General features: G+C 34.7%; 1 protein-coding gene and 2 pseudogenes across 1 annotated transcript; all 3 read right to left on the reverse strand.

Annotated features, from left to right (window-relative positions):
- The window catches only part of LOC117931967, a 2,836-nt pseudogene extending 2,351 nt beyond the window's left edge, over positions 1–485 (reverse strand).
- Positions 486–8,236: 7,751 nt separating this feature from the next.
- Positions 8,237–24,435, reverse strand: LOC117931968 (annotated as a pseudogene).
- A 19,119-nt stretch (positions 24,436–43,554) lies between these two features.
- Positions 43,555–45,033, reverse strand: LOC117931969. The gene is made up of 3 exons (XM_034853033.1): positions 44,357–45,033; positions 43,868–44,239; positions 43,555–43,807 (listed from the first exon to the last, which is right to left on the reverse strand). The coding sequence occupies exons 1-3, from the start codon at positions 45,031–45,033 to the stop codon at positions 43,555–43,557; spliced, it is 1,302 nt and encodes a 433-aa protein (XP_034708924.1).
- Between the last annotated feature and the right edge of the window lie 27,056 nt (positions 45,034–72,089).

Raw genomic sequence — 72,089 nt, forward strand, 5'->3', positions numbered from 1 at the left:
GGCTTCAAGACCATACTTGGATCTATTGACCATGATCTTCTCTATCATGACATTGATCTCCTTCACCCGACTGTCGAGCTCGTGGATGAAAGGTAACTTGTCCGCGAATCCTACGCAGGTAGGTAAGTGCATAAGGAACTTGAGATTTTTGAGCCTTTTCTGCCTCTGGTGATCCATGTTGAAGATGAACTCATCGATGACATCTTCAGCATCATGGGCTACCTCTCTGATCTGCTCCACCCACAGCTTGATTCTTTCATCGTATATGCATTTTGAATCCGCGTCTTTGAGGAAGAGGCGCATCCATTTGAGTTCATTGCGCAGCAGCTTCACCTGGCCTTCTACTTCCCCAAATAGGGAAGCTTCTTGTATAACCAAGTTGCTCAACTTCTCCAGGAAAAACGTAACACTGCTTTCTGCCATTTTTGGGCTACTCCTCTTCTTCCAGTGAGAAAGAAAAGCTATAACGTTTCAACACAGTTGGTTCCCGGATTCTGAAAGAGAAAATAAAGAGAGGAAAAGGAAAAAGTATGTGTGGTGGGGTTCACAGTGGTAGTGGGCTGCTGTGATGGTGGGAGATTAATTAATATCTCCATTAATGGAGATGTTGATTGCCTGAGGATAGAATTAAGGCCTGTTTGATTTACAAAAATACTCGGTATAGGGGCAAATAAGTTTAATATAAATTATTTATAAATTTATATATTTTAAGTTCTTGAAAGAATATATAGAGAATAATTACTTGCTTTGATAGTATATTAAATTAAATCATTGTTATTTGAATGGCACAGTTTTTTTCAACCATCACAACACAAGCTCAAAATTTCCAGAGATTTGTTTTGAAAAAAAAAAAAAAAAGGAAGAAGAAGAAGAAAAAGGAAGAAAAAGATAGAATAAGAAAAAGCATGCCTGTAATAGGAGAAAATTACTATAAATAAATAAATAAAAATAAAAAGAAATTTAAAATAAATAAATTATTTTAATATACTATTTCAAATTTATCTCATTTATTTTTAACTTTAATATATAAAAATTAATTAATTTTAAAATATATAAGTTTTTATCTATTTTTTTTTTTCATTTTTATAATAAAATCAACCAAAAAAATGATTTTTCTTAACATGTTTTTTGGTAACCATTTTCAAGAATCCATCACACCCTAAGAAAATAATTTCCACAAAAATTAAACAAACTTATTATTTGACTCTAGGATGTTTGTTTGATTTACAAAGGCTATGTTTGGTTCTCAGAAAATTTGAGGGAAAATATAAGGGAAAGAAAATACAAAGGAAAAATAGAAGGAAAGAAAAAGTGAAGGAAAATAAAAAATAGATTAAAAGTTGATAAGTTATTTTTATTTTTTACTTCAAACTCATTTTATTTATTTTAACTCATTAATATAAAGATTAAATAATTTTAAAATACATAAGTTTTTAATTAGTTTTAATTATATTTGATTTTCTTTTATATTTTTCATAGGACATCCAAACATGAAAAAATCATTTTCCTTTGTATTTTTTTTCTTTCCTTAATATTTTTCGGGAACCAAACATAACCAAAAGGTACTTGTCAATTGTCATACGGACAATAATAAGTATAATATAAATTATTTATAAATGTATATATTTTTAAGTTCTCAAAAAAAAAAAATAGCGAATGAGTAAGAGTATATTGGATTAATAATTGTTATTTGAATATTGAGTTATCATTAAAATAAATAAGTTATGTGAATTAAGGATGAAAATATTTTCAACATTGCTAAAATACTTTATCAAAAACAATCAAAGACACGGATTAAATGAACTTGGCTTAAAACAAATTTGGATAACATGCTCCTTGTGAAAATAGAAATTGATGAGGTCTTTTTTTAAACATAAATGAGTTCTACACATTCATTTATCACCTCAATCCTTTGTGAAATTTACATTTTGTCCCTTACATTTAAATCCCAACATTTTGCCTTTCAACTCGTTAACTGCTAATGATTTACTCCTAATTACAAATTCCCCCTAAAATTATAAGATTATTATTATTATTATTATTATTTTGGTTAGAATATTGATTTGACGTTAGTAGAACCAACTTTAATTTAGTTACTTTGAAATGAAATTTTCCAAATGCTTGTGAAATATAGCAACCACCAATTTTCATTTTTATTTTTTTATTTTAAAGAGATATTTTATCTAACTATACATGCTTTTTTTCATACAATTATGAAGTTTGACAACTTTAAACTTAGACAATAAATGTGTTTTTTTTTAAATATTTCAACCTTGTTTCTTTACTCAATAAACTATTCTTCTATCATACTGCTATTGATATTCTTATGTTACTGGTCTACTACATTGACAATATCTTAATTATTAGAAGCAACTCAACTCAGGTACTCTCCCTCATCAACCATCTCAGCCCCAACTTTGCTATTCAGGATCTTGGGTAATGTTTTGGAAAGTTGGCTATGAACTAAAAAACGATAAACATAAATTTGGGATTATGAAGCATGAATCAATTTTATGCAAAGATGTTAGGAGTGAAGCTCGTCGTTGAAGCTCACGGGCATTGAAGGTGGCATTTTCTATTTGTTGAATGATGTATTTTAACCGGTCTCTTATGATTTACGATTCCATTAGAGTGTGATCAAATTACAAGTCATTCGATTCATACTTACCATCATCCTCATTTTTCTTTGTTTGTTTTCTCATAACAATTAACACCGACTTCCATTCATTCGGACTACCCGAAGTTTATAAACTTATTTATAATTTTTATTTATAAATATTTTATCATAAAACTTAGCTATGATTATAGAAATTACTTATAATTTTCATTATTTTTTTTTGAAAAAATATTTTGGTCTAAAGAGTAGGTTCATATTCATGTATTTGGTTAAATGAACTTAGGTTAAGTATGATGGTAGGTGGGCCAAAATGTACATATATTTTTTTAATCATTATTATAATTAATATTAAATGTATATATAAGTTTGTTAACATATCTCTTTCTTTTTTTTTTTTTTTTTTTGTTTATTGAATGAGCTTGAATTATACCATTCATTTAAATGAGTTCTACCATTTAAAACTAAATAGAAATTAAGGTCTTTTTTAAAACTTAATGAATTCTATCATTCATTTAAAATTTTGATAAACCAGGCCCATTGTCACGATCTCACCCACCTCAAACTTGTCTATTTGGAGAAATATTAAATGTGTATATAAGTTTGTTAACATGTCTCTTTCTATGTTTTTTATTAATTAAATGAACTTAACTTGAGACAAATTTGGATCGTATGCTCCTTGTGTAAATAGAAATTGATGAGGTCTTTTTTTAAACATAAATGAGTTCTACACATTCATTTATCACCTCAATCCTTCGTGAATTTTACATTTTGTTCATTTGTAGACCCCAAAATTTGTCCAAATTTTACTTCTACGTTAATTTTGATCCCAATTTTATCCTTAGATTTTAAAGTACTCGTGAACTCTACCGAAGACCCTTACATTTAAATCCCAACATTTTTCCTTTCAAACTTGTTAAAGGCTAATGATTTACTCCTAATTACAAATTCCCCTTAAAATTATAGGAATTTTTTTTTTTGGTTAGAATGTTGGTTTGAACTTGAGTAGAACTAACTTTGATTTAGTTACTTTGAAATGAAATTTTCCAAATGCTTGTGAAATATAGCAACCACCAATTTTTTATTTATTTATTTTAAAGAGATATTTTATCTAACTATACATGATTTTTTTCATACAATTATGAAGTTTGACAATTTTAAACTTAGACGATAAATGTTTTTCTTTATATTTCAACCTTCAATCTTCACTCAATAAACTATTCATTAATTTTTTAATAAATTTGAAGGGCAAAATATTATTCTTTAATAAATTTGATGGTAAAATATTAAGTTTTAAATGTGATGTGATGTGATAAATTATAAAACACTTAATGATAGGAGTAAAATATATTTAACCCTTTTAAAATGGATAATCTAGGCCAATTAATTTTCACAATCTTACCCACCTCAAACTTGTATTTTTGGTTTTCTCCCAAAAGGTGGCCAACATGTTGCTTAATATATCTTTTAGATTTATTCCTTTTTCTTTCTCTTTTTTTAAAGTTTTATTTTATTCATTTTATTTTTTTTAATGTTTAATAATACATATTAGATTTATGCATAGCATGTTACTTTTAATATCACACCTATCTGAAATTTGTCCTTTTGGATTCTCCAGTTGGCAACTATTAATACAATTAACATTTTTATTATACTATTTTTATATAATTTTATTTGCATACTTGGATTAGTTATATGGAGTTCATGTGGGGTCTTTGAACTTAAAAGATTTTAATTTAAATTTAGGTGTGAACTTAGATTCTCATCTTGTTGAAAAATTTATATATGAATTTATAATTTTTATTTTTTTATTTTTTATTTTTGAAAAATATTTTGTCTAAAGAGTAGGTTCATATTCATGAATTTGGTTAAATGAGCTTAGTTTAAGTAAGATAGTAGATGAATCAAAATGCACATATATTTTTTAATCATTGTTATAATTAATATTCAATGTGTATATAAGTTTGTTAACATATCTTTTTTCGATGTTTTTGTTTATTTTTTAATTGAATGGGCTTGATTTAGACAAATTTAGGTTTGGGTCATATGCTTCTTGTCTACATAGAAATTAAGGTCTTTTTAAAAAGTAAATGTGTTCTAACGTTCATTTAAAATATGACAAACCATGCTAATTTTCAAAATTTCACCCACCTCAAACTTGTCTTTTCCGGGAAATATTAATTGTATATATAAGTTTGTTAACATATCTCTTTATGTATTTTTTTCAAAATGAATGAGCTTGACTAAGACAAACTTGGATCATATGATCATTGTCTAAATAGAAATTGGAGTCTTTTTTTTAAAATAAATGAGTTCTACACATTCATTTTAAAAAAAAAAGGGTTACATATTGTGGATCTCGTATTTTGCATGATGTGTTCCCACTCAATGGCGAACTCGTTTTTTTTAATAAAAAAAATGATTTTTTTTTTTAAGAAAATGACTTGGAGTTACCACTTATTTTTGTTTTATTTTTTTAAAGGAAAAACAAAATAAGAAAAAAAAACCCTAAGTGTGACTCCTTATTTGGAAAACTAGGTCTGTGAAAAATCGAGTGGGGGTTCGGGGGTCAGGTTACTTATCGAGAAGGTACGGTAAAGACCGTAACACCCCTCTAAGTCCCTAAAAACGGGTCTCTACTAATAAGATGAAACAAATATAGCAATTGGTAAGGAAACAATGAATACCAAAGTGATCACAAATCAAAAGCAAGTCATGATAATGAATAAATGAACAAAGTGAGAGCGAGAGCATACCTTGGCAGCAGGTAATAAAGCGCTATCATGAAATAGAGTTAGTGCGCTACAACAAATACAAAATATATCGCATGCATGTCAAAGATCAGAACAAAAATCAAACAATATTCATTAGGCATAGCAATTAACAATCAAAAGAGAAATCTCATATGTAGGGCTCCCACCAAAGCCCAATTTATTTTGCATGAATTAATATCACAAATTCCATTATTTTGGAATTACGAAAAAGTCATTCACGCTTATTAAAATCAAGAGGAACAGAAAATTATTTGAGCACTTGAGTGAAATTACAAATGTTCGAGAGAAAACTGGATTTTTGAAATTTATTTGAAATTTTGAGTCTCGAAAATTATTTGAAAATTGAAGTCTTGGGGATTAAATTTAAGAATTGGAATTTTGGAAATTAAATTTGAAAGAAATTGGAATTTTTAAAATTATTTGAGAATTAGAGTTTTGAAAATTAAATTATGAAAATTGAAAACTTGAAAATTATTTAAAAATGGAAGTTTTAAAAATTGGAATTTTGAAGAATTATTTGAAGATGGAAATTTTAAAAATAAATAAATAAATAAAATAATAATAATAACGAACTTAATAATGATTAAATAAATAAATGTGAAAATTTGAATTTTGGAAATTGGAAATTAAATTTGGACACCGGAATTTGGAAGAATGACTTAAAGATAGGATTTTAAAAATGAATAAATAAAATAATAATAATAATAACGAAAATAATAATGATTAAATAAATAAATGTGAAAATTGAAATTTTGGAAATTGGGAATTAGAATTTGGAAATCAGAATTTTGGAAGAATGATTTAAAGATAGAATTTTACAAATGAATAAATAAATAAAATAATAATAATAATAACGAAAATAATAATGATTAAATAAATAAATGTGAAAATTTGAATTTTGGAAATTGGAAATTAAATTTTGAGGTCGGAATTTTGAAATTTTGTTTAAAGATGGAATTTTAAAAATAAATAAATAAGTAAATAGAATAATAATAAAAACAAAAAATAATAATAAAATAAATGAACGTGAATATTGAAATTTTTGAAATTGGAAATTAAATTTAGAAGTCGGAATTTTGAAAATTTGCTTAAAGATGAAATTTTAAAATAAATAAATAAATACAATAATAATAATATCGAAAATAATAATGATTAAATAAACAATGTGAAAAATAGAATTTTGAAAATTGGAAATCATAATTTTGATGAATTGTTTAAAGATGAAATTTTTTTTAATAAATAAATGGAATAATAATAATAATGAATGAGTGTGAATAGTGGAATTTTTGAAATCGGAAATTAAATTTGGAAGACGGAATTTTGAAGAATTGTTTAAAGAATGAATTTTTTTAAAATAAATAAATAAATGGAATAATAATAATAAAAAAAAATAATTAAACAAATGAACGTGAATAATGGAATTTTTGAAATCGGAAATTAAATTTGGAAGACAGAATTTTGAAAAATTAAGCTTAGGTATCAAAATACGAAGAGATAATAAGAATGAACAAATAAATACATAACTGAGTGAGAAGGTGTGGCACTTTGGGTGGGTCAAAGGTGGCCATGCAAAGACGGGATCGTGCATGCGGGCCCAGGGTTCACACATCTATGCACCTTTTCCCATTCCTCCATTTTTGAGAAAAAATGACTAATAGTAAGGGTCTCTAAAAAGCCCGCGGCCCGCGGCCCACGGCCCGACCAGACGGGCTAAAGCCCGGCACAAGCCCGCCGGGCCCGAGCCAGGCCCGTAGGCCCGCCCCTTTAAAACTACCCTTTAAACTACCCTTTAAAAGATAGTTTCATCATCTCATGAAAGCAGCAGGAAAACTACCCTTTAAAACTGGAATTTTTATAAAAAAAATTCCTTTATTTGTATCCCACATGGCATATGCTGATGTATTTAGCATTTTCTTTTCCCTAAATACAGACTGCCCGTAAAGATTCATCTCATACGATGCATTATTACTTGTCATGAAAGCACATAATGAGTAAAGTCTCCAGCATGAAGTTGATTTATGGTAGAGTTTTACCAAAGACAGACAGAATAAATAAAACAGAGGTTTGTGAAATATACGAGTATCCAAGGATGTGATGTCATACCTTGATGTTATTAATGACTTGGGGATTAGAAATGATGGGGTAGTTACTATAGCTGCCACGCTGGAACCTATTGTTCCATCAGCGGGGCACAAGTATATCAGTGGCGTTAGGTATGTCGGGACCAAACATGTCCCTGAGTACCCCCAGCCCGCCAGCCTGCGGGCTCATAGGCCGGCCCGCGGGCCTAACATTTTAGCATGGCCCGGCCCGAGCTGGGCCGCGGGCCTCCTATTTACGGCCCGGCCCGGCTGTTGGAGACCCTTACTAATAGACCATAATCAAACTCATTTCATTCACCTGCATGCTCACCCAGTGTTATTCAAAGCATCTTATTCATCTCTTCCACTTCCTTAGGGCCCAAGAACAGCCCATATGGGACTCCATTGAATCTATTTGAGTGGTGGAATTGGTGTGCTGTAGCTACGCGTCCGGAATAGGCCACATTCGCAATGGGTCCCACTAGGAATCTCCTGTAAACGAGACCACCGTGGACAAACATGTAGGCCATTCCAAACACAGTAAATCCAAAGTAAATTTCCATATTTCGGCCAGATGTGCTGCACCGGATCTAAAACGCAAGCGAACTTGCCTTGTATCTAGACGAACTTGTCCCGGCCATGAAGGGGGTTGCCGCGGAGGGCAAACGCATTATGGATGCCATTGGGCTGGATGGCGCCGAGAGCGTAGTCGATCTTCTCCGCAGGTATGTTGGTGCAAGTAAGGTGCGTCATGGTCTCCGTGCGGATCATATTCTACATCTTGTTGGCGATGATTCTGGCATGGTCATATTGCGACGGAGATTGTTTGGAGCGCCACTCCAGTTTCTTCCGACTACAATACCAAGAAGTGCCAGAGGGAAGGAGATGAAAGCCCAAATGACAAAAACAACAACCATTGTACCAAAGGGAATTGCAGCTAGAGATCCATAGAATATAACAATTGTGTTCAAGATGAAACTAATCCCAAAGCACATAAACGAGAAAAGTGATGCAGTGAGTATCATTGACTTTATCCAGCTTTTACCACCATTGCGGGAGTACATTCCACCACTCACATAACCCGAAATGAATGATGTAAGAGCATAACACACTATAAAAATTGTGACAATTGCTCCTCTCCCTATATACAACATCCCAATAATTGCCAAAATGTTGACAAGGAGAACAAGCATGGCCAGCTGAGCACCAGTGCCAACAACAGCTGAAAATAAAACCAAATTGCGAGGAAACCAAAAAAAAATCCCCATGGACAAGTTTCCAACCAGACTCTTCACTTACATCCCTTTCCAGAGTCTCCAAATCATCATCTTCCCGAGCATATTTGGCATAGTCATTTCGAAGAGTTCGCATCAATATCATAGACACCAAACCAGTGAGGAAAATAACCATCATGAATGAATTGAAGATTGAGAACCAATGGATCTGCTGCTTAAAGAAATGGTGGTCCAGGTAAATATCAAAACGCTGTGAAAATGGAACATCTGTTGGAATCCATTGAACAGAATATGTCATGTCCAAGGCTTTCCCTTCTTCCAATGGTTTAAGACTGTCTTGAGTGAGATTAACACGAATAATCTGATCTCCATTATATCTAACAAAAATATTTTTGTTTGTATAAAGTAGATGTTGGATCTTATCATTCTTTTTATCAGAATGCACCTCACCAACAAAACCCCATAAAGGCAAATCATCAATGAAGAACTCAAACCAATATGACTTCCCAATGGCATCTCTGAACTGCTTAACTTTTGCTGCATCCAGTTCAATTATACAAAAAATAGTCCTTTCCACATTTTTTTTAAGCTTCATATCAATTTGGCTATCAATGAGCTCATTTCCACCCAGAACTTCACCTCAACTCCTTTGAATGACTGTAACGAGTAACATAGAAACCACAGTTGCTCATCCTGGCCCAAATTCCTTTACCCATCACCTGTTCAAAGCTGTTAATGCCTTCTTAATGCCCCGAGCCTGACGACCTTCAGCTCATTCAATAGACAACATGATAGTGTCTCCCAAAGGTTCTGATGTTGAGTTCCCTAAGAAACACCCCAACCCAGACAGTCGGCTCAAACAAAATACCCAACATCCCAAAAAAAGTACTAGGAACAAGATGAGGTAATAAAGAAAAACAGAGTATGTGCAAGAGAAGATAATATCGTTAAATCCATTTCGTGAAGATCAAAAAACTTATAAAAAATAAAATAAAATTGGTGAGAGGGTCCGAATGATCTTAACATGCGAACGAATAGCATAGCCATCGTGCAGCTCATATAGGGGAAAACAGAGACCAATCAATACAAAAAATGAGGAGCAAATTCAACACATTCGATAGTCAAAGCACGCATCCAAGTATCAGTAAGAAGCATTGTGTGACTATCAGAATAAAATAAAATAAGATAAAGGTGGAGAACATAAGGTGAGAAATGATCAAACTTGAGTGATTCCTCCCCTACTCTTCGTTCCTTCTTTTTCTTCTGCCAAGGCCCTCTCCTCGTTTCCTCTAGATCTCACCCCAAAAGAACCCCCCTTTTCACCAGCTCATTTTCCTTCCAAGCTGGTACCACCTTCTCATACCCGCTCCACTGTTTCTGGTTCAGCAAGTCTCCATCCATCATCTCTTATTCATATGAAAAATATCCCAAACAACCGTTGTCTTCAACCTCAAACTCAATCTACTCAAATTCTAATTCTAATCACATTCTCTTTTCATTTTCCTCCCCTTCAAGGACCTCATCTTTCCCTCCAATTCACTCCATTTTCCTTCCCAAAACAAAAAGAAAAATATAGAAAGAGGGAGGGAAGCAGGGAGGAGGAACATACCAAAGGAAAATAGTATAGTGTTAGGGTTTGGGTAAGCTGAGCATGAAGTTGAAATGAAGGTAACTTAAAAAATAATAATAATAATAATAATAAAATAACAATATGTGGACCCCGCATTTCGACTCATGCGTTTTCCACTCGATAGTGAGCTCGATTTTTATTTTGAAAAATGATTTTATTTTTAGAAAATGACTTGGAGTCGCCACTTATTTTTGTTTTATTTTTATAGGGTAAACAAAATAAGAAAGAAAACCCTAAGTGTGACTCCTTATTTGGAAAAGGTGGTCTATAAAAAACCGGATTGGGTTCGGGGGTCAGGTTACTTATCAGAAAGGTACGGTAAAAACCGTAACACCCCTTTAAGTCCCTAAAGTCAGGTCTCTACTAATAAAATGAAGCAATCATAGAAATTGATGAGGGAATCAATGAATACTCATAGTGATCATGCACATGTGAGAATCAAAACATGCATATAGAAAGACCAGAATTGGAATAGATGCGTACTTGGGCGACGAGTCACAATGCGCTATCAAGAAGTGAGGTTAGTGCACAATTAAGGAATAATTTTGAGCATCTCATAGAGCATAATAAAATCAATCATGCATGAAAATTAATTCAATCAATCAATCAATTATAAAATCACTTATGTTGGGCCCCCACCAATGCCCGTTTATTTTTGTATGAATTAATCCCATGAATTTCCATCATTCGGAATTACGGGAATAAATTCATACTTATTTTAAAACATTTTAAAAAATCAAAGAAAATTTGAAAGTGGCTTTCTAGAAAGAAAATGATAGCCAAATTTTATTGAAAATGGGATTTTGGTACCTAAAACTCTAAGGATGAAAATTTTAGAGTTGAGATCATTTAAAAACCTGAATTGGAAGAATTATTTACAAAATGGGATTAATGAGGATTATTTATAAAAAAAAAGAAAAAAAAAAAAAGAATGAAGGAGTAGAATGTGATACGTGGCCCCTTTAGTTGCATGCCAAAGGTGGCCATGCAAAACGGAAATACGTGTAGGTGGGGGCAAGGTAAAGAGGGATACGGACAGGAATTGGAGTGATTCTCATATTTGGATGTCCATATCTGTTTGAAACTGTAGGAGTCTACTCATCACACTTTGATAAGAACATGATGATTTTCCAAGACCACTCTTTTTCAACTCTTCTCTTCTATCATACTGCTCTAGATCAATAGGGAAATCAGTTAAGATCCTTAATATTGCTGCTCGGATGTTTATATTAGGTAAGCTTCCGTCAGGAAGTGGTTCAAGCCAATTCTTCAAAAAAGGTCAATACCCCATGATCTAAGAATTCTTGCTGGAGTTGTTTCTTTGAGAGAACCTCAGTAAGAAGAGGGAGCTTTTTGAGTTTACATTCTTCTCCAACCTCAATTTCTTCTCCTTCCTCTTGCTTCCACTATCATTCTCCTTTCTCTTCCTTAAAAAAACATCATCGTCGACGTCACCTCAAAACGCTGCTGGTGAGTCATCCTCGTCGATCTCGGCGTAGTGAAGGGGCTCTCCTTGGCACTCTTCTTTACACGTCAAAATTTTGGGAATGCCCCCCCCCCCCCCCCCCCCCTCTCTCTCTACTACAACAAATGGCATGAGAAATCAAGCCCTTCAAGCCGACATCCCAACATTTTCCATGCCGGAATATATCGTGCGGGCCATGCAGATAGGGGATTTGGAATGGTGACAAGGAAATCGGGTGGTGGATAGGGTATAGGTGGATATGCTCAGTATGGGGGTGTGGCTAACAAATTCAGTTGGTATGAGGCGTAAGAAAATGGGTGTGGGGATGGGTATGTAAGGATTGAAAATGGAATGAGGTGGGGTGGCTGCATGTGTTGAAGATGAGAATGACACCAGGTAGAGGTGGTGGTCTTATCATTGCTTAGGTTCCTCTGGTCGGGAAGGCCTCCTTGATGATTGAGCAGGTGGAACAGATTATACCTATTTCATTCCTTGAAATCTGGACTAGATCAGAGGAGCTTGAAGAACGATTCAGCTTGAATTTGACAATTTTCCAATTATCACTGGGTTCAACTTTTCCATAACATCTTTCTTCTCTATTAATATTCTCAGTTGAACATCCAACCCCTATTCTCGAAGCGACAACATCTCATATCTGATGGGTAGGCAACAATCTTGCCCTTGTTGAGGCTCGAATATGCATCCAGAATCATCAATAGCTTAAAGATGGCATTAATGCCCTACTATGGCAGTCATTACTTCTGAGCAAAGCGACCAAGCAACTCCATGAGCAAAGCAACATTCTTTACTCAAATCCAGAAACCGAGCTCATATGAAAACCAATGACCATGCCAACCAAACCCTTATTTTCAGTCCAAATAAGTTCGAGTGACAATCATCTTCCAGATTAGGAGCGGCCAAAGTTTTCTCAAAGGGTGATACTCAGTCCAAGGCATTTTCACAATAGAACACATGTGAGCACAAAAGTATAGGTAATGAAATAGCTAAAACAGAGCAAGAATGAAGGACTCAAGAAATTATCAGTCAAAACCTCATCCCAATGAATGATGAACGAAATGCCAACTGGTGGGATGAACAGTAAGCTTTTGTGTATTTAATCAATCATCAAGCTCAAAGACAGTAAACCATACCCCAGTCATTTGAGAGAGAAAATAGAGAAACCAGAGAAATAAAGAAGAAAATAGAGCAGATGTAATAACAAAACCCATCAAACTATGCTTAAGATCGACGATGTCAAGTGAGGAAAACTAATAAATACAAAGTGAAAATGCTCATAATGGCCATACCTGAGTCCTCAAGCAAAGATAATAAGACTTGCTTTCTGCTCAGACTCCTTTCAGACACCTCTAGTTTTCTCCTCATGGAACCAACCTGCAACTCTCTCCATCTAATCTCCTCATCGTTCCTCTCCTTTCTCAAGCAGAAGGATCCTCCACAAAATATCTCCAGCCCACACCCAAAAAGCACCACCTCTCTGCCAACGAATCACCTCTCTCTACCAAAATATCATTTCTCTCTCTTACGCTCCTGCATAATGACCTCAATGCCAAAAGAACTCCTCCCCCTACGTGTCATCCTCCTATAGTTCCTCAAAAAGTAATGTTGATTCTTTGATGGTTAATCACAAGGCAACACGTGGCTACCTACAATGCTGGCACCTAGCTAAAAAAATGTAACCTGTAGAAAATGAAATGAAAAAAACAACGAGCCCTAAATGGGGGTCTACAAATATGTCCCTCTTCGATAGAGCTCACAAGTGTAAGGAATATGAACACTGAAATGAAAAGAAAGTGTGAATAGTGAGTGGAATGAAGTGAACTCTACCGAAGAACAAAGGAGACCCCCAATGGGACACTAGTGAAACACGAACTCACTCAGGCCAACAAAATGAACAACGAGGCTCTAATCCTAAGAGAAAAAAATGTCTCAAAATGCCTCTGAAGCCACAGTAAAGACCCAAGCTCCCTCTAAGACGTCTCCATAAGTGACTAGAAAAACCATATTAAATATGAGTAACAGTCGAACCACACTGAAGTACAAGAAAGAGTGTGCCCAAAGGAAACTACCCTATGTGAACTACATGAGAATGCCAAGCGTAGGGTACCTAACAACATGACTAAAATATGTGTCCTGATCTCAAAAGACTGTGTCATGTGTAGTGGAAGGAAAATCCAAAAGAGCAATGACGAACAAGTAATAAGCTTCAGGTAACCGAGTGAGGAGAATGACTTTGAACATCCAAAATGGAGGAATAATGGTGACTCAAAATGTCTGGATGAGTATGCACAATGGCTCCGAAAGCAAACTAAAGATGTGACTTTAAATGTCATACTGAACAAAGACCCTGGACGTCGAAGCAAGCTAATAGGAAGATGGCCGATCGATATAGGTGCGGCCCTGACTCAAATTGAACTAGCAGGATAAATGACCGATCAATATGGGTGCAGTCCCGACTCAAAGTAAACACAAACTGACAAGAAATTGGCCGATCGATATGGGTGTGGCCTCGGCTCAAACTGAACACAAACTGATAGAAACATGGTCGATCGATATAGGTGTGGCCCCCAAAACGTAAACTCAAACTGACAATATGATGACCGATCGATATAGGCGCAGTACCGAAAACTCAAACTGACATGGAAATGATAGGAAAATGGTCGATCGATATAGGTGCGGCCCTAAAACGCAAACTCAAATTGACAAGATGATGACTGATCGATATAGGTGCGGTCCCAACTCAAACTCAAACACAAACTGACAGGAATATGGTCGATCGATATAGGTGCGACCCCAAAACGCAAACTCAAACTGACAAGATGATGACCGATCGATATAGGTGTGGTCCCAACTCTAATTGAACACAAACGAATAGAAAGATGGCCGATCAATATAGGTGCAGCCCCCAAAACGCAAACTCAAACTGACAAGATGATGACCGATCGATATAGGTGCGGTCCCGACTCAAACTAAAAACTGACAGGAAGATGGCCGATCGATATAGGTGCGACCCTGAAAACTTAAACTAACACGGAAAATGATAGGAATATGGTCGATCGATATAGGTGCGACCCCGACTCAACTGAACGCAATTGACATGATGAATGACTGATCGATATAGGTGCGATCCCAACTCGAAAACTCAAACTCAAACTGATAGGAAGATGACCGATCGATATAGGTGCAGCCCCAACTCAAACTGACATTACGAATGACCGATCGATATAGGTGAGGTCCCGAAAAACTTGAAAACTCAAACTCAAACTGATAGGAATATGGTCGATCGATATAGGTGCGACCCCAACTCAAACTGACACGATGAATGACCGATTGATATAGGTGCGGTCCCAACAACTCAAACTAAAACTAATAGGAAGATGGTCGATCGATATAGGTGCGGCCCCGAAAACTCAAACTGACATAACAAACGATTGATCAATATAGGTGCGGTCCCAGAAACTAAACTGACAAGACAATGAGATGGTCGATCGATATAGGTGCGACCCCAGAAACTAAACTAACATAACAAGGAGATGGCCGATCGATATAGGTGCGGTCCTAGAAACTAAACTGACAAGACAATGAGATGGTCGATCAATATAGGTGTGGCCCCAGAAACTGAACTAACATGACAAGGAGATGGTCGATCGATATAGATGCGGTCCCAAACTCTAACTAATAAGACAATGACCGATCAATATAGGTGCGGTCCCAAAAACTAAATTGACAAGACAATGAGATGGTCGATCGACATAAGTGCGACTCCAAACTCTAACTGAACTCAAACTAATAGGATGAAAGATCTAATCAAGTGACCCAAAGCCAAAGGATAACTAAGATAACAATGCAAGAAAACTCGGTCGGAGGAGATATGCCCCAGTATGACAATTCATGAGGATCGACAACTAGGTTCAAAGATAATGAAGCCTGTGAAAGGTCTGATGATCCCAGAGAATGAGCGTATGCCCCAGTATGCAACTCGCGGGGGTCAACAACTAGATCGAAAAGTGAATGAAGCATGTGAAAGGTCCAATGCTCTTAGAGAAGGGGGTATGCCCTAGTATGACAACTCGGAGGATCGACAACTAGATGAAAAAGGTGAATGAAACATGTGAAAGATCTAGTGCTCTCGGGGAATGAGGATATGCCCCAGTATGCAATGACGAATAAACAGAGATGCAAAATGCCTCCAAACCACTATACTTTGAAATATGCTCATCCATCATGTAATGAAAATGTCCAACCTCAGATGGGTAATGCCAAACAGGACCATGTGTCATGACACCATGCTGACAAAACAAAACTAGCTGATGAATAACAACAATAATGATCAGTGCTCAGAATGCAAAGAGCAAACAAATCAACACTCAATATGCCAACTATCAAAATGAAAGCATCATCACTAACAAATAGGCAATCTGCCAGGCCCTACCATCATGGAAGATGTTGAACCTAAAGTACAAAAGATGTATGAAAGCACAACCAAAGTGATTGAGGATTGATCCACGTCTCCTCCTAATCAAGAGATGGGTGTGAAGTCATGTGTCACGGTGGGATGTGTAGGATAAAAAAAGATGATGATCAGGCTCTGGTATGATAGAAGGCATGAGAGTATCCAGAGAGTGGAAGGCCTAGGTGTGAAATGAAAAGTAAGCAGGTATCTGAGATCATCCAAGTATGCCGAGAAGACTAGACCCAAGGCGTCAATAGCTCCATAATCCATCGAAAGCAACAATAACAAACAGAAAATCACATCTCGATGTCGAAACATCCAACTAGGTGGCTATGCCCCAGTGTGCAATGAGAACAACATGAAACAATCCAATAATCTCCATATCACTCGTCAGATGCTCCAAAATCAAGAATCAGTCTAATCTCCCTCCAAAAAATGGATAAGCCCTAGTGTATAGGATCCGATAGGGTGACTATGCTCCAATGAAAAATACTCTCCATCCTAGCTATGTCCCAGTGTAAAGTAGTGTATCCGAGTCAACAAAACAATCAATCTCTACTCCTGGTGTTAAAAATGGAAACATCTCAAAATAATCCATATGAATCAGAATCCCCGAGCTCTATGAGTACGAATGAACTGGCTATGCCCCAGTATAAACCATCTGAAGTGACTATGCTCCAAGAGAAATCAAAGTCCATCACCAATGAGAGGGTTACGCCTCAAAATAAATCATCATCTCAAAAATCAACCATCAATGAGTAGAGTGTGTCCCAATGTAGAGTATCGAGTAGAGTGATTGTATCTCCAATAAAAACTCTCTCTGAAATGGCTATGCCCCAGTGTAAGGTTATCCCACAACTCCTAATCCATCATAAACCAAGTGAAGAAGCAAACTGACTATGCCTCAGTGCAAAGCATCATCCCGAAAGAAACTATCATCGATGAACAGGGTATGCCCCAGTGTAGATCACATCACCTCTGAAAATCTATCGCTGATAAGAAGGGTATGCCCTAGTGTAAATCATCATCCCAACTCCCCATCCATCATGCTCCGAGAAATAATCTCCGACCAAGCTCGAGTATTGCCCACGTGGGAGTTGTCAAACACAATGTGAAGTAATGGCATCAGGGTGATCTTCAGACATGGGACGTAACGTAGGCTAAGGTAATAAGGTGAAAGAAATGAAAGGAAACTAGGCTCAAAGATCCCAATAATATAATCCCCATACCCCTCGTGCATGAAATGCAATGCATAGAAAACGTCATGAGTCCCGGACCTAGGGGTCCCCACACGAAAAGTGACAATAAAGGAATGGACCCATCGAATGAGCAAGTATGATATGTGGATACTAAACCCAAGTCAAACATCAAGCAGAATGAGTAAAGAAAGAAATCAGATGAGGTAGTGTGAAACGAATGAATAAAATAAATATAGAAAAATGTGAAGAGATAGAAAAGTGAGTGATGGTGGTCAACCTGCATCAAAGCATGGAAAGTAGTCACATCCGAAACAAATAGAATGATGGATAAAGCAAGGATCCAAAGATACTAAAGAAAGGTCGTTTTCATCTCTCACAAAAAACGAATGGGTGACTCATACTCTCACCCAAAATATATCAAGATAGAATCTCAGAAAGAAGCTCTCATACGAACTCTCTCTAACACATGAACTCAATGAAGCAAACTAGCATGTCCATACACATGCCTGATTCGTTCCCAATTGGTGTCTCAGCTGATTCATGTCCTCTTAATGGTCCCTGACAGTGGTGTCATTTGATTCGTATCCAGCTGGTGTCCCTTGATTGTGGTCCTCAGAAGGGAGTAATCAACAAAATTTATAACCTATTACACCATGTACTAGGATAGCCTTAGCTAGCATAGCATAGTGGCTCTAGGGTCGTTCACTGGGATGGGTTTTCACTTCACAATTGATATTAATCCAAAGCTGAATTGGTGATTTTTCATTTCAAGGTTAGCTCTAAAAGAAAACATAAAGATGTTTGTAAAAGGATTGGTTTTAAGCTAACAAAAAATAATAGTAACTAATTTTAATTACAAAGAAAAGTGTTTCTTGGAGTTTAGATCACTAGGCTCAGATTCCTCATACAAAAATGAGATTTCCGGTCACTTGTTTCTTTTCCTCGCATTAGAGAATTAACATATAGTTAATTCTCTAACCCGTGTGGTACAGATGCTTCCCATTAATGGGTTCAAACACTAAATCCCTCTCACTAATGCACCTTGTAATGGCTCATGCTTCTCACCTAGCATTTACCATTCAAGGTGATCTTTAACCTTAGATTACCCGTCAAAAGCTCGCAAGAGATAACTAATGGATGTCTCCTTAGAGTCCAAAAGCTTACCAAGTGTTGGCTATTCTAGAAAATCCTACCTTCAAACCACCTCCCAAAGGCTCTCAAGAGATAAACTAGTGCATCTCAATGAACGGAGATCACTTGCCTTATCAAGTGCTGGCCCAGGTGAGTTAAAGGCGTTTTAAGTTAACTAAAAGATAAAAACCATTAACGGGTCACACTTTCTCTTCATTAAAAACTAAAACAACAAAACTTCCAATTTATGCATGAGGAAACTTACCCGGCTTTCTTCACTCCAAGAGACAAAGAGCCTAGCTTCTCATCCTTTGAGGAAAAATCCTCAGAGTTTGATTGACTAGTAAGAAAACTAACGAGAAAACAAAAATATGAAGAAGAAACAGAGCAAGTGCTCTGTTCGTCGATTCCATATATATCTTTCTTAAAGAAAATTACAAACTATATATAAGAGGTTATTCACCCTTTTGTTCTTACTTAAAGACTAAGGAATCCTATGATAGGTGGATTACAAGGAGAGTTTGGGGATTTAGACATCAAATATCTAAAGCAAAATATCTCAAAAAGTCGGTCGAAAATATCGGGAAGCTTCAGGAGAACACCGCGGCACTGTGCAAAACGGCTGCGAAACTCTCCGGGTAAGCGCTATCAGATGATCCGGATATGTTTGACCGGGGAAGTTGAAATGCCCTGCTCTCCCATCCGGCGTCAGATATCCGGATATGAAATGTTGACGGACGGAATTCCGGATGTGAAATGTCGGCCGGATTGAATTCTTCCCCGAGTGGAATGAGCTATGTCGCAAGGGGGACCGTCTGCGTGTGCAAGGTGTAGGGACCCCTCTCTCAGATGACACAGAGTGCGCAAGGCTATCCGGATCAACTCCATTCAGATTCCTCAAGAGGACATGTGGCGCGCTCCCCTATCTGGACTCCTTCAAGGCGAAGCATACGACACTCGTGAACATCACACCCGGACGATAGCATATCCTATCCGGATATGTTGTCTGGATCATTGACTAAAGTGAGCAAGCCTTGCTACGTCATTCGGACAGCCTGCCACAGACCATGTTCCGCCGCCATCCGATGGTGTGTCCGGACACCCTGTCTGGACATCTTTTGCTCCTTGCATTCCGGATTTGCTTATGGCAAAGGACTTCAAAGCTTCGGTTCTTCATGTTTCTAAGTTTTCCATTGTTTTGCCATGGATTCCAAAGAACTCTCCTCAATCACGGATTGCTTTGGTGATCAAAAAGCTATCAAAACACCAAAACTTAACACAATTTGATTAGAATTGATTGCAAGGGTCCTTAATATGTTAATTGGGTTAAAAGGTGATAACTACTACTCAAAAGTGTTTAAAAGAGTTTATTACAAGCTATCAAATAGCACTTTTTGAGTAGTAATCAATGCCCAATGAAGAATGATATAATGAATAATGCGCTATCATCATCATTTTTTTTTTTTTTTTTTTTTTTTTTGCGCATACTCTGATCAATAGTGAATGATCTCCTATGAAATACATAGCCAAATGAATAAACTCTCCTCATGTACTGATGTAACATGAATCCTCGCAAGACAACCTCTCAAAATAAGATCTCTGAACCACTGCTCGTAAGGCGAACAGGGGAGGAACGTGACAATCCTCCATGCAGTGACATGTGAAAAACCAGCACTCGGGGAGAAACCAGGATAATGTCGAGTAAGCAATGATGAAAGAAAATACATAGAACGAATATCACAAGTGGTGATATGTGATATCGAAAAATAGTGATGAAATGATGTCCAAGTGGAAAATATCACAATGAAGAGTGAGGAATGAGGTCTGAATATGTATGTTAGGTCTGGAACTCATGACATATCCAATCATAGCATGTAAGCACTATAGGGTCCCCAACCCAGTGTAACAGGTAAATGAAGTGATGAAAGAAAATGGTTATGTGCTCGTGTAAGGCTCAATGGGCTAGCAACAGGTAACTCTATGTGCGAGGGTGATAAAGTAAATAGGCCCCTGAAATGATGGCCACCCATCCTATGACCACTACCTCGAACATCGTGCTTTCAAGATCTCACATGACCAATACTAAAGACTGTCATCTATCAAACACAACCATGTCAACTCTTCTGAAAATGTGTGAAAGCTCCTACTGATGCTTTATGATAACCATCAGTGCCATCTGAAAATCAACTCACTCTATTGTCATAAGCCACTCAACATCGTCTCATAAAATCAGTCTCTCTGATCATACCAAAACTCCTAAGTCGTGTGTAATGGCTCAGATCTGGATGCTCCATGACGTCCTTCTATCTCAACAATATCATCAAGCAGTCAAGTCACTCTCTCATCGCGATCCATCTATCATCATGCAAATCTCACCTCAGGTCAAACCATCTCGAACACACTTGGTCAGGTCAAGGAAATGATGGAAAGAATAGGCGATGGTACTATAATATATGAAGGTGAATAAGAATGGTAAAGGTTGTATAATGGTACCAAGGGGTGGTGTCATGTCAGACTCAAAATGGGTAGGTCATCAAGTCTAAAAAGTCAGGATATGGATATGGATATGGTACTGCTCTAATCAGAAGGTGAAATGGTTCACAGTCTCGAACTCCCTAGGTCGATCTCCTAATCCTAGGTCAATAGGCTCAATATCTTCCATGATAGGTTAGGTGATTACTACTCAAAAAGTGCTATTTCATAGCTTGTAATTAATCCTTTTAAACACTCTTGAGTAGTAATTATTGTCTTTTAACCCAATTAACATGTTAAGGCCCCTTGCAATCAATTCTAATCAAATTGTGTAAGTTTTGGTGTTTTTGTTAGTATTTTGATCACCAAAGCATTAGGAGATTGAGGAGAGTTATATGGAATCCTTGGCAAGCAATGGGAAGCTTAGAGGAATGAAGAATCAAAGCCTTGAAGCACTTTTGCCATAAGCAAAGTCTGGAATGCAAGGGGAAGCAAAGAGAAGCCAACCATGGAGCATTCTTGATGACAGTCACTGCAGCCACTTTTGGAGCACTTCCTGATGTCCAAATTATGCATACAATGTGTCATTTGAAATCTTAGGAAGTCAACAATCCAATGCTTCAAACCGTGTGCAATTTGGAGCTAAAATGAGGAAGTTACAGCCTTTGGAAGACAACTGCTCCAAGCTGAAGGAAGGCTTCAGAAAAAGTGCTGCGGAATCAGCACTTTTGTTGCGGAATGGTTTCGCAGCCTTTTTGCACAGTGCTTTGGAGTTTCCCTGAAGCTTCACGCCGCGATGGAAGCCAAACACCACAAGATGGAAGTCCACTTTGCAAAGGTGTTGAAGCAGCTGGTTGCTATGAAGAAATTTCGCAGCTCCTCTTGAGTACCTGCGAAATTTCGCAGACCTCATCTTTCACCTGCGAAGTGGTCCTTAGTGCTTCCTGATATTTGTAACCGACACTTGGAGATATTTTTCATTAGATTTTTGTTGCCTAAATGCCTAAATTCTCCTTGTAAGTCACCAATGATAGATTTCCTTAGCTTTTAAGTTAGGAATTTGGCAAAATATCATGGGATAGCTGTAATTGTAATTTTGGTTTTAAGAGAGCCCGAGGAGCCTGTTCTGGGTGTTAGAGTGCTGGTTGTTGAATCCTTTGTACAGTTTTGGCAAGGAAGAAAAATACAGAGCACTTGCTCTGTTTTTCCTATATATTCTTGTCTTCTCTTTCATTTTCTTTTTCTTGCTAGCCAAACATTCTCTGAGATGTTTTCTCAGAGGATGAGAGGCTAGACTCTTTGTCTCTTGGAGTGAAGGTAACCGGGTAAGTTTACTCATGCATCAATTGGAAGTTTTGTTGTTTTAGTTTTTAATGAAGAGAAAGTGACACCCGTTGATGGTTTTTATCTTTTTAGTTAACTTAAAACGCCTTTAAATCACCTGGGCCAACACTTGGTAAGGCAAGTGATCTCCCTCCATGGAGATGCATTAGTTTACCCCTTGCGAGCCTCTGGGAGGTGAGTTGAAGGTAGGATTTTCTAGAATTGCCAACACTTGGTAAGCTTTTGGACTCCAAGGAGACATCCATTAGTTATCTCTTGCGAGCTTGTGAAGGGAAATCCAAGGTTAAAGATCACCTTGAATGGTAAAGGCTAGTGAGAGGCACGAGCCATTGCAAGTTGCATCAGTGAGAGGGATTTAGTGTTTGAACCCATTAATGGGAAGCATCTGTACAACACCGGTTGGAGAAGGAACTATATGTTAAATCTCTAATGCGAGGAAAATAAACAAGTGACCGGAACTCTCCTTTTTGCATGAGGAATCTGAGTCCAGTGATCTAAACTCCAAGAAACCTTTTCTTTGTAAGTAAAATCAGTTACTATTTTTGGTTAGTTTAAAACCTTTCCTTTTTCATTCAAATATCTTTTTGTCTTCTTTTAAAGCTAACCTTGAAATGAAAAGGCACCAATTCATCTTTGAAATAATATCATTTGTGAAGTGAAAACCCATCCCAGTGAACGATCCTAGAGCCACTATGCTATAGTAGCTTTGTCTTTGCTACCCTAGTATATGGTGTAATAGGTTATAAATTTTGTTGATTAATCCCTCAATCAAGGAGCACCAGCTGGACACTAATCAGCTGAGACACCAATTAGGCATGAATCATTAGGCCAGAGTGATCATGATGTATAAGTGAAAATATGTCTCAAATCGAAAGCATAACACACATCAACACAAGATATGTAAAGCACTCTCACGAGAAAAATGTCACATACTCAAATAAAAGATCATATCACTAAATGAACCAATGAGTACATCATGTGTGAAACGAAAAAAGGACTACAAACGATTGGACTCTCAACATGAACTAAAAACAACTACCCTAAACCAAAACCAAACTCAACAAAACAAAAACAACTCTGATGAACCAAAAATTGGACTCGACAAAATGGAAATGACTCTAATGATGACCATAATAAAAAATGAAAAGTGCTCTAAGCTGAACTACTACCAAATGATACACTAGATGTCGACTGATCCAAGCTCTCAACCCGGGATGTCCCAAAATACCATGCGACAATCAATACCATCAACATCCAAATCAATCTACTGAAGACTAGGAGGAAGAGGAACCACATCAATGTTTTCATCTACCTCAAAAAGTTTTTCTTCTTTAGCTTCTGAAATGGCTAGATCTCGAAGCAAGTCGTGTATACGGCAAGACTTCACCCTTCCATCGTCTCTCGTATCAGCCACCTAAATCATGCTTCTCTGGATCAACTCGTATAAGTAGTCTTTTGCAATGTCTTCCGGCGTTTCTTTTCCCTTTTTTTGTACAAATCTTTCAGCAACCCACAAGCGAATCAACTCACTTGCTTTGATTTCTGAGTCCTCCGGAAAGACCCCACAGTAAAGAAAGCAGGGCTTCAAGTAAGAGGGTAAGTAGTTATAGCTCAGTGCAAGGAGGAGTTGGGACCTTGACTTAGATGCCAATCCATGCTTTTAAGCATTTTCCGCCATGAGTCTTGTGTCAGATCTTTCAGTGATAAAAGTCCCCCAAGCACCACAATTGTAAGAGGTAAACCTTTGCATTTTGCTACAATCTCCTTTTTAAATTCCTCCAACCTTGGCCATGTTAGTACTGCTGCAATCCCTACTTTGTTGAGAAACAAATCCCAGCTTTCTTTTTCACCCAGAAGTTGAAGTTTATAGCAATCTAAATGAGCATCCACAACAATATCTTCTCTGCGAGTAGTGATCAACACTCTGCTCTTATTTGATTCTGCAGGAAAATATGACCTCAACCTGCGCCAAACATCGGTGTTCCATATATCATCAAGTACCTTTTTCCCTGGAGACATTTATAAACCTCTTCTCCCAATTCATTTTCATTTTTACGTTTTTGTTCATCCGTGAAAGTCGTGACACAATTGGCGATCCTGAGCAAAAGCTCCCGGATATTGTACTCTTGAGATACATAAACCCAAGCACGGCAAGTGGTGCCGAACATCGGTGTCGTTGGAAACTTTCTTGGCAAGAGTTGTTTTGCCAAGGCCACCCATTCCCTAAATGGCCACCACTACTCTTTCCATTGCTCCCTCTAACAGCTTTCCCTTACAGCTTCCACATCATTTTTCATCCCCACAACGTTGGTTTCTTCAACAGTGGGAAGCCTCTTCTCTTTCCTGACCACTATTTGATTGGAGTACCGTTCAGAAGTAGTTGCAATACCGGAAGAGCTCCCAGGTTCATAAGCTCTCAGATCTTCCATGTCGTACCTCCGTTTATTAATCAAAATCTTCTCAAGTGTGATATTGATCTCACTGATACGCCCATTGAGCTCATTCACAAGCCGTAACTTGTCAGGCAAGACCACGCATGCGGGTAAGAAGTTGAGGAACTTGAGATTATTGAATCTCTGCTGTCGTTTGCGTTCCACTTTGGATATGAATTCATCAATGGCATCTTCGGCATCATAGGCTGCATCCCTGATCTGATTCACCCACAGCTTGAACATTTTGTCGTATCTACGCTCTGCATCCGCATGTTCTAGGAACTGGCGGATCCACTCCAGCTCGTTTCGGAGCAGCCTGACCTGCCCTTCTACTACCCTATAGAGCGAGGCTTGTTGTGAAACCGAGTCATACAGATTCTCCACGAAAAACGAGATGCTGCTCTAGGCCATTTTTGATGCACTTCTTCTTCCTCCTCTTCTTTGGTGTTTTCAACGTGCAAAGGGAGCAGCACTCACTACTACAAAAATAGTTTATGGTGTCACTATTTACGGTGTCACTTTTAAAATAATGACACCATAAGATTTATAATTAATAAAGGTGACACATCATATAAAAAATCTTCAATGAGGTAGTTAGATGATATTAATTTTATGTTTATAGTGTCATTTTTTGGGAAGTGACATCATATAAAATAATTTTTTTTAAGTATTATAACCTATTTTCAGAATTAATAATGATGGATACTATATAAAAATCCCATTGTTTCCATATCTCACCCACAATCCAAAAAATCTCAATATATAAATTCTATATATAAAATCGTGATCTTCTTCAACCTTTTCTCTCACCCATAGTCAACACGCTCACAACCGACATTCTTCACTTTGTGGACTCCCAGGTAACCCAAAATCTCTTGGATCTATCATTTTTTTTTTCTTTTATTAATGTCATTATATTAATTGTTTCAACATCTTTGTATTATGGTTTTTGTGAATTGTGTATTCTTGAGTTGTAGGGAAGAAAAATTTAGGTTTAATATTCTAGCATTGAAGAAAAAACTATAGATTAATTGATTTTTTAATCTAAACCAAACACATGATCAAATCCTTAAAAAAAGTGAAAAACAGGAAAAAAAAAATGAATGATTTTTAATATCTATTTGTGTGAGAATGACAGGTATAGAATTTTTTTGAGATATACTATCACATAATCTTCATCCTTTCTAAAAAACGAGAGAGGAAAAAAAAATGATTTTTCTGTTTGTATCTAAGTGGGAATGAGATATAGAATTTCGTTGAGAGTATCCAACCCCAAAATGACCAATTCGGGAAGGCATGTGTGGTATTGACGGAAGATGATAAGATGGAAATCATAACCATAGCCATGTTCGATCTCTCTATGTCTTTCTATCCTTTTCAATTAATTCATGGGCATAGGTATTTTATTTAGTTTTTATATTTAGTTTATTTATAGTTTATTTAGTTTCTAAAATCCAATTAGCTAGATATTTCATTTGATTTTATTTTTATATTTAAGTAGTTGAGTTTTGGAAAGTTTTTATATTTTGTTAATAGAATAGAAATTTTTATATTTTTTATTATTAGGAATTTCTATTTTGTTAAATTGTAAGTATCTATCTCAATAAGAGATTATTAATATTCAAATGAAAGTGATGAAAGAGAGTAAATATTTTAATGCTCAATTATATTTTAATGTTTTTTTTTTTTTTTTTTTACAGAAGGGTTTATTTATGTTTTCAATTTTGAAGTTCCCTTTCCAAGTCCATCAACAAAAGTAGTGTCCAACCTTAAAATGGGCATGTGTGGTATTGACGGGAGATGATAAGATGGAAATCATAACCATAGCCATGTTCTCTCTATGTCTTTCTATCCCCTTCAATTAATTCATGGGCATAGATATTTTATTTAGTTTTTATATTTAGTTTATTTATAGTTTATTTAGTTTCTAAAATCCAATTAGCTAGATATTTTATTTTATTTTGTTTTTATATTTAAGTAGTTGAGTTTTGGAAAGTTTTTGTATTTTGTTAATAAAAATAGATATGAGGACTTAAAGGGTTTATATTTAGGTAGTGCTTGAGCCAAGGAAAATGATAGTCCACTATCTTGACCCTATGCATCACAAACCATGTGAGGACTTAAAGGATATCGTAAACATGTAAGTTCTTCCTATTATTTTTCATAGTATTATTTTTAAATAAAAAAAATACATTCACCTCAAAGACATTTTTTTATTATTTATATATATTAAAACATATAACATTCACCTATTTTTAAAATGTACCCATTGAACTTATTTACATAGGACTCTTCGAATATCTGCAAAGAAAACATCTAAGAGGGAGTCATCTTAGCAACTAGTGCAAGTGACATCCAAAAATTTTTCTTTACACATTAGCTTATGCATTTGCACCATTTATATATGTGAGTACTAATGTTATTTTATAATTGATCGATTAGTGTCCAAGACAAGAAGGAGGGTTCGAATGTGGCTACTTTATTATGAGATTCATTAAAGAGATAATTTTTTATCCTACAATTATTGCTTCAAAGGTATTACTTATTTAATGAATTGTACATAGTTTTAGGCTTCCAAATGTTATGCATTTTAATGTTATTTTCTTATTTGATTTCAGTTTTGTGATAAAAAAAACTTATTCTCAAGTAAAATTATATTTCCATTTATTCATCAGAAGAAGCGCCCTTCGATGAAATTAGAGGAGAATGGGCTACTTTTGTGCTACAACTAATCATGAATCATGTTAATGCATCATGATCACCATGCATGGTGAGTCCCTTAGCTACTACATGAATTTTTCCATAGATATTGTATAGTAATGCTTATTCTTTGAATAATGTTTCTATTTGAAAAAAAAAAATAGTTCTTAGATTTGTTCATTTATGATAACATCGATCCATGTTTATTTTCTTCAATAAAAATCTCTAAAACTCATTAAATTTTGAAATGCAGGTATACACTCTTGGGATGGTGAAATGGAGAATAAAAAGAAAGAAGAAGGCAACAAGATTTTGGGTTTTTAAATGCAACTCTTATGTTATACGTTGTAGGACATAAACGTTACTTTAATTGCAACTGAGAAATTTAGATTTTTAGATGGGACTTTTATGTCATTTTATGGTTAGCCGGTTTTATGCTTAGGAAATGGAGGTATACATGAATCTTGGGATCTTTAACATTTCTAAATCATGTTTTGGTATGTATTCACTCTTCTTTTTTAGTTTTGATGGGTTTGATATGTTGGATGTACTATCCTTTTGTGAACATTTGATATACAAATATTATTAGATGATCAATGTATTATGAGTTATTCCAGAAACATTACAGAAAAATGAGTTAAATATAATATGATTGTTATATTTATGGACAAAATATAAATAGGTTAATCTTATTAATTCATAAGCATTATAAAAATCAACAACTAAAACCAATCATATCTTCCACAATAATTTACAATGATGTGATACCATAACTTAAAGGTGATGCATTTAATGTGACATCATAACTCAAAGATGATGTATTTAATGTGACACCCTATCATCACTAGAGATATATGGTGTCACTTCCGAATGGGTCACCATTTATCTACTTTGGTGTCACTTCCAAATACGTCACCAATTGGTACCCTCTATGGTGTCAGTGGAGAAGGTGACGCTATGTTGTAGTGACACCCTATGTTTATGGTGACTCGTTATAAATGTCACCATATACTTTTTTCCTTGTAGTGACTGTGTACCTGAAATTTGCATCTACTTGAAATTTGCTCCAAGTTAAAAATCCTGTACATGGTAATGTATTTAAATGATTATTGCTCTTTTTAAAAATAAAAGGTAATATCAATAAGGATTTTTTTATCAATAAAATAATGATTCCATCCCACTTTCATCAGGAAAAACACAAAATAAAAAAAAAAAGTTGACATGTGTGTAAAAAAATATTTAGTAAAAAGTAGAAGAAAATATTTTTAAAATTTTATATTTTTAACTATCTTAGGCTTTCACTAAATAAGGGAGTTGCTTTCACTAAATTTTAGAAAGATTAAGAATGGTTAAATGCTTCAAAATAATAAAAATATTTCAATACTACAAAATTATTGTTAAATTAAACGGAGGAAGACAATATTTTTCAAAAAAGGGAGTTGTCATTTCACCACAATTTTTTGTATAAAGGCAAAGTTTATTTTAGATGAATAAGAAAAAAAATTGTTAAAATTTAAAGATAATTGTAGTTTGGATATTCCAAGGTTTGCTTTGGACGATGGAGAGAAAGCTAAAACATAAAATAAATAAATAAATAAAAAGTTAGAAATAAAAATAAAGGTGGATCCTTAGTTGCAATTTGATAAAATTTAATATTTAATGACTTAATAAATTAACCTTAAATTATTTACTTAAATTTTTTTATTTATTTTTTATTCTAAATATTAAGGTTATTGTTAAGATTAATTTATATTTTTTTCAAACTATTAAATTGATTTATTTTAAATTTATTAGTTTAAATTATTTTAAATTTTAAATTTATTAGTTTAAATTATTTTAAATTTTAAAATAAATTGATGTATGGAATACCCTCGTACTCGAGTTTTGAAATTGAATAAAAGTAAACTCTGAAGTATTTAAAAATCTTAAAGGAAAAAAAACCAATATAATATTGGGTATTATATTAATCAAAATTACATTGTGATGAATTCAAAAGAAATTTAAAAAGAAAATAAATTAATTAAATAAAGGAGAGAAGATGATTGCCCACTAGCTTTTGGATGTCTTTTTAGGACAATGTCATATTTGAAGACAAGGATTTGCTTTGGGATGACGAGGGAAAACCAAGAAAAGTTTTTTGAAAAAAAAAATTTGAATGTGAAGAGAGAAACACTCTTTCATGAAAAATTAAGAATATGAAATATGAAAGAGTGTGGTTTAATAAAAAAAAAAATTGAAGTGTAATAAATCAACGTCCAAATATTAAAATGTAAATTAAGAATTAAAATAAGAGATTTCAAGAAAATATAATAGATGGAGATAATAAAGAAAAAGGTAGTGTTTGTTTTTTTATTAGATAAAAAAAGTTAAAATATTTAGTTTTTTTTATTAAATTAAAATTAATATGTTGATATCAATCGATATAATAATTAAATTGATACTTTAGTTATTATATTGGTTGATATCAACAAGTTACTTTTAATTCAACAAAAACACCACCTAAAACTCTAATTAATAGTGTTTTTACTATAAAAAAATTATTAACAAAATAATTATTTCACCTCACTTTTATTAATTAGAAAATAAATGAACACATGGGATATTGAATTATCAACTTTTATAAAAATTATTTGAAATTGTACATATTTTTACATATTTTATTTTTATATTAAATAAGAAGAATTGAGAATAGTTAATGACCTCAAAAGGGTATTAAATGAAGTTGTTGATATATTTTTGAATTATGAAATTTAGAGAAGATTTGATGTGAGCAAAACTATAGAAAATAAAAACAATGATGTTAAAGCACTCCCAAGGTTGATTATTGTGCCACGTTTGGTTCTCAAAATAGAAGGAATAGGAATGGATTTCACGGGGAATTTAAGGTTGCTCTAGTTGGTTTTTGGAAGAAAATTTGGAATAAAACTAAAAACATAAATATAACTTTTCAAAAAAAAATGATTTAATATTTATAATTTATTTTATTTTTTCTTCATCTTTTTTTTTTTCTTCTAATACAACCATTTTCCCCATTTATTTTTCATGATTTTTTAAATTTTATTTGATATCTATTAGATAAATTTCTTAATGTATGGTTGCCTTTGGTTTTAATTTTAAAAATTCTAAAATTTTTTACTTTTGAAATTTAATTAAATAAAAACTAATTTACAGTCTAACTATATAATTATATCAAATTATATAGTATTTGACTTTTGATAAAAATTTATTTGATTATGCACATTTAGAAAATTTGTGTTTAGTTTAATTAAACTAACATGGTTTTATAGAATATTTTAAATTATAGATCATTTAATTAAAAAAATGTCAACACTTTCAACAAATTTATATTTAGTTATTTGAAAGAAATGAATTATTTTAAGATTCTTATGACTTAAAATATTATTAAAACAATTGAAAATTAATTAGTGAGATTGTTTATTTTCTTACTATTTTTTAACTCCTTCGAAAAATTCCTTTGAATGTTCTCAATATTTATTTTTTTTAAGAAATCTAAAATTTATTTTGATTTTTAAGTTTTAAAATTTAATATATTGTATTTATTTATGATTAGAGTCTAAAGTTACAGGATATATAAAATAAGAACAAGGTTACCAAACTCTTCTAAACTTCATTTAGGGTTATTATAATGCTTGCCCCAAGAAAAATTCCTAGCTCCGCCATAAGTTAGAATGTAAAGTTAAATAATTAATTATTATTGTTAGCAACTGGAATAGGGAATTGTTACTAAAAAGTATCCTTAAATAAAAAAAATTCTACCCTAATATTTCTTTTTTATTTATATATTTTCTTGTGATTGATATAAATAGAAAAATAATGCTAATTAAAAGTATTATTCAGTTTCCATTTTTTTATGAACTTCCAATAACAGCACAACTATCAATAAAATTGAAGACAAAATCAAAATAAAATTATCAAAACTAAAATAATCTCTAATGAAATAAAATAAGAATTCAGTAATCATATTAATAGAATGCAAAATGCAACACAATAATGTAATATAACATGATAAAAAAGATAACAATATATTTATTCCAAGTACAATTAACATTTGATAATCATATTAATCAAATTTATATAATAAGACAATAGAAAAAGCTTATAAGAGTTCAATTTTTAAAATATATCTTACAACTAAATAGAAAAAATTTGTGAAAAATTTTGAAAAAGAAATCAGATATAAAAAAATATCAAGAGTAAATTAAATTATAGATCTAACCTAATTTTAAGATTGATTATGCTTCTTATTGCAGATTTTTCAATACCAACTTTTTACTTTTTCTGCAAAAATAAGCCTTCTTTGATAATTTATAAAATTCATATAAAAACTAGTTGTCATTAAAAAATTTTCAAAAAATATAAACAAAGGGTACACATGAAAATTTGATTTATCACAAAACACATAATTGAAATATTTTTTGAAAACCCACCTGCTTTATTGACTTTTGAAAACCCACAATTTGTGGGTTAAAGTTTCTGACCAGGAATGATTCCCAAGCGAAAAAGTTTTACAAATAAGAGAATTGTTTTGAGTAAGAATATAACAACTATTCCCATTCCTCAGTTCCATGAACCAAACAAAGCCTCATTTTGTCCATATTGTTACATGAAAAATTAAGGATACAATAAATGAGTTTTAATAACTGTTTAAGAAAGTAAGATAAGAATTAGTAGTTTCACCTGCCCTTGTACTTGTCCAAACATAGACGCTTCTGATAAAACCAAGTTGCTCAACTTCTCCACAAAGATCGAAACTGTATCTACCATTTTCTTCACAACTTCTCCGCGGTGACGAGGAGACTTGGTTTCTTCTTTCCGGAAGCAATTGGGCACCCAACAGTTCCCTTTATAGATTTCATCGAACCCCACAAATCTAATCTTCCCGATTTATTTATGTTGGATATCTACCTCCCATAAATGATATTTCTTTCACAAGCTAAGTTAAGAAGGGAAAATTATTGCCCATTAGACTTGGTTGTCCTTTTAGGGGGACAATGTCATAACTCATATACGAAGATAAGAAAAAGTTAGATATTAGTTGTTTATCAAGGGAGAATATTGTTGTATGAACATGAAAATTATAGTTGTATGAAAAATTAAAGTGTGATAAATAAGAGTCAAAACATTGCTTAAAAAATGTAAATTGATAATTAAAATAAGAAATATCTTCAAAGAAGATAATTGATGAAGATAATAAGAAATTATCTTTGATGGTATAACAAAATCTTGTATATGTTAGCGTGTTTAACTTATTTCAACGTAACTGTGAGTTCAAATTCTGGGGGGAATGAATATCAATGGAAAAGATAAAGAAAATAAAGTTTGGAAAAGAAAGCTCTTTTATCAACAAAATATTCCTTTTTAAAATACAAAAAACAAAAGGGTTTATGTATATAATCATTTTTTATATGATTATATATATACATATATAATCAAGGTGTGCTACACGATGCATAGAGTTTGCAGTAGCCACGTGCCACATGCCCATCAGCACGTGTGTCATCTCGCTATCTACCCTTGGTTTTTAATATATAAAACTTTATTTAAGATCTAGGCATCAACCTTATCACGTGACACTCACATTGAAACTTATCGATTGATCAATTAAAGTCAACAGCATTTTAAAAAAGACTTATTAAAAACTATTGAATAGTTTTTAATTATTTTAAGAATAAATTTTATTTAAAATTTTAAATAAAAAATAATTTTTTTGATTTATTTTAAAAATATTTTTTTAAAAAATATAATTTAAAATATAAATGAAATTTTAATTTTTTTACGAAATCAAAATAAAAAAAAATATTTTAAAAAACAACCCATCTATGAATCTATATTAGTAATTGTATTATTTCTTAAAAGTATCTTTTAAAATTAATAAATTTGTTAACAAAATCAAAGTATTAAATCTTGTTGAATTTGGAGTCTATTTGTTTAATGAGAAAATTAAACAAAAATGGTTCTATAAAAGAAATTATAAGAGTCATTATGGATCAATATTTATCCATAAATTTCTAGTATTAATTTCATTATTTTAGCCTTAAATTATTTTTAAAAATTACTAGAATTATAAAAAATATGTTGCATTAGTCTTAATTGATTTAAAGTTTATTTGTTTAGTAAAAAAAATTATAAAAATATGATTATGTATAAAGAATAAACTAATAAAGTCATTCATAATGAATTTTGATTTATAAATTTATAATATTAATTGGATCAATTTAATGACTTTCTAGTACTAATTAGATTAGTTTTTGAATTTCAAATTATTTTAAAAAATTAATGAACTGTATGTATAAAGTATCATTTGATTTTAAATCTATTTGATTAATGAAAAAATTTAGAGAAATTTAGAAAAACAAAGTGATCATATTTGAAGATTTTTAATATTAATTTTTAGAGAGAGAATGAAAGAAAAAAATATCAGATTATATTTCGATTGCTTTTTATTATTTTTTAATATTTTGTTTGGCTTTTATGATTTTTTTTTTTTAAATAGCCTAGCACATAATTCTTTAAAACATAAAACACTATCAAATAATTTTTTTATTATATTTAAATACTAAATGATTTTTTTTAAAGTGCTTTTAGTGAAATATAAAGCATTGTTAAAGTGCTTTTGTTAGAAGTGTCTTTGAAGAGAATAACTTAGTGTTTGGATATAAATTAAAACAATATATTTTGATAATGCTTTTAGTAATGTGTTATATAGTAAAAAACAACTTGTGAAATAAAATTACCCACCAAGGGATTGTCTATAAATTATTTTAACTAATTTTAATTTTTTTTTAAAAGTTTACCAAATCCCTAATTTTTCATGCATTAGAAAATATTTTAAGCCCTTTCAAAATTACTTCTAAAATGGCTCAAAAGCTAAAATACAATTAAAGAAAATAAAGGAAAATTAGAAGAAAATGAAAAATTAAAATAGTGAAAACAACAAATTATTTTTATATACAGCTTTAGACTCATTTTACTTATCTTAATTATTATATATAAATATTAAATATGTAAAAATATTTAAATGATTTTGTGGACCCCGCATTTCGGCTCAATGCGTTTCCCACTCGATGGCGAGCTCGATTCTTTTTATTTTGAAAAATTGATTTTTAGTTCATTAAGAAAATGACTTGGAGTCGCCACTTATTTTTGTTTTATTTTTAAAAGGGTAAACAAAATAAGAAAGAAAAACCCTAAGTGTGACTCCTTATTTTGGAAAAGGCGATCTGCGAAAAACTGGATCGGGTTCGGGGGTCAGGTTACTTATCGGGAAGGTACGGTACAGACCATAGCACCCCTTTAAGTCCCTAAAGTCGGGTCTCTACTAATAAAATGAAGCAATCATGACAATTGATGAGGGAATCAATGAATACTCAGAGTGATCATGCATATGTGGGAATCGGGACATGCATAGAGAAAATGACCTGAGCGGATGTGGATGCGTACCTGGGCAACGAGCCACCATGCGCTATCAAGAAAGGAGGTTAGTGCATAATAACAATCATGAGATATATCACAGGGCATAATAAAATCTATCATTCATGGCAATTAAGTCAATCAATTATAAATTCACTTATGTGGGGCCCTCACCAAAGCCCGATTGATCTTGCACGAATTAATCTCACAAATTCCATTATTCTGAAATTATGAAAATGACATTCATGTTTATATAAAGTCAAGAGGAATAAAAGATTATTTGAAACCCGAATGGAATTAAAAACAGTTAGAGAGAAAACTGGGTTTTTGAAATTTATTTTAAAATTGGAGTCTTGAGAATTGAATTTAAGAATGAGAATTTTGGAAGTTATTTAAATGTTGAATTTTAAAAAAAATAAACAAATAAATAGGTGAGTAAAATGATAATGATTAAATAAATTGATATAAAAATTGAAATTTCGGAAATTGGAATTTAGATTTAAAAATCGGAATTTTGAAGAATAATTTTAAAAAATTGAATTTCGAAAAAAATAAGTAAGTAGATAAATAAACGAAATAATAATGATGAAAATAATAATGATTAAATAAATAAACGTGAAGATTGGAAATTTTGAAATGAGAAATTAAATTTGGAAACCGAGATTTTCAAGAATTTGTTAATAGATAAAATTTTAAAAATAATCAACTAAATAAATGAACAAAGTAATAATAATAACGAAAAATTATAATTAAATAAATGAACATAAATAGCTGCATTTTTCTTTTTCTTTTTTTTTTTCTTTTAAGTTGGAAATTAAATTCGAAAAAAAAAAACTAGATTTTGAAGGAAATTATTTTTGGCATGGAATTTTTATATATACATGCATAAAATATATATATATATATATATATATATATATATGGATGACACGTAGGGAGCCATGCATAGCCCAAACATGCCAACCTATGCTTTATGTATGCCATCAAATGCAAATCATGCTGGTGGGACCATTCCAAGATTCATTTCTCCATAAAGTTCTCTGCCAACATCTTTTCAAGCACCAACATTATTTCATCAAACTTCCCAACCACTACTGGCATAATAAAGAGCCCCATCTGCAGTCACCACCGGCACTCAGAAACGGGAAAATGCAAACCTGGACATATAATCTGGCTCGTCCACCTCCAAAGACTCGACACAAACGCCCATTACCGACATTACTCCATCATCATCATGAAATGGAGCCATAAACAGGGGAAAAGAAATAAAGAAAGAAAATAAAACAAACACGAAAAGAAACAAAGCATGAACCTAGCTATGTATCATGGGCATTCAAAATGCTAGGAACAAACGGAATCCAAAGGAAATAAGAGCGCGATTTCGATACATTAAGTTCAGAAAAGAGCAAAGCAACAGATATTTACAAGAGATCAAACCATCCAAAGATAAGACCTAAAACAAAGCATGCTTATAAGGAACAGATCTAACTAAGCAAAATGAGCAGGCCAGTAGTCATACCTAGAGTGATCTCCTCAAGCCTGGAGTTTCTCGGATACCCGTTTGGCTTCCCCTTCTTTTTCAGCTGGAAAATCCTCCATTTTGCTCCCGTCCCCCTTTCCTCTTTTTCCTTTCCTTTTTTCCCCCTAAAACCACAACTCCTGCCCGTCCTCTCCCTCACTTCCCATCTCACCCACTCTCACCCACTTCATTAAAAAAATATTTTTCCTGGGCTTCAATCAAATCGGCTGATGGTCATCCTTTGCAACTCTATAGTATTTTTCCACATGCTGACATTGACCAATTAGCTAAGCAAATCCCTCACTGTGAGTAATAACTATTAGTTGAAAATTCTCATGCCCTTTTCCAGCTAATAATGGGGTCTACAAATATGCCCCTCTTCGGTAGAGTTCACGAGTGTAAGGAACATGAACACTGAAGTGAAAAGGAAGTGTGAATAGTGAGTGGAATGAAGTGAACTCTACCGAAGAATCAAGGAGACCCCCATAGGGACACTAACGAAACACGAACTCACTCAGGTTAACAGATGAACAACGAGATTCTAATCCTAAAAGGAAATTATGTCTCAAAAATGACTCTGAAGCCACACTAAAGGATCCAGACTCTCTCTAAGACGTCTCCGAGAGTGACTCAAAGATCGATGTCAAAGATGAGTAACGGTCGAACCACCTTGAAGTACGAGAAAGAACGTGTCCAAAGGAGACTCCCTATGTGACCTACATGAGAATGATAGGTGTAGAGTGTCTAATAACACGACAGAGATATGTGTCGTGATCTCAAAAGACCGTGTCATGTGTAGTGAAAGGGGAAATCTAGAAGAGCCTGATGAATAAGCAATAAGCTCCAGAGTAGCCAGGTGAGGAAACTGACTCTAAATGTCATACTAAAACAAAGACCTGGACGTCGAACTAACCTCATAGGAAGAATGAATGACCGATCTATATGGGTGCGGTCCCGACTCAAACTAAACACAAACCGATAGGAAAATGGCCGATCGATATGGGTGCGGCCCCGACTCAAACAGAACTCGAACTAACACGATGAATGAAAATGACCGATCGATATAAGTGCGGTCCCAAAAACTGCACTGACATGACAAGGAGATCGTCGATCGATATAGGTGTGGCCCCGACTCAAACTCAAACTGATAAGATGATGACCGATCGATATAGGTGCGGTCCCAGAAACACAAATTGACATGATAATGACATGGCTGATCGATATAGGTGCGGTCCAGACTCAAACTGACACAATAATGACCGATCGATATAGGTGCGGTCCTAGAAACTGAACTGTCATGACAATGAGATGGCCGATCGATATAGGTGCGACCCCGACTCAAACTGACACGATAATGACCGATCGATATAAGTACGGTCCCAGAAACTGAACTGTCATGACAATGAGATGGCCGATCGATATAGGTGCGGCCCCGACTCAAACTGACCCGATAATGACCGATCGATATAGGTGCGGCCCCGACTCAAACTAACACGATAATGACCGATCGATATAGGTGCGGTCCCAGAAACTGAACTGACATGACAAGGAGATGGCCGATCGATATGGGTGCGGCCCCAACTCTGAACTAATAAGATGATGACCGATCGATATAGGTGCGGTCCCAGAAACTGAATTGTCATGACAAGGAGATGGTCGATCGATATAGGTGCGGCCCCAAACTCTGACTGATAAGATGATGACCGATTGATATAGGTGCGGTCCCGACTCAAACTGACACGATAATGACCGATCGATATAGGTGCGGTCCCAGAAACTAAACTGTCATGACAATGAGATGACCGATCGATATAGGTGCGGTCCCAGAAACTGAACTGACATGACAAGGAGATGGTCGATCGATATGAGTGCGGCCCCAACTCTGAACTGATAAGATGATGACCGATCGATATAGGTGCGGTCCCAGAAACTGAATTGTCATGACAAGGAGATGGTCGATCGATATAGGTGCGGCCCCAAACTCTGACTGATAAGATGATGACCGATTGATATAGGTGCGGTCCCGACTCGAAAACTGACATGACAAGGAGATGGCCGATCGATATAGGTGCGGCCCCGACTCAAACTGAACTCAAACTGACAAGATGATGACCGATCGATATAGGTGCAGTCCCGACTCGAAAATTGACATGACAGGGAGATGGCCGATCGATATAGGTGCGGCCCCGACTCAAACTCAAACTGATAAGATGATGATGACCGATCGATATAGGTGCGGTCCCGACTCGAAAATTGACATGACAGGGAGATGGCCGATCGATATAGGTGTGGCCCTGACTCAAACTGACAAGATGATGACCGATTGATATAGGTGCGGTCCCAGAAACTGAACTGACATGACAAAGAGATGGCCGATCGATATGGGTGCGGCCCCGACTCTGAACTGATAAGATGATGACCGATCGATATAGGTGCGGTCCCGACTCGAACTGAACTGATAGGAAGATGGCCGATCGATATAGGTGCGGCCCCGACTCGACTGACATGACGAATGACCGATTGATATAGGTGCGGTCCCGACTCGAACTGAACTGATAGGAAGATGGCCAATTGATATAGGTGCGGCCCCGACTCAGACTGACATGACGAATGACCGATTGATATAGGTGCGGTCTCGACTCAAACTGAATTGATAGGAAGATGGCCGATCGATATAGGTGCGGCCCCGACTTAAACTAACACGATAATGACCGATTGATATAGGTGCGGTCCCAGAAACTGAACTGTCATGACAAGGAGATGGCCGATCAATATAGGTGCGGCCCCGACTCAAACTGACACGATAATGACCGATCGATATAGGTGCGGTCCCAGAAACTGAACTGTCATGACAATGAGATGGCAGATCGATATAGGTGCGGCCCCGACTCAAACTGACCCGATAATGACCGATCGATATAGGTGCGGTCCCAGAAACTGAACTGTCATGATGGTGATCTGATCAAGTAACCCAAAGCCAAAGGATATCCAGGATAACGATGCAAGCAAACTCGGAAGGAGAGGATATGCCCCAGTATGACAACTCATGAGGATCGACAACTAGGTCAAAAGATAGTGAAGCCCCTAAAAGGTCCGACGATCCCAAAGAAGGCTAGAAAAGGAGGGTATGCCCCAGTATGCAACTCAAGGGAGTCAAAAACTAGATCAAAAAGTGAATGAAACATGTGGAAGGTCTGATAATCCTAGGGAAGGGAGATATGCCCCAGTATGTGACTCACAGGGGTCAACAACTAGATCGAAAAGATGATGAGGTCTGCGAAAGGTTCGATGATCCTAGGGAAGGAGGGTATGCCCGAGTATGCAACTCGCAGGGGTTAATAATTGGATCAGAAGGTGAATGAATCCTACTGAAAGGTCTGGTGCTCTGAGGGGAGAGGGTATGCCTCAGTATGCCATGATGGATAGACAGAGATGCAAAATGCCTCAAAACTACTGTACTCTGGAATATGCTCATCCATCATGTAATGAAAATGTCCAACCTCAGATAGGTAATGCCAAACAGGACCATGTATCATGACACCATGCTGACAAAACAAAACTAACTGGTGAATAACAACAATAATGATGACCAGTGCTCAAAATGAAAAGAGCAAGCAAATCAACACTCAACATGCCAACTATCAAAATGAAAACATCGTCACTAATAAGTCAACAATCTGTCAGGCCCTGCCATCATGGAAGATGTTGAACCTAAAGTCCAAAAGATGTATGAAAACACAACCAAGGTGATCGAGGACTGATCTACATCTCCTCCTAATCGAGAAAAGGGTGAGGTCATGTGTCACGGTGGGATGTGTAGGATAAAAGAAGGTGATGATCAGGCTCTGGTATGATAGAAGGCATGAGAGTATCAAGGGTGAAATGTCTGAGTATGAAATGAAAGGTAGGGAGATATCCGAGATCATCCAAGTATGCCAAGAAGACTAGACCCAAGGCGTCAATAACTCTATAATCCATCGGAAACAGCAATCACAAACAGAAAGTCAAATCTCGATGTCGAAACATCCAACTAGGTGGCTATGCCCCAGTATGCAATGAGGACAATATGAAATAGTCCAATGTAAAGAACCAATCTGATCTCTCTCCAAAAGATGGATATGCCCCAGTGTACAGGATCCAATAGGGTGGCGATGCTCCAATGAAAAATGCTCTCCATCCCGGCTATGGCCCAGTGTAAAGTAGTGTATCCGAGTCAACAAATCAATCAACCTCTACTCCTGGTGCCAAAATGGAAACATCTCAACATAATCCATATGAATCAGAATCCCAGTGCTCTATGAATGTGAATGAGGTGGCTATGCCCCAGTATAAACCATCTGAAGTGACTATGCTCCAAGGTAAATCAAAGTCCATCACCGATGAGAAGGCTATGCCTCAAAATAAATCGTGATCTCAAAAATCAACCATCAATGAGTAGAGTGACTGTATCTCCGATAAAAGCGCACTCTGAAATGGCTATGCCCCAGTGTAGGGTCATCCAACAACTGCTAATCCATCATAATCCAAGTGAAGAAGCGAACTGACTATGCCTTAGTGCAAGGCATCATCCCGAAAGAAAACGTCATCGATGAGCGGGGTATGCCCCAGTATAGATAACGCCGCCTCTGAAGATCCATCACTGATAAGAAAGGTATACCCCAGTGTAAATCATCATCTCAACTCCCCATCCATCATGCTCCGAGAAATAATCTCCGGCCAAGCGCGAGTATTGCCCATGTGTGAGCCGTCAAACACAATGTGAAGTAATGGCCTCAGGGTGGTCTTCAGACACGGGACGTAACGTAGGCCAAGGTAATAGGGTGAAAGAAATGAAAGGAAACTAGGCTCAAAGATCCCAATGATATAATCCTCATACCCCTCGTGCATGAGATGCAATGCGTAGAAAGCGTCATGAGTCCCAGCCCTAGGCATCCCCATATGAAAAGTGATGATAAATGAATGGTCACATCGAATGAACAAGTATGATGTGTGGATGCTGAACCCAAGTCAAACATCAAGCATGATGAGAAAAGAAAGAAATCAAATGAGGTAGAGTGGAATGGAGGAAAAATAAAGATAGAAGAAGACGAAGAGATAGAAAAGTGAGTGATGGTCAACTTGCATCAAAGCATGGAAAATAGTCACATCTGAAATAGATGGAATGATGGATAGAGCAAGGATTCAGAGATACTAAAGAAAAGGTCGTTTGCCCCTCTCACAAAAATCGAATGGATGACTCATACTCTCACCCAAAACATACATCAAGATGAAATCTCAGAAAGAAGCTCTCATACGAACTCTCTCTAACACATGAACTCAATGAAGCAACCCGGCACATCCATACACATGCCCAATGAAGAACGATAAAATGAAGAATGCGCCTCTTTTTTTTTTTTTTTTTTTTTTTTTCTTTCTTTGTTTTTTTTTTTTTTTTTTTTTTTTTTTTTTTTTTTTTTGCGCATACTCTGATCAATAATGAATGAACTCCCATGAAAATACATACCCAAATGATCAAACCCTCTCCACATACGAATGTAACATGAATCCTCACTAACAAGACAACCTCTCAAAATAACATCTCTGAACCATTGCCCATGGGGTGAATGATAGGGAAGAATGTGACAATCCTCCATGCAGTGACGTGGAAAAAAAAACCACCACTCAAGGTGAAACACGGATAATGTCGAGTAAGCAATAATGAAAGAAAAGGCAGAGAACGAATATCACAAGTGGTGATATGTGATATAAGAAAAGTAGTGATGAAATGATGTCCAAGTGGAAAATATCACAGTGAAGAGTGAAAAATGAGGCTCGAATATATATGTTAGGTCTGGAAATCATGACGTATCCAAACATAGCATGCAAGCACTATAGGGTCCCCAACCCGGTGTAATAGGTAAATGAGGTGATGAAAGAAAATGCTATGTGCTCGTGTGAGGCTCAAAGGGCTAGCAACAGGTAACTCTATATGTGAGGGTGATAAAGTAAATAGGCTCATGAAATGATGGCCACCCATCCTTTAACCAAAACCTCGAACATCATGCTTTTGAGATCTCACATGGCCAATACTAAAGACTGGCATCCATCCAATCATAGTCATGGCGACCCCTCTGAAGTCGTGCAAAAGCTCCCACTGATGCTCTATGATAATCGTCAATGTCCTCTGATAATCACCTCACTCCATCATCATAAGCCACTCACCATCGTCTCATAAAATCGCCATCTCTAATCATCCCGACTCTCTGAAGTCATGTGCAATGACTCAAATCTAGATGCTCCATGATAATCCCCCTATCTCAACAATATCGTCAAATAGTCAAACCACTCTCTCATCGTGATCCATCTATCATCGTGTAAAGCTCACCTCGGGTCTAACCATCTCGGACTCTACCTAGTCAGATCAAGGAAATGATGGAAAGAAACAGACAATGGTACTGTAATATGCTAAGGCGAACAAGGATGGTAATGTCGTATAACGGTACCAAGGGTAATGTCATGTCAAGCTCAAAATGGGTAAGTCAACAAGTCCATAGAGTCAGGGTATGGATATGGATATGGTACTGCTCTGAACGGAAGGTGAAATGGGTCACAGTCTCGAACTCCCTAGGTCGATCTCCTAATCCTAGGTCAAAAGGCTCAATATCCTCCATGATAGGTCAGGCCAAAGTGATCATGATGTATAAGTGAAAATCTCAAATCAAAAGCATAGCACACATCAACGCAAGATATGCAAAACATACTCATTAGAAAAGAGAATAACACACACTCAAAATAAAAAGATCATATCACTAAATGAACCAAATGAGTACATCATGTGTGAAGCGATAGAGGACTACAAAAGACTAGACTCCCAGCATGAACTATAAACAACAACTCTGAACCAAACTGGACTCGACAGAACGGGAATGACTCTGACGACGACCATAAATCAAAATGAAAGATGCTCTGAGCTAAACCGCTGCAAAATGATGTACCCATGTCAACTGAAACAAGTCCCCAACCCGAGATGTCCCAAAATACTATGCGATCATCGATACCATCAACATCCAAATCAATCTATCGAAGACCAGGAGGAGGAGGAACTGCATGTGTAAAATGCGTAGGCAGAGGATTGGTGGTCACACTTGGCCCAGCCAAGTTGACCAACCCTGAATCGATCAAATCCTGTATCGCATGATGAAGTGCTGAACAACGCTCAGTATCGTGCCCCGGAATCTGATGATACAAGCAGTGCTCATGTGAACGGAAATGAGGAGGAATAGGATGGGGCAAAGGCCTCGGCGCCAAAGGAACAATCACTCCAGCATCCCTGAGCTTCTCAAAAGCTCTAGTCAAAGTCATGCCCAACAGAGTGAACTGTCTCGCGGGCCTCTGTGCATATGGTCTAGGCGGTGGGTGAGTAGCGGCTCTCGGATGTGGTGGTCGTGGCTGCATGTTGGTCTGAGCAATGTAAGGCTCCTGAGCATAATCCAGCTGATACTGATACTGTGGAAGAGAGAAAGGAGCTCCGACTGGAGGAGGTCTGTAAGGCGAGTGATGTGCGGGCCTCCGATACTGATAGCTAATAGCGCCAACCTCTCTAGATCTACCAAATGATCCAATCGGCTTCTTCCCCTTACTGTCAGGGGAAGGAGTAACATCCGTCCATAATCCTCGAGCGATGGCCTCCTCAACACTAAAAGTTGCCTGAACCAGACTCCTTAGGTCCTGAAATGGGACGCCCACAAGACGTCTCGCGAACCTCGGTTGTAGGTTCCGAAGAACCATATCAATCTGATCCTGCTCCTTAGGCCGGTCTATCATACCAGCCACCTTTGCCCTCCAACGAGTGACAAAGGAAGAAATAGACTCGTCTGGCCTCTGCCTGGTGGCCTCCAACTCTCGTCTAGATACGTCAATATCAGCACTGAAAGTAAACTGAGTCAGGAACTCATGAGCCACATCCCCCCAGGTGCGGAGTCTCGAAGGCTCAACCGAAGCAAACCACCTCTGAGCCGCTCCACTAAGTGACATAGGGAAGAGGGCCACCAACTGCGCATCATCGATACCATGTGCCCTCATGACTGTGCTGAACAGTCTCAAGTGGATCTTAGGACAACCAATCCCACTGTAACGCTCGATGTCTGGCATGCGAAACTTGGCGGGCAAGCTAGCCGCCGGTATGCCGTCTCTGTCATCCCAAGTCAAACCTCCGTCCTGCAATCTGATCCGTCTCATCATGGACTCAAGCCTCTCAACCTTGGCCTCCTGCTCGGCTAATCGAGTATCCTCAATAGTGGGAACCATGGGAGGTGGCACTGTGACAGTAGGTGGTGGAATGGTCTCATAATGGTCTGCCAGATGGAATGGAGTACCAAGTGAAACCCCAGGTGGACGAGTTTGTGCTGTCTGAGATGCATGAGGAATTGTCTCGTCAGTGACCATGCCAGCCGGATGAGGATCCTGGCGAGAACTCTCTAACTGATCCAAGCGTCTATTGACTCCGGCCATGAACTCCTGAAAGGAAGCAAGTGTGGAAGCTAGCTCGTCCGACATCTCAACTGAACTGTCTGAACTCGGATATGAATCTGCTCTGATCAATCGTCCTCCAACTCTCCTCCAAGAATGTGACTCCAGACTCAAACGACTCCTAAACTGACTCCCTACAATGCAAACAAAACAGATGAAGGACACTAAATAAAACTCTAAAAGGCGACAATACAACATACAAGCACGTGGTCCTGAGGTGGCAATCAAAAATCTGGATACATGACGAAAACTCTAGAGTCATAAAGATATCCACTGCGAGATGGCTACAAATGTGACCAAAGAATCTCCATCAATAATCCGAGATAAAAGAGGTGCGAAAAACACACTATCACGAGATCGGTACTCCATCAATAAACATATATCTTTAACTCAACTTTCGACTCGAGCTCCATAAGAGAAAAAATGGTAAGGTGATCAAGGCAACTCTCTCGAAAAAAAGTGTGAATGTAAAAACGTGCCTTTCACCTTTCTGTAATGAAAATATGAGCGTCGAGTCGAAAATCGAACTAAGGATCAAACAAAGAATGAGGTACTGAGCCCGTGATAGGTGCACAGTGTAAAAAGATGATCATGATAAATGAGCATGTCCCAAAGCATCAAGTAAGTGACAACCAAGTAAAAGGATGGGTCGAGCCAAGAAATGAGAACGAAAGCCCTAGGGAGAAAGCATGATAAACTCCTCGAGTAAAAAACATAATCTAGAGCGACGAGACGAAAGGCGATCCAACCGATACTCAAACTCATACCGATCTCCGAGCACTCTCAACTGGAGACTAAAAAGAGGGAATACTAGATCCGAACTATAACTAAAGAGGCTCTGAAGGCCCTCAGATGCACCCACATGTAGGGAGGGAGTCCTAACCGAAGGATTTACGGCTCAACCTATGAGGTGAAGGTGGCTCTAAATGAATATGGGTGGATTTTAAAGATCCCTAGCAGAAGCGATCATACCCTCCGGCGGTACGCAACCCTCTGCACGCCTCCGAAGAGACGGGGTGCTTCCATGCAAGGTGGTCATCACCTCCACACATGCACTACCTCGACATCCCAGGGGGTTTCCTATGGTGAATCCTCTCAAACTCTTAACGCTCAATAGTCAACTAGAGTGCACAGTGATCGGTGTGGGTGCATCCGAAACCCTAAGAAGCTAAAGCAGAAGATGAAACACATTGGTCGCACAAATATCCATGAAACCTAGCTCAGGGCTATACAGGTCTTCAATGTTCGGACTCCAATCAGCATCAATATGTCGACCACCTCCAGAATGCTCCCAAACATAGATATAGCCCATCGCTAGACCCTACTCCTAATCACTAGCTCAGTCGAAGAGCAAACAGAGCAAACAAGTCTCATATCAAATACGAGATCAAGAAAAACAATGTCGACCGAGACTAGGGACTTGGAAATAAGGGGATAAGTGTGTGTCCCACATAGACACGCAACTCATGCAATCACAATAGGATGAGAGAAGTCATGCAACAGACAGTCATACAAAACAGGTATATATCATCCAAATCTACACACAAGCTAATCGGGAAGAATATCTGACAATGATAGCATGCTCCATGATAATCAAGATAATATATAGCCGAGAGAAACAATCATGTCAAATCAAATGATATACAATGGTGAGTCTATATATGTGAGGTGATCAGAACAAATATGGAAAAATCAGGGTCACAATGCTAAGCAAGGTAAGATGGTCAGTCAATATAAACAGCATATCGATGTCTCGAACAAATAATAACAATGAAGCACGGGAAAAATCACCACAATCAGAATCCTCAATCAAGATAAACAAGCATCATAATCAACATGTCAATGTCCCAAGTAAAAACAAACACCCAAGCATGCATCCAATAGTATCGAGAACTCTCAATGTGCAATCAAGAGACAGGTATCCACTGACCGACTCATCAAATGCCACATTTGCTTCATCCTAAGTTCAAGCTTGACCCTCTAAAAGTGTCCCCAGCGGAGTCGCCATTTTGTGGACCCCGCATTTCGGCTCAATGCGTTTCCCACTCGATGGCGAGCTCGATTCTTTTTATTTTGAAAAATTGATTTTTAGTTCATTAAGAAAATGACTTGGAGTCGCCACTTATTTTTGTTTTATTTTTAAAAGGGTAAACAAAATAAGAAAGAAAAACCCTAAGTGTGACTCCTTATTTTGGAAAAGGCGATCTGCGAAAAACTGGATCGGGTTCGGGGGTCAGGTTACTTATCGGGAAGGTACGATACAGACCATAGCACCCCTTTAAGTCCCTAAAGTCGGGTCTCTACTAATAAAATGAAGCAATCATGACAATTGATGAGGGAATCAATGAATACTCAGAGTGATCATGCATATGTGGGAATCGGGACATGCATAGAGAAAATGACCTGAGCGGATGTGGATGCGTACCTGGGCAACGAGCCACCATGCGCTATCAAGAAAGGAGGTTAGTGCATAATAACAATCATGAGATATATCACAGGGCATAATAAAATCTATCATTCATGGCAATTAAGTCAATCAATTATAAATTCACTTATGTGGGGCCCTCACCAAAGCCCGATTGATCTTGCACGAATTAATCTCACAAATTCCATTATTCTGAAATTATGAAAATGACATTCATGTTTATATAAAGTCAAGAGGAACAAAAGATTATTTGAAACCCGAATGGAATTAAAAACAGTTAGAGAGAAAACTGGGTTTTTGAAATTTATTTTAAAATTGGAGTCTTGAGAATTGAATTTAAGAATGAGAATTTTGGAAGTTATTTAAATGTTGAATTTTTAAAAAAAATAAACAAATAAATAGGTGAGTAAAATGATAATGATTAAATAAATTGATATAAAAATTGAAATTTCGGAAATTGGAATTTAGATTTAAAAATCGGAATTTTGAAGAATAATTTTAAAAAATTGAATTTCGAAAAAAATAAGTAAGTAGATAAATAAACGAAATAATAATGATGAAAATAATAATGATTAAATAAATAAACGTGAAGATTGGAAATTTTGAAATGAGAAATTAAATTTGGAAACCGAGATTTTCAAGAATTTGTTAATAGATAAAATTTTAAAATAATCAACTAAATAAATGAACAAAGTAATAATAATAACGAAAAATTATAATTAAATAAATGAACATAAATAGCTGCATTTTTCTTTTTCTTTTTTTTTTTTCTTTTAAGTTGGAAATTAAATTCGAAAAAAAAAAACTAGATTTTGAAGGAAATTATTTTTGGCATGGAATTTTTATATATACATGCATAAAATATATATATATATATGGATGACACGTAGGGAGCCATGCATAGCCCAAACATGCCAACCTATGCTTTATGTATGCCATCAAATGCAAATCATGCTGGTGGGACCATTCCAAGATTCATTTCTCCATAAAGTTCTCTGCCAACATCTTTTCAAGCACCAACATTATTTCATCAAACTTCCCAACCACTACTGGCATAATAAAGAGCCCCATCTGCAGTCACCACCGGCACTCAGAAACGGGAAAATGCAAACCTGGACATATAATCTGGCTCGTCCACCTCCAAAGACTCGACACAAACGCCCATTACCGACATTACTCCATCATCATCATGAAATGGAGCCATAAATAGGGGAAAAGAAATAAAGAAAGAAAATAAAACAAACACGAAAAGAAACAAAGCATGAACCTAGCTATGTATCATGGGCATTCAAAATGCTAGGAACAAACGAAATCCAAAGGAAATAAGAGCGCGATTTCGATACATTAAGTTCAGAAAAGAGCAAAGCAACAGATATTTACAAGAGATCAAACCATCCAAAGATAAGACCTAAAACAAAGCATGCTTATAAGGAACAGATCTAACTAAGCAAAATGAGCAGGCCAGTAGTCATACCTAGAGTGATCTCCTCAAGCCTGGAGTTTCTCGGATACCCGTTTGGCTTCCCCTTCTTTTTCAGCTAGAAAATCCTCCATTTTGCTCCCGTCCCCCTTTCCTCTTTTTCCTTTCCTTTTTTCCCCCTAAAACCACAACTCCTGCCCGTCCTCTCCCTCACTTCCCATCTCACCCACTCTCACCCACTTCATTAAAAAAATATTTTTCCTGGGCTTCAATCAAATCGGCTGATGGTCATCCTTTGCAACTCTATAGTATTTTTCCACATGCTGACATTGACCAATTAGCTAAGCAAATCCCTCACTGTGAGTAATAACTATTAGTTGAAAATTCTCATGCCTTTTTCCAGCTAATAATGGGGTCTACAGATTTTTATCATATATAATTTTTTTCTTATTTTTCATAATAACTAAATGTAAAAAAATCGTTTTCATTGATAAGTTTTTTCTTTATTTATTTATTTCCTTACTTTCTTAAAATCAAACATAATGCAAGTGTTTGATAAAAATTTAAAAATAGAAAATTACTTAAAATAACAATAATTTGACACCTAATTCTTCCAAAGATCTTTGTAATAGGTAAAAAAAAAAAGTGTCAAACGCTTTTTTTTCTTTATATCCAAACAGTATACACTCAAAACATTTTTACCAAAATCCGAACCTCGGCTGCAAAATACAAAAACCACAAGTTGACTATGAAAGAAAACATGGAAAAGAAAAATAATCATAATAATAATAAATGCTCCAAAGGACAAGTCAGTATTTTTCTTATTAAATATAATAGGATTATTTGATTGGTGTTGCCATGTGCAATGCATATTCCTTTAATGCCAACTAGTATTGTAAATAAATGTAGTATTTTTCTTATTAAATATAATAGGATTATTTGATGATGTGCCTTCACCCAACAAATTCGTTGGGTCATGTTTATGATTCAATTTTTAATTTGGGTCTCAATGGGATATGTGTATATGGGAAATTATATTGATCGTGTGACACCATCTTTTTAATTTGTGTTTCAAGGATCATAATATATATATATATATATATATATATATATATATATATATATATATATATATATATATATATGATGGTACACATATCAATGCGTTGACGTTTATATATATATATATGAAATGGAACACCGGTCGTATTTTAATTTATATTTCAATTATCAGGCATCAACGTATTGATATGTATACCATTATATATATATATAGTTATCATGTGTCTTTCTTCAAATTAATTTAAAAAAATATAAAATAATTTATTACAAATTTGTAAATTTTTAAATAATTTTATCTTACATGGTAGAGAGAAAAAAAAGAAGTGAAATGAGTGTTAGAAAACATATAAAAATAATTTATTAATCTTACATTTGATTGCATTTTATTTTTAAGTATGATCACACTCATTAATTGACAACCTGTCCATATACTTCTTGTTTGCATGTGGGAGATCAAAATTGGTTGACTTCCAGGTCACCAACGGAATTTTGATAAGAATACGATGATTAAAAAAAATTATTCTTAAATTATCGTAGGAAAAAAGGTAATTACAAATATATGATAGTTTTTTCCATGTAGGAGAGAGGGTCCAGGTAAATATTTTTTTATCAAAAGACGATTTTAAAAAAAAAAATTAATGGAAGTCATCGATTTCCGTTGGAAAAAAAAAAAAATCAAAAGGGAAAACGTCTCAAGAGACGATTTTCCCATTTTAAAAAAACAAAAATTTTTAAAAATAAATTTTTTAAAAAAAAAATCCCAAAGGGAAACGTCTCTGATTTCCTATATAAAAAAAAATATTTTTAAAAAATAAATTTAAAAAAAAATCCCAAATTAAAAAAATAAAAATAAAAATCCCCAAGGGAAATCGTCTTTTCAAGAGATGAATTCCCATTATAAAAAATTAATATTTTTTAAAAATAAATTTTTTTAAAAAATCTGAAATTTAAAAGAAAAAAAAAATCTCCAAGGGAAATCGTCTCTTGAAGAGACGATTTCCCATTAAAAAATAAATTTTTTAAAAAATCCCAAACTAAAATGAAAAAAAATCCCCAAGTTTCCCATTAAAAAAAATTAATATTTTTTTAAAAATCTCAAATTAAAAAAAAAAAAAATCCCAAAGGGAAATCATCTCTTGAACAGATGATTTCCCTTTTGCATTTTTTTTAAATGGGAAAATCTTCCTTTGAATTTTTTTTTTGTAATATTAATTTTTTAAAAAAAAATTTTGTAATATTAAATTTTTTTTAATTTGGGATTTTTTTTAAAAAAATATTAATTTTAGAGACGATTTCCTTTGGGATTTTTTTTAATTTATTTTTAAAAAATATTTTTTTTTTCAATGAGAGACGATTTCCCTTTGGGAATTTTTTTTTTTTAATTTGGGATTTAAAAAAAAATTATTTTATTTTTTAAAAATATTAATTTTTTTAATGGGAAATCGTGAAGAGACTATTTCCCTTGGGGATTTTTTTTATTTAATTTGGGTTTTTTTTAATTTATTTTTTTAAAATATTAATTTTTTTTCAATGGAAAATCGAAGAGACGATTTCCCTTTGGGATTTTTTTTTTTATTTGGGATTTCTTTTTAATTTTTTTTAAATATTAATTTATTTTAATGGGAAATTGTCTCTTGAAGAGACGATTTCCTTGGGGATTTTTTTTTTTTTAATTTGGGATTTTTTTTTAATTTATTTTTTAAAAATATTAATTTTTTTAATGGGAAATCGTCTCTTCAAGAGACATTTCCCTTGGAGATTTTTTTTTTAATTTTGGATTTTTTTTTAATTTATTTTTTAAAAATATTAATTTTTTTTAATGGGAAATCGTCTCTTGGAGAGACGATTTCCCTTGGAGATTTTTTTTAAAATTTTATTTTTTGTAATATTAAATTTTTTTAATGTGAAATCGTCTCTTCAAAAGACGATTTCCTTTGGGATTTTGGGATTTTTTTAAAAAAAAAATTTTTTAAAATATTAATTTTTTTTAATGGGAAATCGGAGACGATTTCCCTTTGGGATTTTTTTAAAAAATTTATTTAAATTTTTTTTAAATGGGGAAATCGTCTCTTGTTTTTTTTTTTTCCAAGGGAAATAAAATCGTCTTTTCAAAAGATGATTTTCGGTTAAAAATTTTTTTACCTGGACCCTCTCTCCTACATGGCAAAAACTACCATACATTTGTAATTACTTTTTTTCCTACGATAATTTAAGAATAATTTTTTTTAATCACCGTACTCTAATAAAAAGTCTGGTCACGAACACAAAAAATATCATACCATGTTTTCCATCCTCTTTGGTATGTGGCCTTGTCACATGGGTAGTTGCACCAACACTTCATATCAACAAGAGATCCGATTTTACATTGTTTTGAATTTAATGCATTTTTGTTTTTGATGTGGAGGGACGATTGCTTACTTTGATTGAGCTTGAATCTCCCCTAAAACTTAATTGTAATTGAAAATTTTATATTTCTTTTTTTTTCAACTTTTTATAAATTTTTCTCATGATTCGTTATTCAAAATGAAACCAATACATAAAAATGATTTAATTTCAATGAAAATTAATTTAAACTAAATCTATAAAATTGCAAAACCAAAATCACACTACATGCAATTACTATTTTTACCTTATAATTCATTTAATTATCGATGAAATTAAATTTCTTAAATGATCGTAGATTCCTTATTCAAAAATAAAAATAAAAAATATTAAAATAATAAAATTTGGATTAGAAACAAATTTATTATAAATTTTCAAAATTCAACTTTTTACTAATGAAAAAGGTAAAATAAATTATCTACATCAACATCATAGAATTTCTTTTTAATTACAACTCCAAAATATAATTTACAATCATCTAAATATATAATGGAATCAATAATTTCAATTAGTTTTTAAAAAATGCTAGAGTTTGATACTCCTTCCCAAATTAAAAATAAAAATAATCAATAAACTAATCTCAATAATATAACACATATTTCAATTACAAATCCAAAGGTATGAAAATAGTTATGAAATTCAAAATTTTATAACACTTTCTTTGCAATCAAATATAAGTAAAAATCTTAATTATTATTTAATTATCAATTTTCTAAAAGAAATTATGATATTTTGGGATATTTGAAAATATGTTAAATTGCTATTTCTTTTTTAAATTAAAATAAAAAGAAATACTATAATTAATTTTATAATTACTGTTAATGTATAAAAATAAATAATTTAACACTTAAAAACATTAAGACTTAATAAAAATAAAAACTTAATATTTAACTCATTTAAATGCTTAATAACATTTGGATCTATTGATATTTTAGTTAAATTCAAAATGTTATATTCATATTTTCGTTAAATCCAGGTTCATTCAAATTTTAGAAGAAAAAAAAAATTCACCAAAGTGTTTAAAAAAGGTGGATAAAATCTAATCATCTACCTCCAATAAGCATGAGGAAATTGCATAATATATTTTTACAATTAAAGAAATTACATATAATATATTTTGATTAATTTTTTTAAAGAGAAAAATCAATGTACATCGTGCGAATGTGCAGGGTTATGAATTTGACTTCATGCTCATGGTGTAATTTTTAATTTTGTAGACTGGGTCATGAAATGAGTGCACCACCGCATCCTGCAGCTACCAGCTGCCCGAGTGCGGGCTACCACATGCCCGTCAGCATTTGTGCCATATACATATATAAATTTATTTTGACATCTAAGCATGAATCTTGATCATGGACGCCATGTTTGGTCCCGTTTGTTTTTTTAAAACACTTTACAAAAATAATTAAAAATATTTCAAATTTATTCTCAAACATAATTTATTTTTAAAATAAATTCTCAAAATATTGTATTTTTGAAAAAAAAAAAACATATTTTCTTTCCATTTTCAAGCAGGTTCTTATATTCTAAATAGTGGTTTTTTAATCAAATTAATCATAATCATGACCTAGAGTTATATATAAAATCATTTTTTTTAAATCAATTTTTTTTTTTATATATATAAATTGACCATCAAAATAATTCTAAAATTATTGCACTTTTAGATTTCAAGTGGAATTCGTCTTTAAAAGAGACAAGTTCAATATAAAATTTTTAAGACAAAAAATGTATTATTTTTTTCAAAAGGCAAATTTAGTATAAAAAAATTATACAAAATGAATTCGCCTTTATAAAAATAAGTTCAATGTAAAAATAAAATAAATGATAAAAAGTGTTTTAATTTTGGATTTATATTTTAAATAATTATTTTTAAATAATATATTTTAAAACATAATAATAATATATTTTAAAAAATAATAATAATATTTGTTTAAAAAAATTAATAATATTTATAAAAAAAAAAAAATCCCATGTTCTTGTGGGTTGACACCGACAGGTCTAAATCTCTCGGTGGGCTCGAATATTCATATACTTGATGAAATATTAATTGTAGGGATAAGGTTTTTTTAAGGTATGAAAGCTGTCAAATCAACTTGACATTGTCATAGTAATGTATAGCATGATCCTTGCAAAGATGTTCTCACATGGAACCATAAGATGTTACAATATCTTATTCATATTTAAAAAGAAAAATAAAATTAATTTCCTTTTAAGAAAAATCAAATTAATTGGCTTCCAAATTTCATACAGAAAATTATTATTTTTACCAAATAATATGAAAAAATACATACAATTATAAGTTGTAATAATTTTCAATTCCAATTTTATTTTTTTCTTATTTGTCTTCCTCTTTTTAGTAATTTCTTTAGATTTAAAGGAGAAAATAACAAGAATAAAGAGATTGGCTTCAAATTGGATGCCTTTCTCATTAACAGAATGTAGTATATATATACACATGTTTGATCTAATCTTCTCCTAAATTATAGCTACAGAATCAGAAATATAAGGCAAATTATGCTCCTATACAATCAGCTAATTATATCAAGATAATCATATAATAACTAACATATAATTTCCTTAATACTCCCCCTCAAGTTGGAGAGTGCAAATCAAGAACTCCCAACTTGGTGCACAAAAATTCGAACTGCTCCTTGCCAAGTGCCTTTGTAAAAACGTCCGCCAACTGCATCTTTGTAGAAACATAACACGGACGAATTACCCCAGCTTGAAGTTTTTCTCGAACTATATGACAATCAATCTCAATGTGTTTAGTACGTTCGTGAAAAACTGGATTAGCCGCAATATATAAAGCTGCTTGATTATCACAAAACAATGGTGCTGGTTTGTCCAATTCAACCTTCAAATCTTTAAGTATGTACCTCAACCAAGTCAATTCCAGGCAAGTATTCGCCATTGCTCTGTACTCTGCTTCTGCTGACGAACGTGAAACATTCGTTTGTTTTTTTGATTTCCAAGAGATGAGTGATGATCCGAGGAAAACACAATAACCAGAAACGGAACGTCTTGACATACGACATCCTCCCCAATCTAAATCGCAAAATGCGCTGAGTGTTAAATTATTTTCAGATGGAAGAAAAAGACCTTGACCTGGTGATCCTTTAATATATCGGAGGACCCGTAATGCTGCTTCCCAGTGCGGCTTCCGAGGTGTGTTCATGAATTGACTTAGTGTACGTACTGAATACACTATGTCAAGCCTGGTTACAGTCAAGTATATTAATCTGCCAACCAGTCTCCGATACCTACTTGGATCATGAAGTAACTCGCCATCTTCATCAGTCAATTTCAAGTTTTGCTCCATCGGAAATTTTTCGGGCTTCACTCCTGTCAATCCTGTGTCTTGCAAAATATCTAATGCAAATTTTCTTTGAGACATAAAGATTCCCTTTTTAGAGCGAGAGAATTCTATACCCAAAAATATTTCAATTCACCGAGGTCTTTAATAAAAAAACGCTTGAGCAGATGAGTCTTGAGCATCTTGATTTCATGCAAATCATTACCAGTCAACAGGATATCATCAACATAAATGAGAATAACAGTGAACTTGTTACCTTGGGATTTAGTAAAAAGTGAATAATCTGCTTTGGACTGTATGTAACCCGCAGACTTAACAGTAGCTGTAAAAGTTGAGAACCAATTGCGTGATGCCTGTTTCAAACCGTAAATAGATTTGCGAAGCCGACATACCAGATTCTCCCCCTGTCGGCGAAGACCAGGAGGTGGAGTCATATAAACCTCTTCTTGTAAATTGCCATGAAGGAATGCGTTGTGCACATCAAGCTGATGGATGTACCAATTTCTGGAAGCTGCGACAGTCAGCAAACAGCGAAGAGTGCTGAGTTTGGCAGTTGGAGAAAAGGTTTCCTGATAGTCGATACCGGCGACTTGTGTGTAACCCTTGGCAACCAAACGGGCTTTATAGCGTTCAATGGTTCCATCAGAATGGTATTTGATCTTGTACAGCCAACGGCAGCCAATGGGTTTGTGTCCCGGAGGAAGAGGGACCATCTCCCAAGTGTTGTTTCGTTCTAAAGCCTGAAGTTCAGTGGACATGGCTTGGCGCCAACGTGGATCACAGTCAGCTTGTTCAAAGGATGAAGGTTCGGTTTGGGCTGTCAAAAGAGCTAAAAAAGCACGGTGATGGGGTGAAAAACGAAAAAAGAAAGGTGAGAAGAGAGGGGATACCTTGTACCTTGACGAGAACTTGATTGCGTGGAAGAATGATTAAGCTGGGCAGACATGGCATAGTCGTGGTGCCAGGCAGGAGGCTGAATATGACGAGTGGAACGTCGAAGAGGGGGTTCATGGGTGGGGGAAGGGGCTGACGTGTTGGAGGGTACTGAGGGCACGGAATGTGGGGAAGAAAGCGAAGAAGGAGATGGAGAAGAAGGTAAGGGTGACGCAACTGATTCTGGGGATAAAGGTTCGGGAACATCAGTATTAGAGGAAGGTGGAGATAATATAGGATTGTGATGCGACAAGGGAGGAGTGGAACTTGGAGAAAAACGAGGAAGAGATATCGGTTGAGGTGTGGAATCGAAAGAAATGGGAAGCGGTAAAGGAAAAGAAGGTGAATGTTGTTGAGATTGAGAAGAACTAGGATGGAAAGGAAAAATATTTTCCCGAAAGAATACATCTCGGCTGACTGATATTTTTTGTGTTTGCAAATCGAGTACTTTATAGCCTTTTTTTCCATGTGGATACCCCAAAAAAACACAAATAGATGCCCGAGGGTCAAATTTCTGTTTGAGGTGAACATTGGTTACATAGCATTCACAACCAAAAACTCGCAAATGTGTGAGTGAAGGAGGCCGATTATATAAGACCTCGAATGGTGATTTGTTTGAGAGCAATGGAGTCGGAATGCGGTTTATTAGATAAACGGCTGTTAAAACACATTCCCCCCAAAACTCAAGTGGGACATTTGATTGAAACATGAGAGAATGGGCAACATTTAAAATGTGTCGATGTTTGCGTTCTACAACTCCGTTTTGTTGCGGAGTGTAAATGCAAGAGGTTTGAAGTTCGATTCCTTTATTTTGAAGAAAGATGCGAAGTGGAATAAATTCTGTGCCATTATCCATTCTTACCGTTTGAACATCTGTGTGGAATTGAGTTTTGACGAATTGCACAAAATTAGTTAACAAAGATTGTGTTTCTGATTTATGATGCATAAGGAAAATCCATGTGCAACGAGAAAAATCGTCAACAATTGTAAGAAAATAACGTGAACCAGTATGTGCAGGAATTTTTTGAGGACCCCAGACATCACAATGTAAAAGAGAAAAAGGAAATTTTGTAGTTATTGAACTTTTGGGAAATGGCAAGCGTGTCTGCTTAGCCTGTGGGCAAATTGGACAATGATTTCCTAATTCTTTATGAACATCTGGAAGCAAATGTGATAATAATTTAAAACGAGAAAAAGAGGGATGACCCAGGCGTAAATGCCATAAGTCAGACGGTTGAGAAACATGAAAGACAACCGATTTATTTGTTGATGGATGCATGTAGTATAGACCACCACGCTGTTTACCCGAGCCAATCATCTTCCCCGAAACCAAGTCCTGCAAAATACAATAGTCAGGAAAGAATATGATGCAGCAATTCTGATCTTTTGCGAGTTTGTTAGCCGAAATTAAATTCAAGTTAAAGGATGGGACACATAAAACATCTTTAAGGGTCAATTGGGAATCAAAAATAACTGTGCCAGTGTGTGTTATTGGTGATGCTGCACCATTTGGTAAATTAACAGTTGTGACATTAGAAGGTTTGAGATCAGTGAAAAGAGACATGTGGGAAACGATGTGATCCGTGGCACCTGTATCCAAAATCCAAGAACTTGTACTACTAGAATTAACAGACACAAGAATTGATGGAATCAAACCTGCAGCATTTGCATATGCGTCAATATTACCGGAATTACTGTGATTTAATGCACGAATTGCTTGAGCCAACTGTTGTATTTGTTCTGTAGTGAACCCCTGGACTGTACTAGAAGAAGTCGAATCAGACATTTCCTGGGATTCTGTCGCGTTTGCTGAGGGCTGATTCCCACGACCAAAAGGACGTTGTCCTCGGAATTGTCCCGCTTTGTTATTGCTCCCATTTTTCAGTCGGCATCTATCCTCCGTGTGACCTCTTTTATCACAGAACTTACAGTGAAATTTAAGAGTCCGACATTCATCTATGGTATGTCCGGATCTGTTACAATGGTCACACATTTTCTGTCTTGGATTACCTCCTTTTCCTGGGACTGCGGCAGCTATTGAGAAATTCTCGGTTGGCTCAGAAGAAACTTGTCGTTGCATCTCTTCCTGGACAATTAAAGAGTATGCTTGACGGACATTGGGCAATGGCGACATCATCAAAATATTGGATCTCACTGCCTTATATGACTCATTCAAACCCATTAGAAATTGCATAAGACGGTCTTCCTCCCTTTGCTCGAGATGTGCTTGCCGTTGGTTGCAGGTCAGCGGGGAACGGTATGTCTCAAGCTCATCCCATAAGGCTTTGATCTTTGTAAAATATGCAACTACTGTCATCGTTCCTTGCGACATGGTGGCGATTGATTTCTGTATTTGAAAAACCGCTGGAGCATTCTTTTGAGAAAACTGGTCGCGTAAATCAACCCACACTTCGCGTGCTGTTTTAGCATGGATAATTCCTTCAGCAATGTCCGATTCAACAGCATGAGTTAGCCAAGAAAGTATCATGCTGTTGCATTGATTCCACTGTTCAAACATAAAGGGTTCATCTTCCTGCGATGGTTCTTCAACTGTCCCGTCGACGAAGCCGATCTTCTTCTTGGCAGTAAGGGCATGAATAACTGCTTTGCTCCATGATTGATAGTTGACCCCATTTAATTTGATGGGCACCAAAACATGGCCTGGTTGATCTGAATGATGAATATAGAGGGGATGTGAAGGATCGATGGTCTTGTTTTCTGATCCAGAAGCCTTCTGACTGCCAGCCATGGTGGTTTGTTGTTCTGGCTCTGATACCATAACAAGAATAAAGAGATTGGCTTCAAATTGGATGCCTTTCTCATTAACAGAATGTAGTATATATATACACATGTTTGATCTAATCTTCTCCTAAATTATAGTTACAGAATCAGAAATATAAGGCAAATTATGCTCCTATACAATCAGCTAATTATGTCAAGATAATCATATAATAACTAACATATAATTTCCTTAATAGAAAAATTGAGTGAAAAGAAAAATTAAGTCAAAATAAAAATAAGCTTATGCCTTGTTGGCACAAAGGAAAGTTTCAAAAGAAAAATTGAAGAAGAAAGGAATAAGTCTACCGAAAATACTATGCTTGCTAAAATACAATGAAACTATTTTCTATCACATAGGACTATATAATTTTAGTTTATTATAATAAAACTCCTATAAAAAATAATATTCGTGGGACTAAGAAAAATTATTATGGTAATGGGTTATTAATGAATAACTTATTAATTTATTGATGACTGGTCACCAGGTAATGCACCTTGCCATTGAGAGAGAGTCGGTGGAAGCAATCAGAATAGAAGACCTGTTAAGAGGATATTCTAAAAGCTGCAGGCCGTTAGTGAGTGGAGGGGGGTGGCCTTTTGGTGCAGAGATTGGCTAGCAGCTGGGGAGGAGGTGCGTTTGGAGACGTTTTGGTAGGAAAAGATATTTTGAGAGGGGGGCTTTTTCGCTGGTTTTCAGAGAGAGATCTTTTAGCTGAGGGTTGCAGGCAGCTTGAGGGAGAAGAAGGTAAAGGTATGACTGCCATTAATCTTTTGTTCTTCTTCGTTGGTAAATAGTCTCTTTTCTCGATATTTTATGTGGATGGCTTGACTTGTGTTGAGTTTTTATGGTTCATGTTTGGTTGCTATCTCCTTCATTTTCTTTGAGATGATTCGAGAGCAGCACAGCTCTGGTTTAATTTTCCTGTACATCATGTGGGAGTTCTGTCTTGCCTTTATTTTCCATGGGATGCCTTCTACTTCACTCACCCTCATCAAGGCCCGTTGATAAAATGATGGAACGTGGCTTGATTGAGTTCCTTTTCGTTTTTACCCTTGGTGCTCTGTTTTAGATCTTCCCCCGTTTCTGGTACTTGTCTTGGGTGAGTATCTGTTTTCTCACTTCTGCCCGAGGGAGCAAGGAATTTCCAAGAATGTATTTCAACAGTAATCATATACCTATTGCCGTTGTCGTTGTGCCAAGGATGCTTCCTAATACCTCTGCCATTATGCCTTCTCTGCTCTCTCTCCTCTCTTATCAGAGCCACTCTCAACCTCAATCTCCCTTTCCCCCATCAGCACCCCAACCCTAAAGTTGTTGTTGACGAAGTTCAAAGGAGAGTCCATGTATCCCTATCGAGAATACAAGTGCTCCATTACTCTTGATGCTTTAAAGTGGGTTGATTGAGGAATTGAGAAAGAAATAAAACAAACAAAGCTGTCCTCGAACGACGTCGGTGGCGAAACGCCTCCGGCATCACCACCACCACAGAGGCAGCGTGTCTCGCCTTACAATAAAGATGTACGAGGGGTCTCACAAATTCTGTGAATGCACGAGCCCCAAGGAACATTTCTATATCCGGAAGGAAATGGAGAGAGACCATGTTTTGTTACCTCACGCTAAGGACCTAAAAAAATGGGTCTGTGCTTCTCAAGTTCGCGACGCCGACGAAGCTTCGGACCTTTCGATTCAAGTAGAAGAATGGAGTAATGATAGCTTGAGGTATTGGTTAGACAAACCAGAACGAAGTGCTGATACATTTGAATATTTGCATGTATTTACTCAAATTGCATAAACTGTCAGTGCAGTACATTCACAGAGAGTATCTATTAATGACGTTTTGATTCTTTGGGAGATGGGTTGAACAGCCATGCTATGGAGACTCCTTTGCTTGATAGTTTGCATCTGCAGAAATTCGAAACTTATTGTATACAATCAAGCTCAATTTATGTATCACAAATGGCATTAGTAGGTGACATAAAAGAACATGAAAGTATGAGAGGAAGAAGGTTGAGGGTCTGGATGAAAGTGTGAACAAAATTGGCTTTGTCTTTCTGCACCGGTGATGGGGAGTCTTCACATTCTTTTAACTCAGACTTGGCTGCTCAATTAAACAAACCAGACAATGAAATTGTTGATCACTACACATATGTGATACTGGGGGATGGATATCAAATGGAGGGTGTTGTACATGAAGTTTTGTTCACTTACTGGACATTGGGTCTTGGGAAGCTGGTAGCTTTGTATGATGACAACCACATCTCCACTGATGTTGGTATTGGGATTGCTTTCACGGAGTATGTTGACTTGTGTTTTGAGGCTTCTGGTTGGCATGCTATCTGGGTAAAGAATAGAAATTCTGGCTTGATGAGAATTTCGTCGAGTTCTAGCGCCGGCGAGGGTGCCGAAGGAGTTGGATATCGGACTCTGGCTTGCACCGTGACCCCCGAGTTCAAGGGGAAGAAGTGGAGTAGCGTATCAGTGTACCGGACGACCTACCGGTTGATATATCCCTTGGTTTCGAAGACATACAAGCTCTTCTAATTGATAATCAGAGGCTTGCTGCAACACATGTTGCACTGAAGCAAGAAGTGGAGGCTGCCCAGCATGTGGTTCTCAAACTGAGATGGATTTATAGTTGAGGGAAGTTTTTGAGAAAGTGATGAAATTGGAAGCAGATCTTTGGGCAGACATTCAACAGCTGACTGCAACACAGCAAGAGTTGACCAGCCAGGCTGAAGGACTGACTCAGGATTTGAATAGAGCTAATTTGGATTTACAGCAGGTTGCCACGTGTCCCACTCCTCTATTCTCTTGCACACTTTCAAAATGGATTTCCAAAAAAACTTCATTCTCATTTGATTTTTAATTTTTCATTTCTCCTTATTTCTTGATCTTAAATAAATCCAATTTTGACAAAGCAATTTTTGCCATTTTCCTCAGGGCGTGCCTTTTTCATTTTGCTCATTTCCTATTATTGTTACTATTATTATTTTCATTTCTCCTTTTATTATATTTCATTTATTTCACCTTTTATTATTATTATTATTATTATTATTTTCTTTATTATTATTATTATTTTATCCTTGTTGTTTTTAAAATAATCTATCAAATTCCATTTTCCAAATAGTTTTCCGATTTCTAATCTTTTTCAAATAATTTTAACTTTTCAAATTTTCATCCTTAGTATTTTCTTAAGTTCCCGAGAATCCGTTTTTCAATAAAATTTTGCCACCATTTTTTTTTTCTTTATGGCAAGCAATTTTCACATTTTCTCTATTTTTAAAAGGTTTTGAGATAAGTGTGAATTTATTTTCATAATTCTTAATTATAGAATTTATGAAATTAATTCACTCAAAATAAAACGGGCTTTGGTGGGGGCCGACACGTGATTTTATGACTGATTGATTGGTTGATTGGTTGTTTTGATTGCTATATATATGATTAATTCATTTTGTTCTATGTTACATACACGATTACTCTGAATTTGTTCACTAACCTTTGCTTCCCATGAAATAAATGAGCTCATCACTCAGGTACGTCATTTGCCTCTTCTGTTCATTTAGTTATTTTTGTTTTGAGTGACATTTATTTGGTATCTATTTTTGGTTAATCAATTGCCATGATAGCTTCATTTTATTAGTAGAGACCCGTTTGTAGGGACTTAGAGGGGTGCTACGGTCTTTACCGTACCTTCCCGATAAGTAACCTGACTCCCAAACCCGATCCGATTTTTTTCACAGACCACCTTTTCCAAAATAAAGAGTCACACCTAGGGTTTTTCTTTCTTATTTTGTTTACCCTTTAAAAATAAAACAAAAATAAGTGGCGACTCCAAGTCATTTTCTATTGAATAAAATCATTTTTCAAAATAAAAATCGAGCTCGCCTTCGAGTGGGAAACGCATGAGCCGAAATGTGGGGTCCACACCATGATATGAAATAGAAGACAGCCCACGTGATATGAAATAGGCCACTCGGCACAGAGAGTTTTGGGTCAAAATGGCCTAGTTAAAAAAAATGTAACATCTAACCACTTTTTGAAACTTATGTTCAAATTGGCTTCTTTGGTGCCATGTAGGCGCCATGTCATTAAATTTTTATTTCTTTTTTTATTATTTTAGTTAAAGCCACAGTTGCCAACTACGGCTTCATATTTGAACTAAAGCCGCAGTTGACAACTACAGCTTCATTTTTGAACTAAAGTCGCAGTTGTCAACTGCAACTTCATTTTTTAACTAAAGCATCAATTGGCAACTTCGACATTAGTTAATTTTTTTAAAAAATTTAAAATTTAATTAAAAATTATTGAATTACAATTTATAATTGAAATTTAAAAAATATACTTAAATAATAAATTATTTATATTTAAATTTAAAAATCTAGTTAGACATAGGTTCCATGTGAGATTATATATGTTTTTTATTTTCCACTATATTAATGTTTAGTGGATATTTTTTGTGACTTTAATTAAACTATTAAAAATTACATTTTGTAGTAGACTTTTTGTAATTAATCTCATTAACTAATTTTGTAAAAAAATCTATATATGACAACTATGGCTTAAGAGTATACTATTATTTCGATAAAGATAAATTTATTATAATACAAATAAATTAATATTTTAAAAAACAACAAATTAAATATTTTAAATTAATAAATTATGCAATTTTATATATTATTTATATGTTATATAAGTTTATTATTTTAAGATTATTAATTTATTAATAAATAAAACATTCATTTATAATATCTTCTATTTATTAATTTATGTTTATTGAACTAATACTAGATTCTTAAGTTTAAATATAAAAAATTTATTATTAAAGTATATATTTTTAATTTCAATAATAAATTATAATTTAATAGTTTTTAATTAAATTTGAAAGTAAAAAAATATATATATAATTGAAATCTCAGTTACCAACTGCGACTTAAAAGTATATTATTATTTCGATAAAGATAAATTTATCATAATACAAATAAATTAATATCTTAAAAAATAAAAAAATAAATATCTTAAATTAATAAATTATACAATTTTATATATTATTTATATGTTATATAAATTTATTATTTTAAGATTATTAATTTATTAATAAATAAAATATTCATTTATAATATCTTCTATTTATCAATTTATGTTTGTTGAAGTAATACTAGATTTTTAGAAGGGAGGAGCGTGTTGACCTTTTCTTGAAGATCACCATTCAAGATGAAATTTTTAACATCCAAGTGAGATATATGCCATTGACCAATAGAAGCAACTCCAACAAGAGTACAAATAGTAGTCATCTTTGTAACAAGAGCAAAAGTCTCTCATTATCCATACCATACTACTAAGAAAACCCCTTAGAAACCAATTGGGCTTTGTACTGTTCAATTGAACCATTAGACTTAGTTTTTTTTTTATTTTATACTCATCGAGAACCAATGACACTCTTACTACGTGGTAAAGGTACCAAATCCTAAGTTTCAGTCTCATGCAGAGTAGTAAGTTCCTAAGTCATAGCCTACTACCAAAGTGGATCACAAACTACTTTATATGATAGAGGCTTGGAAAGGTTATGAATAAAAGATAAAAATGATGTAAAAGAATCTAAATAAGAGAAATAAATAAAATCTGGTAATCGAGTAGACTTACGAAAACACTAAGAAGAACATGCACAAAAAGGATCCACAGTCTCAAAAGGTGCTAAAGTGGTTATATGAGGAGAAGAAAGAGGATGATGATTAAGAACCAAAGTACCAATCTCTATGGGAAAACTATATGTATCATCCAAGAAAGAATCAATGTGAACAAGTTTAGACTTTGAGACATTATGAGACTCAATAGAAATAGAAAAGAAATGTATATTCTCAAGAAAGAAAACATAACAAGAAACATATAATTTATGGCTAATCGAATCAAAGCAATGATATATTTTTTTACTTTCATCATATCCTAGAAAAATGCAAATGAGAAATCGAGCATATAACTTGCTATACTCCATATGAGGACAAAGAACAACCAAAGACTCTTAAGGAAGAATAATAAGGAGGATAGTCATACAAATTTTCAAATGATGACAAATAAGAGAGTCAAATAATGCGATTTTATTAATTAAGTGAACTACAATAAGAACTACTTCCCCCCAAAATTGAATAGAAATAGATACAGATAATAAAAAAGAATGAGTAGCGTCAATAATGTACGTATGTTTCCTTTTAACAACATAATTTTGCTCTAGAGTGTTAATAGAAGACATGTGATGAATAGTTCCTTGTGAAGTAATTAACGAAATGCATTAGAAGCATATTTCCCACCCAAATCACACCTAAAACACTTGATAATAGCAGAATGTTGAGTTTTGACATAGACTTGATATGCATTATAAATGTTCAAAAAATTATAACGATGTTTCATAAGATAAACCCAACAATAATAAGTATAATCATCAATGAATGAAACATAATATCGAGACCTTCCTTTTGTAGGAATTGGAGTAGGTCCTCACATATCAAAATGAACTAAATCAAATGGGGTCGAAAAAAAGGAAACACTTCTATTAAAAAATAAGGCAATTTTTTTTTCCAATTTACAACCACTATAATAAGAAATATCTTGTGTTTGCAAATTTCCTAATACTCCTGTAGACATTAAATACTTTAAACGAGAAGCTAAAACACGTCCTAAACAATAATGCCATAAATAAGAACTAGATGAAGAAAGACTAAAACGAATAGAAGACAAATCAAGTCTAGAAGCTATAACTATTGGTATTTTTAGCTCGTTTAGAACATATAATCCCCCTAACCTATGGCATGTCCCATTCAGCTTCTAGGATTGAGGATCGTGCACAAAACAAGTAAGAAAAAAAAACATTGAGTAACCAGAGTCACATAATTGACCAACAGAGATGAGATTCAATGTGAAATTGGGAATATAATGAACATGAGGAAAAACAAATGAGGTATAAAATATAACTGATACCAGCTAAGAGTAAAGGAGTGTCATCAAATTAGAGGACATATAGTGAGAAGCTTTAGAGACTAAGACCTATATGAAAGAAAATATACCTAAAGAACTAGTGGCTAGCAAACCTAAAGAGGCAAACATAGCATATGGCTAGGTAGTGAGGAACTTTTGGAACTGTTCAACAAGGGAAGCTACCATAGGATTAGAGAATAGTGTGGGTCCAAATCTAGACTGTTAGGATTGAGCCCTTATAAGCAAGACATCATGCAACAAAGTCATGCTTAACTGTTCCTTTATTATCCCTTTTACGATTTGACATTGATTTGAGCATTCAAATCATATCTCTTACATGGTACATGACTTGGGTGCATTAGGAGTTTCACAAAAGATACAAGTCATGAGTTCCTTATAAGTAGATAAGTTGTCCATAACTAGTTCATGGATTAGGGTAATCCAATAGAGATTGTAGTGCACCACTTCTTAATTAGAGAGATGACTTGTCTTGGTTATTGAGATGGGTTTCCCATGGTGAGTGCACCGGTGCATATGATGCACACTGGACATGACCTATAGTGAATCATGACATAAGGCTATCAATTTTCATGATTCATCATGACACTATACTGCATGAACTCTTATCCTTGAGAGGATATTTAACTTATGATGAAATCAATTGGGGGTTTTGACCTATGAGTGAGACCTTAAAGTGGTCACATATCCTTATGGATTAAGTCACTGTTGATGAAAGCTGGTGGCAATAGGTATTCTCAATAGAGGTACCATAATATCTCATGGGATTAAGATAATGTGTACCTTTAGGTGATCCAAAGGACATGCGATTATGAAATTTGTGGCCCTAATAATGTCTTTAATGGAATTTAACATATGCTCCTTTGATTTAGAATATGCTAGTTGATCTTATAATAAGTGAGATCTGTAACTCAAAGATTTGAGAGGTAATCTTGATAGGCTATAACACTATCCTGTTAGATTACGAATACTAGTACATGGGGAGTTTGCATGCAATGCATAGTAGGTTATAGACTCGAGCTTTGTCTTTTTGTTATTTATATAAGGTACTAGAGTGCAGTTGATTCTTTGTAGTGAGATATTGAATTAACTTCAAAATTAGATTTTGAGGGAGCTAGTACTCTTATAGGTCCTAATGGTCCCCATTTTGAGTTCATATACCATAATGGTATGGATTATGAGGGTTGGATTGACTCTAGGTTCATTATTATGCATATTGGCATTTTGATAATTATGTAAGATTGCACAAGGGATAAAGAACAAGGTCTTTAGATTAGGCTAATTGATTAATTAGATGACTGTGTGGTTTATTAATCAATTAGGACCTATTTTGAGTTAGATTAAGTGATTCAAGCCTATGTAAGCTTAAGTTATTTAAACCCATTAGGGGAACCCTATAAATACCCTTTTATGAGTTTAGGGTTTCCTAATGGTTGTTGTTTTGAAGAACTGTTTATGTTCTTGAAAAAAAAAATACTAAAACTTGTTTGATAGAGGAAGTTGTTTTTGTTTTTCTTGTTCCTCGTATTCTCAAAATGACACTTTTTAGAAAACAAAAAAAATGTTGTTTTTCCCATTTTTTTTATTGTTTAGAGAACAAAAGAAAAAGACATAAAAGAAAAGTTGTTCTTTGTGTTTTTCTTCTCCTGGTTTTCACATTTCCTCTCCTCCAGCATAGTTGTGGCATTTCCAACAGTATGAAACAAAGGTAATTCCACCAACACATCTGTGTTTTCCTTTTATTTCTGCACATGTTGAAGTTATTTTTGGTAGATCTAGTAAAATAGGCTTATTTTGGTAACATGTGTTGAGAAAAATGTTAGATCTAGGTAAAGAAAGAATTTTTTTTTTTGTATTCTTAGCTCTTTTGTTCTTAAAAAATGTAGAATTTTTCATAAGGAAACAATTGTTTCTTGAAATAAAAATGTGTATGATGAAGTTGTACCTTTAGATGACACTCCTTAAGAAATAAAGGACTAGCATAGATCCAAAATGCTTAAGAATCACACAATCTCAAATGTTATAGGTAATGTGAATGAGCATGTGGTTACTAGGAGATAATCAAGATTAAATGAGATAGGTCTTGTATGCTATACCTCTCAATTGGACCCAAAGAATATGAAGGAAGCATTAGGATATAAATCTTGGACTACTGCACTCTAAGAAGAGTTAAATCAATTCACTAGGAATGATGTGTGGTATTTAGTCCCTAGGCCTAACGATAAACATGTCATAGGTACAAAATGGATATTCAAGAACAAACAAGATGAAAATGAGGTCATTATGAGAAACAAAGCAAGACTAGTTGCCCAAGGATACTCACAGATAGAATGGATTGATTATGAAGAGACATTTGCACCCGTAGCTAGATTAGAACCAATTAGGATACTTTGGGCAATAGCATGCTCCTTAAGGATTAAGTTTTACCAAATGGATGTCAAAAGTGTTTTTCTTAATGGTATTATGAGTGAAGAGGTTTATGTTGAGCAACATAAGGGTTTCGAGGATCCTAAATTCCCCAATTATGTTTATAGGTTAAAGAAAGCCCTTTATGAATTAAAGCAGGTTCCTATAGCTTGGTATGAGAGGCTCACAACCTATCTTTTGGAGAAAAAGTTTGAAAGAGGGGGAGTTGATAGAACTTGGTTTATAAATAGGTGCAATGATGAGTTGTTAGTAGCTCAGATTTATCTTGATGATATTGTTTTTGAAGCTACATCTAGTGACCTTGCCCTTAGTTTTGCAGAAGAGATGAATATTGAATTCAAGATGAGCATGATAGGTGAATTAACCTTCTTCCTAAGATTGCAAATAAGGTAACTAAAAGATGGAATCTTTATTTCTTTATCCAATTATGCTAGGGAAGTTAAGAAATTTAGTTTAAAATCTTCTAAACACTCTAAGACACCAATGAGCACTATTGCTAAACTTAGCAAGAATGCATATGAAAAAAATGTTAAGCAAAAGCTCTATAAGAGTATGATAGGAAGCTTACTTTACCTCATTGTGAGTCGTCCAGACATATCTTTTAGTGTTGGTACTTGTGCTAGATATCAAGCAAACCTCAAAGAGTCACACTTAATGCCTGTTAAAAGAATTATTTGTTATATAAATGAGACTCTTGATTATGGTTTGTGGTATCCTTATGACTTTTTTCTTGTGATTGTTGGATATTCCAGTGTTGATTAGGCTAAAAATGTTGAGGATAGAAGAAACACATTTGGTGTTTGTTATGTTATTGGTGATTATCTTATGGCTTGAGTTAGTAAGAAATAAAATTTTGTATCTTTATTTACTACCGAAGCAGAGTATATCACTGCTGGGAGCTATTGTATGGAACTCCTATGGATAATGCAAATGCTTAAAGACTATGGAATTGAACAAAGAACCATGAACATATACTATGACAACTCTAATGCTATAAATATCTCAAATAATCTTGTTCTTCATTCTTGTATAAACCACATTGAAATTTGTCATCATTTCGTTAGGGATCTTGTTTAAGAAAAAGTCATTTCTCTAGAGTATCTCCCCACTGAACTTTAACTTGCAGATATTCTTACCAAACCCTAGATTCTCTTAAGTTTGAGTACCTTAGGAAATCCCTGGGCATATGTCTAATCGATTAATCATCATAGGTATAGGCTTCAAAGGTGTTGAGCTTAGTGTTTATATCTTTTTGTTTCCTTTGGTCTTATTTTGTTTTGGACATATGATTTATGTTTATTTACTTAATATATTAGCATGATTCATAATGTTTTGAGTTTGTGATTTGGAGAAATATACTATATCCACAAGATTTGATGTGGATGGAATCATAGATATTTGTTAATTACTATTGATGTATTTGATTCCTGATAATTAAATGTCTTTGTATGTGAGAAATTTAATATTGGTTACATCTTGTACTTAATCAAGAGGGAGTCTTCTTAAGTCAAACTCATAAAGTAGACTTTGATTGCTTTTGAGGATCCATAGTCATGCTCAAATCTTATTATCCACATACCTTACATGTGAGTGTGAGCTAAAAGATCTCCAATATATCGACATTGAGAAAGAAGTAACCTATGAAGATGTTGTGTGACTTCAACACCAAGAAAATAAGAAAAGAGCCCAAGATCTTTAAGGGAGAATTTTATAGCAAGAGTTAGGATAGAATTCTACACAACACCATCATTGTCACTTGTAATGATAATGTCATCACACATAAATAGAGAGATAGACCATGATACCATTAGTGTTAAGGACAAACAATGATGTGTCAGCAAGGGAGTTGGTGAAGCCAATGTGATAAGAAACTAACAAATCTCATGATACCAAGCATGTGGTGTTTGCTTGAAACCATAGATAGATTTTAAAAGTTTACACGCAAGATTGGGATGGTGATAGTCAATGAATCCTAGTGATTGAGCCATGAAAACATCTTTAGATAAGTGGTCTTAAAGAAAAGCATTGTTAACATCTAGTTGGCCTAAAGATCAACCATGACTGACTACAATATTGAGAACTACAATGGTGGTTTTGGAGTGGGTTGATTTGACTCATGGTAGCTTAGCTTTAAAGGCGTATCAACAAAATTTATACCTTAGATACTATTACTAAAGTAGCCAAGCTACTATAGCATAGTGGTTCTAGGATCGTTCACTGGGAAGGGTTTTCACAAACACAAGTGATATTCAAATTAGGAAAATAGGTGATTTTATTATGGATGTTAGCTTTAAAAGAATATGTAAATGTTTTAGAAAGATTTAAACTAATTTAAGCTAACATTAAAGACTAAAATGAAAGGGTGTAAAAACAAGTTTCTAAAAGATAGGATAGCTATGCTCTAGCTCTTATGCAAATTAGAAATCTCAGGATAGGCTCCTCGCGTTGGGGTTGCAACTATGGTGATGCTTGCTTCCCAGACCGGTATGGATTTAGCAAATCAAGTTTTAATCCTTTAAAATGGCAAAACAGATGGTAGTGAATTTCATCAATGGTTATTCACCTTAGACTTCCTTTGAATGGCTCATAAGAGATAACTAATAGTCTAAAGCTAAAAGCTTACCAAATATTGGCAACTCAAAGTCATTCCAGGTGATAAACTCACCTTTCAATGGCCATTGAAATTGGTTCTAATGGATTAATGCAAAACTTGGAATTGAAAACCTCACCTTCCAATAGCTCGTAGGAGATAACTAATGGATAGAAATCCAAAAGCTTATCAAGTATTGGCCGTTGGAAGTTGTCCAAAGGAAATAAAAACCAAACTTTGCATTAATGAACCATTAATGAAAAACGACTACCTTACCTTCCAGGTGCGAGAAATTTCCATGGGATTGCATCCAAGCCATCACATAATATCCATACTTTGAGAAACTTAAAAGGTTAGCCTCTCATCCTTGGGGATTTCATCCTCCAAGGATGTTTGGCTACTAAGAAAATGAGAAAGAAAGAGAAGGAAAAATAGAGCAAGGCTCTGTGTATGAAAATATATTTCTATATCTATATATCAATATTTGTTACAATGGATGCAAGGGAATATAAATAGAGAAGTTTTTCCAACCTTCCTAGCTAATAAATCTTATGATTGGTGGATTACAAGGAGAAGAATGGAAATTTATACAAAAATATCTAAAAGAAAATATCTCGTGTGGAGTCGGCAGAAACAGGGGAAAATTCGCACCACGCATGGGGTGTGCGAATGGTGTGCGAATGGTGTGCGAGTTTCGCACACCATTCGCACAGCTGAGGGGGTGTGCGAGTTTCGCACAAGCCTGGAGCAGTTACCTTCCGA

The sequence above is a fragment of the Vitis riparia genome, chromosome 15 (genome assembly GCF_004353265.1).
Source record: "Vitis riparia cultivar Riparia Gloire de Montpellier isolate 1030 chromosome 15, EGFV_Vit.rip_1.0, whole genome shotgun sequence".
NCBI lineage: Eukaryota > Viridiplantae > Streptophyta > Magnoliopsida > Vitales > Vitaceae > Vitis > Vitis riparia.

Excerpts from the sequence above, each read along its gene's own strand:
- LOC117931969 (XM_034853033.1), bottom strand. The coding sequence starts at position 45,033 with ATGTCGGACGAGCTAGCTTCCACACTTGCTTCCTTTCAGGAGTTCATG. Across the intron at positions 44,240-44,356 it reads TTGGAGGCCACCAGGCAGAG|GTTCGCGAGACGTCTTGTGG; the intron begins GCCAGACGAGTC and ends CCTACAACCGAG. Across the intron at positions 43,808-43,867 it reads CCTAGACCATATGCACAGAG|GGATGCTGGAGTGATTGTTC; the intron begins GCCCGCGAGACA and ends TGAGAAGCTCAG.